Source organism: Melanostigma gelatinosum, assembly GCF_949748355.1.
Source record: "Melanostigma gelatinosum genome assembly, chromosome: 13".
NCBI classification, from domain to species: Eukaryota; Metazoa; Chordata; class Actinopteri; order Perciformes; family Zoarcidae; genus Melanostigma; species Melanostigma gelatinosum.
Genome location: NC_136646.1, coordinates 26020993 through 26071712, shown reverse-complemented (window position 1 = coordinate 26071712; position 50720 = coordinate 26020993). Strand labels below are relative to the sequence as shown.

At 46.0% G+C, this 50720-nt stretch overlaps 2 protein-coding genes across 3 annotated transcripts; both read right to left on the bottom strand.

The window, feature by feature from the left end:
* Nucleotides 1-1778: 1778 nt before the first annotated feature.
* kpnb1 (karyopherin (importin) beta 1) lies at nucleotides 1779-26172 on the bottom strand. 2 transcript variants are annotated; one of them, XM_079281351.1, is made up of 21 exons: nucleotides 25905-26172; nucleotides 24891-24949; nucleotides 19335-19517; nucleotides 18902-19255; nucleotides 16640-16699; nucleotides 16474-16563; nucleotides 14252-14368; nucleotides 14024-14125; nucleotides 13716-13940; nucleotides 10643-10834; nucleotides 9804-9934; nucleotides 8002-8149; nucleotides 6890-6961; nucleotides 6642-6786; nucleotides 6483-6565; nucleotides 4592-4699; nucleotides 4137-4280; nucleotides 3922-4027; nucleotides 3573-3687; nucleotides 3236-3397; nucleotides 1779-2998 (listed from the first exon to the last, which is right to left on the bottom strand). In XM_079281351.1, coding segments are annotated over exons 1-21 (2637 nt in total). In that variant the 5' UTR covers nucleotides 25945-26172; the 3' UTR covers nucleotides 1779-2997. The 2 variants fall into 2 exon arrangements, with proteins under 2 accessions (XP_079137477.1, XP_079137478.1); XM_079281352.1 differs by having other exon boundaries at nucleotides 14258-14368.
* Nucleotides 26173-27837: 1665 nt separating this feature from the next.
* fbxl19 (F-box and leucine rich repeat protein 19) lies at nucleotides 27838-40165 on the bottom strand (the record flags this gene model as incomplete). Its single annotated transcript, XM_079281031.1, is given in 11 exon segments — nucleotides 27838-30949; nucleotides 31015-31236; nucleotides 31597-31758; nucleotides 31906-32069; nucleotides 32797-33201; nucleotides 33203-33990; nucleotides 34114-34146; nucleotides 34297-34482; nucleotides 36203-36289; nucleotides 36508-36651; nucleotides 39992-40165. Coding segments are annotated over 11 exon segments (2634 nt in total). The 3' UTR covers nucleotides 27838-30680.
* Between the last annotated feature and the right edge of the window lie 10555 nt (nucleotides 40166-50720).

Below are 50720 nucleotides of genomic sequence, written 5' to 3'. Positions count from 1 at the left end.
CAGGTGTGTTTCTTCTCTAGACATGTAATCTCAGTCGATTTTCTTCTTCTCTAGACATGTAATCTCAGGTGCGTTTCTTCTTCTCTAGACATGTAATCTCAGGTGCGTTTCTTCTTCTCTAGACATGTAATCTCAGGTGCGTTTCTTCTCTAGACATGTAATCTCAGGTGCGTTTCTTCTCTAGACATGTAATCTCAGGTGCGTTTCTTCTTCTCTAGACATGTAATCTCAGGTGCGTTTCTTCTCTAGACATGTAATCTCAGGTGCGTTTCTTCTTCTCTAGACATGTAATCTCAGGTGCATTTCTTCTTCTCTAGACATGTAATCTCAGGTGCATTTCTTCTTCTCTAGAGATGTAATCTCAGGTGCATTTCTTCTTCTCTAGAGATGTAATCTCAGGTGCATTTCTTCTTCTCTAGAGATGTAATCTCAGGTGCGTTTCTTCTTCTCTAGAGATGTAATCTCAGATGCGTTTCTTCTCTAGACATGTAATCTCAGGTGCGTTTCTTCTCTAGACATGTAATCTCAGGTGCATTTCTTCTTCTCTAGAGATGTAATCTCAGGTGCGTTTCTTCTTCTCTAGAGATGTAATCTCAGGTGCGTTTCTTCTTCTCTAGACATGTAATCTCAGATGCGTTTCTTCTCTAGACATGTAATCTCAGGTGCGTTTCTTCTCTAGACATGTAATCTCAGGTGCGTTTCTTCTTCTCTAGACATGTAATCTCAGATGCGTTTCTTCTCTAGACATGTAATATCAGGTGCGTTTCTTCTTCTCTAGACATGTAATCTCAGGTGCGTTTCTTCTCTAGACATGTAATCTCAGTCGATTTTCTTCTTCTCTAGACATGTAATCTCAGGTGCGTTTCTTCTTCTCTAGACATGTAATCTCAGTCGATTTTCTTCTTCTCTAGACATGTAATCTCAGGTGCGTTTCTTCTTCTCTAGACATGTAATCTCAGATGCGTTTCTTCTCTAGACATGTAATCTCAGGTGCGTTTCTTCTCTAGACATGTAATCTCAGGTGTGTTTCTTCTTCTCTAGAGATGTAATCTCAGGTGCGTTTCTTCTTCTCTAGAGATGTAATCTCAGGTGCGTTTCTTCTCTAGACATGTAATCTCAGGTGCGTTTCTTCTCTAGACATGTAATCTCAGGTGCGTTTCTTCTCTAGACATGTAATCTCAGGTGCGTTTCTTCTCTAGACATGTAATCTCAGGTGCGTTTCTTCTTCTCTAGACATGTAATCTCAGGTGTGTTTCTTCTCTAGACATGTAATCTCAGGTGCGTTTCTTCTCTAGACATGTAATCTCAGGTGCGTTTCTTCTCTAGACATGTAATCTCAGGTGCGTTTCTTCTTCTCTAGACATGTAATCTCAGGTGCGTTTCTTCTCTAGAGATGTAATCTCAGGTGCATTTCTTCTTCTCTAGACATGTAATCTCAGGTGCATTTCTTCTTCTCTAGACATGTAATCTCAGGTGCCTTTCTTCTTCTCTAGACATGTAATCTCAGGTGCATTTCTTCTTCTCTAGAGATGTAATCTCAGGTGCGTTTCTTCTTCTCTAGAGATGTAATCTCAGGTGCGTTTCTTCTTCTCTAGAGATGTAATCTCAGGTGCGTTTCTTCTTCTCTAGAGATGTAATCTCAGGTGCATTTCTTCTTCTCTAGACATGTAATCTCAGGTGCGTTTCTTCTTCTCTAGAGATGTAATCTCAGGTGCGTTTCTTCTTCTCTAGACATGTAATCTCAGGTGCGTTTCTTCAAGATAATAATCAGCAGATCGTTCAGTACAATATAGACTTTATTAGTTCACTAGTTTAATAAGAAATAAAAAGCAGATTTGCTTTAAATGATTCACAACTCAGCAATAATCTTGTTTCCAGGGTCATCTCAACACAGGCAGCACCTCCTTACAGCTGTCGAACCCCTACAAAATAAAAGCCCTGAAGCTGTTAAACACTACTTTCAACTGGAGAATATGTTCACTTGTCACAGACTGAAAGTGAAGCAGAGACTTGAGCAGGTTTCTGTAGAACTTTGAGCGTTTCAAACCAGACAGAACCGGTTCTTTGTGGCGTCAAACCAACAAAAGACCCAAATCACCAGAACTGCTTGGGGAATGTTTCATATCATTTTATTGTTGTTTTTTTATTGTTTTACTTTGTCATCATAGCAATGGAAAAATATAACCTCATACAAACGTCTTCAATGCTCTGAATTTCTTTTTAAACAAGCAAAAATGGTGAGTGACCCTTTTCCCAGAAAGCTAAGTGCAGCGGTGAAATAAAAGTGAAACGCTTCTCCAGCAGCTCATTCCCTCTTTATTCTCCGCTTAACTTTCTCTCCCGTTTGGCACCTCGCTCCTCAGAGGATTACTTTTATTTTGTAGGATTTTTTTTTCTAGTGCTGTTTTTGGATTAGAGTGCCGAGCAGCGCGGACGGAGCCGCCGGTTCGAGTCAGTCGGATCTCCTCAGTCAGGTTTTAGTGCTCGGAGGAAGAAAAATAAGAGCAACACAAATCTAAAGTTCTCCACAGAAGTCCACAAAGTCCGCTCGGTTGTTTTTATCTTTGATTCCACAAGTCTTTTATTTTCGCGTTGTGTTTGTATCCACCCCCCTCTCCCCACCGCCCCCTCCTCAACGGGGTGGGGGGGGGTCAGCGGCGGAGCAGTGACGTCATCATGATGTCAGGAGAGCCCGACTACAGCGAGAGAGGTGGATTGTGGGAGGAGGGCTCGAAGCTTGAGTTTGTTTGGATTTTTGGGGGAGTGTGTGGGGGGGGGGAGTCAGAGTCCACAGGCCGTCCAGGAGGGGGGAGGGGGGGGGGGGACTGAAGGGGTGCGATGTCATCGTCTCTCGCTCACACGTCTCTCTCACTCACTCGTCTCACGTCACTCGACTTCTGCTTCGACCGGACCGAAGACAGAAGAGTTAAATCCAGCAGAAGTTTGTCCTCGTCCACCTCTGATGTCTCTCAAAGCTCCGTCTACCCGACCAGACGATCTGGAGAGGAAGAGAAGAAGAAGTGATTATTCATCAGGAAATAGTCACTGAAGTCTGAAGAGCTTTGATCAAGTTAAGCTTTTATTGTGAAACAGGAAGCTGTTCACCGTCCACTGAACTAAAGAACATCCGTTAGTGAAGACGTTCTACATTCAGAGAGCCGTCAACAGGAAACAGGGACAGTTCAGTTAGCCTGCATTAGTGTGTGTGTGTGTGTGTGTGTGTGTGTGTGTGTACCAGGCCAGGCTCTTCAGCTTGCGGAGCTCCTTGGTGGCCCAGGTAGCGAGGGTCTTTGTCTTGGTGGTTTTGGAGCGTCGACCCTCCGTCAGCAGGTCATTGATGAGCGGACGAACCTCCACCATCTTCATCACGTCTTTACCGAACGCCGTGCACAGATCTCTGAACACACACACACACACACACACACACACACGTCAAAGACCCGGCACTGAACCCAGGATTGTGTTCTGGTCTCAGATGTTGTGGTTCAGGTTTTCTATCACTAGTCAGAGTGGTGCATGATTTATCTTCATAGACCGAACATCAACATTCAAACACTCGCCCCCCCCCTCACCCGATGAGTCCAGCAGCGTTGGCCACGACTCCATCAGAGTGATCTTCATCCTCCGCTATGTGATGGATGAAGGAGAGGATGAACTCCACCCGAGGCTGAACCAGCATCACGTCAGCTACAGGGACAAAGAGAACACAGGTGAAAACATTTCATCATCTTCATTGTTATATTTTGTTGAGTCTTGCAAAACCAGGTAGCCGTGTATCGGGCCTCAGCCTGAAGCTCTCTGGGTGAAACAGACTCGTTAATCTACGACATCGTCAAATCCTCCTGACAGTCTTCAGTCAGGAGGAGGAACCGACGTCGAGCGGTCTCCACGAGGCCGGGCGGTCTCCACGAGGTCTCTTACGGTGCACGTTCTCCTGGTCCCCCTTCAGGCCCTGGACGATCCCGGTGTAGGCCTCCAGACAGCCCTCCCTCAGTTCGTTCAGGTAGTCCACCATGTCGTAGTCCGTCTGAACACAAACACACAGAGGTGTCCTCACGTGAACCCATGACATCACAGATACTCCGTTTCTTTACGCGGTGCATGATACCCCGTCACCATGGTTCCCAGGTGTTTACCTTGTCCACCTGAGCCTGGGAGGCCTGCTGCAGCGTGTCCAGGACGATGTCCAGATACTTCTTGAACTCTCCTCCGATGGCCAGAGCGATGTCTCCGAACGCAGACAAGATCTGAGGCTTCACAGACCGATGGACGTTCTCGTTCTGGAGACAGCAGACACGTTACAGAAGGACTGAGGCTGGAACCAATATCAAGACATCAGACGATTGAGACCACGAGGTCATGTTCTCAAACACCAACAGTAGCAATCGTTTAAATTGTTCTTCTCTGACTTCCTTCACTGTTATTGATCCACTACAGGAAGTGAAGTGTGGAGGTCTCAGATAAATGTGGTTGTTGCTTACATCACACATCAGCGTGGTGCATGATTATCATCAAGGACCTCAAACACAGCAGACCCAGAGAGCTAATCAATGAATGATAAGACGATGAAGGACGGACTCGTCTTCCTCACCCCGAGGTTCTCCAGCAGCAGCTGCATGATCTCGTCACAGAAAGGCAGGATGTTGGACATCAGAGCTCGGCACAGGTCGCACACCAGACCCACCGCCGCCAGACACACCTGTAACATCGTCATCATCATCGGGGTAGTCATGGAAACCAGGAGGTGTGTATGAGGAGGAGCCTGGGGCTCAAACCCCCGACCCGATCCATTAAACTACGTTTACAAAACTCTGACTCCAGAATGTGAAGTGTGGAGGTCTCAGATAAATGTGGTTGGTTTTGTCATCACAGTCAGCGTGGTGCATGATTATCATCAAGGACCTCAAACACATCGACACAGGAGGTGGATGACTGCCGGAGTCTTTACGTCGCGGTGGTTTACTGCCGGAGTCTTTACATCACGCTGGTTTACTGCCGGAGTCTTTGCGTCACGCTGGTTTACTGTCGGAGTCTTTGCGTCACGCTGGTTTACTGTCGGAGTCTTTACGTCACGCTGGTTTACTGTCGGAGTCTTTGCGTCACGCTGGTTTACTGTCGGAGTCTTTGCGTCACGCTGGTTTACTGCCGGAGTCTTTACGTCACGCTGGTTTACTGCCGGAGTCTTTACGTCACGCTGGTTTACTGCCGGAGTCTTTACGTCACGCTGGTTTACTGCCGGAGTCTTTACGTCACGCTGGTTTACTGCCGGAGTCTTTACGTCACGCTGGTTTACTGCCGGAGTCTTTACGTCACGCTGGTTTACTGTCGGAGTCTTTACGTCACGCTGGTTTACTGCCGGAGTCTTTACGTCACGCTGGTTTACTGCCGGAGTCTTTACGTCACGCTGGTTTACTGTCTGAGTCTTTACGTCACGCTGGTTTACTGCCGGAGTCTTTGCGTCACGCTGGTTTACTGCCGGAGTCTTTGCGTCACGCTGGTTTACTGTCGGAGTCTTTACGTCACGCTGGTTTACTGTCGGAGTCTTTACGTCACGCTGGTTTACTGTCGGAGTCTTTACGTCACGCTGGTTTACTGTCGGAGTCTTTACGTCACGCTGGTTTACTGTCGGAGTCTTTACGTCACGCTGGTTTACTGCCGGAGTCTTTACGTCACGCTGGTTTACTGCCGGAGTCTTTACGTCACGCTGGTTTACTGCCGGAGTCTTTACGTCACGCTGGTTTACTGTCGGAGTCTTTACGTCACGCTGGTTTACTGCCGGAGTCTTTACGTCACGCTGGTTTACTGCCGGAGTCTTTACGTCACGCTGGTTTACTGTCGGAGTCTTTACGTCACGCTGGTTTACTGTCGGAGTCTTTACGTCACACTGGTTTACTGTCGGAGTCTTTACGTCACGCTGGTTTACTGTCGGAGTCTTTACGTCACGCTGGTTTACTGTCGGAGTCTTTGCGTCACGCTGGTTTACTGTCGGAGTCTTTACGTCACGCTGGTTTACTGTCGGAGTCTTTGCGTCACGCTGGTTTACTGCCGGAGTCTTTGCGTCACGCTGGTTTACTGCCGGAGTCTTTACGTCACGCTGGTTTACTGTCGGAGTCTTTGCGTCACGCTGGTTTACTGTCGGAGTCTTTACGTCACGCTGGTTTACTGCCGGAGTCTTTACGTCACGCTGGTTTACTGCCGGAGTCTTTACGTCACGCTGGTTTACTGTCGGAGTCTTTACGTCACGCTGGTTTACTGCCGGAGTCTTTACATCACGCTGGTTTACTGTCGGAGTCTTAACGTCACGCTGGTTTACTGCCGGAGTCTTTACGTCACGCTGGTTTACTGTCGGAGTCTTTACGTCGCGCTGGTTTACTGCCGGAGTCTTTACGTCACGCTGGTTTACTGCTGGAGTCTTTGCGTCGCGCTGGTTTACTGTCGGAGTCTTTACATTATGACGTTATTTGTGGTGGAGGGAGACAGACCTGATACTCAGCGTAGTTCTTCAGTCCGATACCCAGGAAAGGCTTGAAGGCACCCATGTATTTCTGGAAGTCGCTGCCCAGAACTGAAACACGAACAGATTAACATCAACACAATCGGCCTCCAAAATACCTGTGATGTGTGTGTTTCAGAGTATGTACCTTCCACCAGCGTAGACACGGCCATCAGAGCGTCCTCCTGGACTCCTCCGGAGCCAGCGGTGCTCTGAAACATCCTCAGCAGAGACGCCATCACCACGTCTGAGATCTGCAGGGCGTCCTGATGCTGCACTTTACGCAGGACGTTCTGCAACACCACCACACAGGAAGTGTCACAATAAGAGCATCGACGGAATTTTGACGATTCCAAAGTAAGAGCGTGACTGACGGCTCAAGTGTGCCGTTCTCACCTGTAGAGTGGCACACAGCAGCGACTGCAGGTCGTTGAACTGGATTCTGTCTGAGGTGCTCTGGATGTGAGACTGGGGACACAGGAAGTGACATCATTACACAGGAGGAAGCAGCTGGGTAGTGAACACACCGTATTCATCTATTGATCAACTACAGGAAGTGAAGTGTGGAGGTCTCAGATAAATGTGGTTGGTGTTTTCATCACAAGTCAGCGTGGTGCATGATTATCATCAAGGACCTCAAACACATCCAGCTACAGCAGCGGGGTCGCCCACAAGGCATGTTCTCAAAACAGCGCTCGCCACCATGGAGCTCCGTCTCGTTCTATTTGAATCAAAAACGCATTAATGCAGATTTCAAAAGGACGAGGCCGTCGCACCGCACTAGGTTTTCAGGTTCCGAATGGCGGCAGTTTCCCGTTGGCACCGGACATGCGGCCCAAGCCGCCCCCGCCGTCAGGTCAGTCCTCGGGGCAACAAGTGGTGGTTGGCGGGGGTAGAGGCGAGGCAACGCAGTGCGACTGAAAAGGCCCACACTAGAGGTGTGATCCCCGGCTATAGACGAGACTTTTTACTGGTGTTGGTGAGAACAGACTGGGCTCCGCCATGCTTCACTGCTCAATGCGAAGGTGACCCAGACTTCCCAACATGTGGTGGTTAGTACTAATGGAATGGGATTAATTTATAAGGTGAGAGTTGATTTATTTTATTCTACATAATTGATAATTTGTATAAACATGGGACAGAGTTCATGATTTGTTCAAACATGTTACAAAGGAAGTGGTTAGTACAAACGAGACATGATGTGAAGATATGACAGTTAATGATTCATGATTACCTAAACAATTTTAGAAGTGATAATTTCTACAAAAATATAATCATTGTGAGGAATAATTAACAATGACACGTGATCAGACTGTCTCGTCACATATATTATTAAAAGATCATCCGTGCAACTTTGTTATTCAGGAAGTTTGTATGAAACAAGTAGCCCTTCTTACTACTCCGTTTATAAAGGTTGGTGAGCCCTGAGCTACAGCATGATGGATCCAGACATGAACAGATTTAATGACACAAAAGAACAGAAAGGTCTGACTTTCTGAGAGTCCCACCTCCATCTGAAGGACCTGCTGCAGCCTCTCCATGATGACCAGCGTGGTCTTCTGGACCGCGGGGTAACAGTCCTTAGCGCTGTTCTTCACGATCTCCATCAGAGCCTCGTAGGCAGCAGAGCGAAGGTTGTTCTGGTGACCGTCGGGTCTGCACAGGAAACATCATCAGTACTACAGTTCTATTCGTCAACATGACCACAGTGAAGAATGAGTTGCGTCACATTTATTATCTACAGTTATTCCAATGTGTCAGATATGTTTTCAACATTTAGCATCAGCAGATAATATTAAAAGACTGATCAGGATGGGGACAGTTTGATTCTTAAAATTAACGGCTCATTGTGACGTTGCATGAATCATTTCAAACCCCAGATCCGATCCATTAAACTACGTTTACAAAAACTCTGACTCCAGAATGTGAAGTGTGGAGGTCTCAGATAAATGTGGTTGGTTTTGTCATCACGCGTGGTGCATGATTATCATCAAGGACCTCAAACACATCGACACAGGAGGTGGATGACTGCCGGAGTCTTTACGTCGCGGTGGTTTTGCTGGCGGAGTCTTTACGCCGCGGTGGTTTTGCTGTCGGAGTCTTTACGTCGCGGTGGTTTTGCTGTCGGAGTCTTTACGTCGCGGTGGTTTTGCTGTCGGAGTCTTTACGTCGCGGTGGTTTTGCTGTCGGAGTCTTTACGTCGCGGTGGTTTTGCTGTCGGAGTCTTTACGTCGCGGTGGTTTTGCTGTCGGAGTCTTTACGTCGCGGTGGTTTTGCTGTCGGAGTCTTTACGTCGCGGTGGTTTTGCTGTCGGAGTCTTTACGCCGCGCTGGTTTTGGTGGCGGAGTCTTTACGCCGCGGTGGTTTTGCTGGCGGAGTCTTTACGTCGCGGTGGTTTTGCTGTCGGAGTCTTTACGCCGCGCTGGTTTTGGTGGCGGAGTCTTTACGCCGCGGTGGTTTTGCTGGCGGAGTCTTTACGTCGCGGTGGTTTTGCTGGCGGAGTCTTTACGCCGCGGTGGTTTTGCTGGCGGAGTCTTTACGCCGCGGTGGTTTTGCTGGCGGAGTCTTTACGTCGCGGTGGTTTTGCTGGCGGAGTCTTTACGTCGCGGTGGTTTTGCTGGCGGAGTCTTTAAGTCACGCTGGTTTTGCTGGCGGAGTCTTTACGTCGCGGTGGTTTTGCTGGCGGAGTCTTTACGCCGCAGTGGTTTTGCTGGCGGAGTCTTTACGTCGCGGTGGTTTTGCTGTCGGAGTCTTTACGTCGCGGTGGTTTTGCTGTCGGAGTCTTTACGTCGCGGTGGTTTTGCTGTCGGAGTCTTTACGTCGCGGTGGTTTTGCTGGCGGAGTCTTTACGTCGCGGTGGTTTTGCTGTCGGAGTCTTTACGCCGCGCTGGTTTTGGTGGCGGAGTCTTTACGCCGCGGTGGTTTTGCTGGCGGAGTCTTTACGTCGCGGTGGTTTTGCTGTCGGAGTCTTTACGCCGCGCTGGTTTTGGTGGCGGAGTCTTTACGCCGCGGTGGTTTTGCTGGCGGAGTCTTTACGTCGCGGTGGTTTTGCTGGCGGAGTCTTTACGCCGCGGTGGTTTTGCTGGCGGAGTCTTTACGCCGCGGTGGTTTTGCTGGCGGAGTCTTTACGTCGCGGTGGTTTTGCTGGCGGAGTCTTTACGCCGCAGTGGTTTTGCTGGCGGAGTCTTTACGTCGCGGTGGTTTTGCTGTCGGAGTCTTTAAGTCACGCTGGTTTTGCTGTCGGAGCAAGGAAGTCTCTGCAACTGGAAGCTGTGACAGACTTCCCATTGCCCCCCCCACCCCCACGCACCGGTCTGTGGTCTCCAGGAGCTTCTGGACGATTATCTCAAAGGAGGAGGACAGACAGTATGTGCTGGGCTCCTCCTGGTCCTCTGCAGCATCTGTAGCCTCATAAGCTGCTTCAGCCAGAGAGGAGAAGGCCTGAGGAAGAGGAGATGACGGAAGTTAACCTCTTCTTCTGCATCTTTTAACCTGCAGCCACTCAGCCCTCCAATCAGGACTACAGGAGCCCTGAGGGACCAAACTCTTGTTTCCACCATAGTGACTTCTACAGGACGTATTCATTTATCGATCCACTACTGGAAGTGATTGAAGTGTGGAGGTCTCAGATAAATGTGGTTGGTGTTTACATCACAAGTCAGCGTGGTGCATGATTATCATCAAGGACCTCAAACACACATCAGGTTCAGCTGAAACAACGACAGATTTAGTTAAAAGAAAAAGGTGGAGCCAGCTGATTAACTCATTTCTCAGCATGTTGCCCTTTAATTCTTACACTCAATTAAATAGCGTATCTTTGCTCCCCTCTCACATCACAGTTCAAATCAAACCAATGTTCAGAATGTACGGAGTTCAAAGTTTAGAATATAGTGTGACGTTTTATGCCTTTTGTTCTACACTTTTATCATACTTGACTATGCACATTTCTATATTTATTTGGGCGCTTTTAAATTAAGCCAGAAAAGTCCCACCAGGAAAACCTTCAAGACAAATAGTCCAACAGATTTAAAAAGGTTCCTTACTGGTCTATTTCTGTTCAGTTCTAGAGTAATTGATCTGTGAACATGACCCTGATAGACCCACACACACTCATGTAACATCGAGGTCCTTCCATAACTCCCAGCTCACCCAGCAGACGTTAGAGGCCACTCTGGGCTCTGCTCCCAGCCCCTCGATGAGACACTGCAGCAGAGGAGCCAGGTAGACCTCGTGGATGGCTGCTTCAGGAAGCAGCTCACAGATCCTTCCCACGGTCCAGGCTGTGGTGTCTCTGACCACCACGCTGGGGTCCTTCATCAGCTCGATCAGGGTGGGCATCGCCTGTAGAGGGTTAACTGGTGAGTGACTGACCGGATGACCAGGGTGAACTGGTGAGTGACTGACTGGATGACCAGGGTTAACTGGTTAGTGACTGACCGGATGACCAGGGTTAACTGGTGAGTGACTGGATGACCAGGGTTAACTGGTGAGTGACTGACCGGATGACCAGGGTGAACTGGTGAGTGACTGACTGGATGACTAGGGTTAACTGGTGAGTGACTGGATGACCAGGGTTAACTGGTGAGTGACTGACCGGATGACTAGGGTGAACTGGTGAGTGACTGACTGGATGACCAGGGTTAACTGGTGAGTGACTGACCGGATGACCAGGGTGAACTGGTGAGTGACTGACTGGATGACTAGGGTTAACTGGTGAGTGACTGGATGACCAGGGTTAACTGGTGAGTGACTGACCGGATGACCAGGGTGAACTGGTGAGTGACTGACTGGATGACTAGGGTTAACTGGTGAGTGACTGGATGACCAGGGTTAACTGGTGAGTGACTGACCGGATGACCAGGGTGAACTGGTGAGTGACTGACTGGATGACCAGGGTTAACTGGTGAGTGACTGACTGGATGACCAGGGTTAACTGGTGAGTGACTGGATGACCAGGGTTAACTGGTGAGTGACTGACTGGATGACTAGGGTTAACTGGTGAGTGACTGACTGGATGACTAGGGTTAACTGGTGAGTGACTGACTGGATGACTAGGGTTAACTGGTGAGTGACTGACCGGATGACCAGGGTGAACTGGTGAGTGACTGACTGGATGACCAGGGTTAACTGGTGAGTGACTGACCGGATGACCAGGGTGAACTGGTGAGTGACTGACCGGATGACCAGGGTTAACTGGTGAGTGACTGACTGGATGACCAGGGTTAACTGGTGAGTGACTGGATGACCAGGGTTAACTGGTGAGTGACTGACTGGATGACCAGGGTTAACTGGTGAGTGACTGACCGGATGACCAGGGTTAACTGGTGAGTGACTGACTGGATGACCAGGGTTAACTGGTGAGTGACTGACTGGATGACCAGGGTTAACTGGTGAGTGACTGACCGGATGACTAGGGTTAACTGGTTAGTGACTGACCGGATGACTAGGGTTAACTGGTGAGTGACTGACTGGATGACCAGGGTTAACTGGTGAGTGACTGACCGGATGACCAGGGTTAACTGGTGAGTGACTGACCGGATGACCAGGGTTAACTGGTGAGTGACTGACCGGATGACCAGGGTGAACTGGTGAGTGACTGGATGACCAGGGTTAACTGGTGAGTGACTGACTGGATGACTAGGGTTAACTGGTGAGTGACTGACTGGATGACCAGGGTTAACTGGTGAGTGACTGACTGGATGACCAGGGTTAACTGGTGAGTGACTGACTGGATGACCAGGGTTAACTGGTGAGTGACTGGATGACCAGGGTTAACTGGTGAGTGACTGACTGGATGACTAGGGTTAACTGGTGAGTGACTGACTGGATGACCAGGGTTAACTGGTGAGTGACTGACTGGATGACTAGGGTTAACTGGTGAGTGACCGGATGACCAGGGTTAACTGGTGAGTGACTGACTGGATGACTAGGGTTAACTGGTGAGTGACTGACTGGATGACTAGGGTTAACTGGTGAGTGACTGACCGGATGACTAGGGTTAACTGGTGAGTGACTGGATGACCAGGGTTAACTGGTGAGTGACTGACTGGATGACTAGGGTTAACTGGTGAGTGACTGGATGACTAGGGTTAACTGGTGAGTGACTGGATGACTAGGGTTAACTGGTGAGTGACTGACCGGATGACCAGGGTTAACTGGTGAGTGACTGACCGGATGACCAGGGTTAACTGGTGAGTGACTGACCAATGACCAGGGTGAACTGGTGAGTGACTGACCGGATGACCAGGGTTAACTGGTGAGTGACTGACTGGATGACCAGGGTTAACTGGTGAGTGACTGACCGGATGACCAGGGTTAACTGGTGAGTGACTGACTGGATGACCAGGGTTAACTGGTGAGTGACTGACCGGATGACCAGGGTTAACTGGTGAGTGACTGACTGGATGACCAGGGTTAACTGGTGAGTGACTGACCGGATGACCAGGGTTAACTGGTGAGTGACTGACCGGATGACCAGGGTGAACTGGTGAGTGACTGACCGGATGACCAGGGTTAACTGGTTAGTGACTGACCGGATGACCAGGGTTAACTGGTTAGTGACTGACCGGATGACCAGGGTTAACTGGTGAGTGACTGACCGGATGACCAGGGTTAACTGGTGAGTGACTGACTGGATGACCAGGGTTAACTGGTGAGTGACTGACTGGATGACCAGGGTTAACTGGTGAGTGACTGACTGGATGACTAGGGTTAACTGGTGAGTGACTGGATGACCAGGGTTAACTGGTGAGTGACTGACCGGATGACCAGGGTTAACTGGTGAGTGACTGACTGGATGACCAGGGTTAACTGGTGAGTGACTGACCGGATGACCAGGGTTAACTGGTGAGTGACTGACTGGATGACCAGGGTTAACTGGTGAGTGACTGACCGGATGACTAGGGTTAACTGGTGAGTGACTGACCGGATGACCAGGGTTAACTGGTGAGTGACTGACCGGATGACTAGGGTTAACTGGTGAGTGACTGACCGGATGACTAGGGTTAACTGGTGAGTGACTGACCGGATGACCAGGGTTAACTGGTGAGTGACTGACCGGATGACCAGGGTTAACTGGTGAGTGACTGACTGGATGACCAGGGTTAACTGGTGAGTGACTGACCGGATGACTAGGGTTAACTGGTGAGTGACTGACTGGATGACCAGGGTTAACTGGTGAGTGACTGACTGGATGACCAGGGTTAACTGGTGAGTGACTGACCTGGATGACGAGCGGTTTGAGCTGGTTGAGTTCAGGTCCCTCCAGGATGGATCCGAAGGCCATGACGGAGGCGTCTCTGTAGCGCCAGTCGGGGTGTTTGATGTGTTCTTTGATGAAAGGCAGAACGTGAGGAACCACATCATCCTCACAGCAGGTGGCCAGCAGCATCAGACACACACCTGCAGCCTTACAGGGGTTCCAGTCGTCATCGTCGTCGTTCTCATCCTGAAAGTATTCAGGTCAGAGGTCAAAGGACTGGGTGCTGGTTAGAGTGTGAATATTATTAAAGATGTTAAAGCAGAACACACCTGTTTGGTGAGGGTCTGGGTCAGGATGGGGACCAGGTACTGCAGGGCCCCTTTGGCGTAGAACTTACTGGTGTGCTCGGGGGGGCGTCCCTGCTCCGAGGCCTACCATTGGACGAGAACAGACAGGAAGAAGACGGTCAATAAATAAATAAAGTCTCCTAATCTATCTAAGGGGGGGCGGGGCTAACAAACTGGAACCAAAGTGTAAACGGAGTAAAGTCTGCTTACACAGACCTCTGAGGCCTCGATGGCCAGATCCATCTCCTCGTCACAGACGTTGGACCAGAACTCGATGCCCTGCAGGGCCACTTCATCGATGTCGCTCTTCATCGCCTCAATGGTTATCTGAGGAGAGGAAGCAACCAAACAGAGAGGAGGGCGAAACAACTAATTAAAATCATGATTTGAAGCATTGAACTTGTTAAAAACACTTTATTCACGTTAACAAAAATCGTTCACCCTCTGAACCCACAGGCTGGATTTTAAAGCTTGTTTCCTTCAAACAGTTATTCACTCATTAACATCTTTCCAACACCTCATTATAAACCTCTCCGCTCAAAGAGTTCACTAAGAACATTACAGCGTGAGCTCCTCACTGAAACTATGACGTCATGATTGATTCATCTGAGACCAACAGTCATGTGACTACAAGGAGGAGACTCTGACTGAACTACACGAAGAGAACACGAGGAGAGGAGAGACGAGAGGAGGAAGAGAGGAGACGAGAGGAGGAAGAGAGGAGACGAGAGGAGGAAGAGAGGAGACGAGAGGAGGAAGAGAGGAGACGAGAGGAGGAAGAGAGGAGGAAGAGAGGAGACGAGAGGAGGAAGAGAGGAGACGAGAGGAGGAAGAGAGGAGGAAGAGAGGAGACGAGAGGAGGAAGAGAGGAGACGAGAGGAGGAAGAGAGGAGGAAGAGAGGAGACGAGAGGAGGAAGAGAGGAGACGAGAGGAGACGAGAGGAGACGAGAGGAGACGAGAGGAGGAAGAGAGGAGACGAGAGGAGGAAGAGAGGAGACGAGAGGAGACGAGAGGAGGAAGAGAGGAGACGAGAGGAGGAAGAGAGGAGACGAGAGGAGACGAGAGGAGGAAGAGAGGAGGAAGAGAGGAGACGAGAGGAGGAAGAGAGGAGACGAGAGGAGACGAGAGGAGACGAGAGGAGACGAGAGGAGACGAGAAGAGACGAGAGGAGACGAGAGGAGACGAGAGGAGACGAGAGGAGGAAGAGAGGAGACGAGAGGAGGAAGAGAGGAGACGAGAGGAGGAAGAGAGGAGACGAGAGGAGGAAGAGAGGAGACGAGAGGAGGAAGAGAGGAGACGAGAGGAGGAAGAGAGGAGACGAGAGGAGGAAGAGAGGAGACGAGAGGAGGAAGAGAGGAGACGAGAGGAGACGAGAGGAGGAAGAGAGGAGGAAGAGAGGAGACGAGAAGAGAAGAGAGGAGGAAGAGAGGAGACGAGAGGAGACGAGAGGAAGAGAGGAGACGAGAGGAGGAAGAGAGGAGACGAGAGGAGGAAGAGAGGAGACGAGAGGAGGAAGAGAGGAGACGAGAGGAGGAAGAGAGGAGACGAGAGGAGGAAGAGAGGAGACGAGAGGAGGAAGAGAGGAGACGAGAGGAGGAAGAGAGGAGGAAGAGAGGAGACGAGAGGAGGAAGAGAGGAGACGAGAGGAGGAAGAGAGGAGACGAGACGAGGAAGAGAGGAGACGAGAGGAGGAAGAGAGGAGACGAGAGGAGAGGAGACGAGGAGGACGAGAGGAGGAAGAGACGAGAGGAGGAAGAGAGGAGACGAGAGGAGGAAGAGAGGAGAAAGAGAGGAGACGAGAGGAGGAAGAGAGGAGACGAGAGGAGGAAGAGAGGAGACGAGAGGGGGACGAGAGGGGGACGAGAGGGGGACGAGAGGGGGACGAGAGGGGGACGAGAGGGGGACGAGACGAGAGGAGGAAGAGAGGAGACGAGAGGAGGAAGAGAGGAGACGAGAGGAGGAAGAGAGGAGACGAGAGGAGGAAGAGAGGAGACGAGACGAGGAAGAGAGGAGACGAGAGGAGGAAGAGAGGAGACGAGAGGAGGAAGAGAGGAGACGAGGAGGACGAGAGGAGGAAGAGACAAGAGGAGGAAGAGAGGAGAAAGAGAGGAGACAGAGAGGAGGAAGAGAGGAGGACGAGAGGAGACGAGAGGGGGACGAGAGGGGGACGAGAGGGGGACGAGAGGGGGACGAGACGAGAGGAGACGAGAGGAGACGAGAGGAGACGAGAGGAGACGAGAGGAGACGAGAGGAGGACGAGAGGAGGACGAGATGAGGACGAGACGAGAGGAGACGAGAGGAGGACGAGAGGGGGACGAGAGGGGGACGAGACGAGAGGAGACGAGAGGAGGACGAGATGAGGACGACAGAGAGTAAAACCACCTGAAACTGCTGCAGATTCTTTTTACCATCAAAAGAAACGAGTTCTCACCGCAAACAGAGCTGGACCCATGTAGGTCTCCATGTACTGATAATACAGAGACATGATCTTCACCAGGTTCTGTAGGGCCGCCACACGCACCTGGAGGACAGACAGACGGGTGAGAGGACAGACAGGCCAGAGCACAGACAAGCAGGCCAGAGGACATGTTACTCACTCTGGTGTCGGGACACTGCGTCGCTTCACACACCACCTGCATGATGAAGTGTCTCTCCGTCTGAAAAACAAAGGATACAAAATCTGTTCCACACAAAAAAACAACCTACAAAATAAAACTACTTCCTCTTTAGTGATGCTGCGTTCACACCAAACGCGGCGCGAGTAGATTACATACAAAGTCTATGCACAGATGCGATGAAACTGGCGCGGCGTGCATTTGCGAAAAAAAGGGCGACATATCCGCATGGCGCGAGAGCCTATCAGCGTTGAGTTGCTCCCCCTGTCATCATGACTTCCTGCCGTTGTTGAATCAGGAAATAAATCCTGTAGCCGTCTGTGTTCACCCAGAGCTCTGATACCTCATATCAACAGAGACCGGACCAAACTGTGTGTATGCATGTGTGTGTGTAAACCATACGGTACAAACAATGAATAGACGCCGTATTTACGTCTACGTGACGTTATCGAGTGCTGGTGGAGCTGCTACGATGTTAGCATAGCACTACAACAACGAATCGATAATCGATTATTACAATAGTTTTCATTGTCGATTATCAAATTTCATTTTCGATTCGTTGTGTCGTGCGATTATTATGTCACTCGCTGAGTCGCGGAGATGTTTGAGAAAAAAAAGAAAAAAGGAAAAACAGAGCAGAGCGCAGGATGTTGTGAAGTGGAGCTTCTACTGACGACCAAACACGTCTGGTTTTGAACGGAACACTTTACTTCCTGAAAACTGCAGTTTAACAACTGTTACAGTGAACAGACCGACATGTACGTTAGGTTTTCACTTATCGTTATCATTGTTGTCGTGAATAAGCACGTATCGTGCTACTTCCTGTCTCTTCACAGTAAAATCACTTCCGTTTTCATGCTCTTCACAATAAAAGTAAACAATTTACAACAGAGGAAAGACCAGCGGACCCGTAACGTTGTTCTGAAACATGGCGGAGGAATCAGTACGACCTAAGTCGTCCAAGGTGTGGGAGCATTTCACACTTAATAAATTGAAAAAGTGTGTTCATTGCAAGATATGCAAAAGCGACATGATATGGCACGGGAGCACCACGTGATGATTCAGTCTGAGTGTAGAGAACAAGTTCTGACGTTCAAACAAATCCTGTTCAGTTTTCTGATTTGTATTTTTCTTTATTTTTTATAAATTATTTATTGTTCTGACAGCTCAGGTCCCTTTTAAACTAAAATATACATATTTGTTCACGTGTATGTTTTTTGTGTTGGTCCATTTGTTTTTTTTGTTTTTTAATTATTACTTTAACAGCTCAGGGATGTTCAAGGAGCAACCTGTTTGTGCACTTTCTGAAGATCAGTTCTGTTTTTAAACAAAGGGTTGGAAATTAATGCTTTTTGTTATCCGATGAATCGAAAAAATAATCACCCGATTAATAAAATAATCGTTAGTTGCAGCCCTACCTAGCACCGATCCATCAGAGCTCCATTGAGAAGACAAGTCGGCATCATTACGTAGTTATGTCGGAGTCCCTTTTTGTCGGTTTAGTGCCGTTAAATCACAGCCAATCAGTTTATTTCGTGTTCACACAGCTGGAGTAAACAGCAACCGGTGGCTCGCTACACAGTGAATCCACGCAGCTCCTCTGGACGATGGCATGAACCAGACATGACGGCGTTTGGTTTCCCGGGATATCTGTGACTTCCACAACACGTACTGAGCAGAAATGGAAGTTATTGTTTCCATGGTTACTGGAGGACAGTTGAACGGATTTCAGGCCGATAAGCCCCGCCCCCTCTCCGGCACCGGCATTACACTTCTATTTACAGGCTTCAATTAGAGTTTTGGAGGAAACATGCGAATCATTCAGCTAAACTATTAGTAAATACAGACGTCTCTGTGGAAGAACACCCTGGGTTCCGTCTCTCAGGGTGTGAGGCGTTACACCCTGGGTTCCGTCTCTCAGGGTGTGAGGCGTTACACCCTGGGTTCCGTCTCTCAGGGTGTGAGGCGTTACACCCTGGGTTCCGTCTCTCAGGGTGTGAGGCGTTACACCCTGGGTTCCGTCTCTCAGGGTGTGAGGCGTTACACCCTGGGTTCTGTCTCTCAGGGTGTGAGGAGTTACACCCTGGGTTCTGTCTCTCAGGGTGTGAGGCGTTACACCCTGGGTTCCGTCTCTCAGGGGGTGAGGCGTTACACCCTGGGTTCCGTCTCTCAGGGTGTGAGGCGTTACACCCTGGGTTCTGTCTCTCAGGGTCTGAGGTGTATCATGTTAGAGCTCGTGGTTACCTCCTTGTCAAAGTTGGCCTTGGTGAATTCCAGAGAGTTGAGCAGCGCATTGGTTGCCGCCAGCTTAACGTTGTTACTGGGCTCCTCCTTCCTCATGCCCTGGATGATGGCCGTCAGGATCTGGTTGGCGTTCTCCTGCAGCTGTTCCGGGTCGATGTCCTGGCAGATGTAGCCGATGGCCTCCAGCGTAGACTCCTTCATGTGTTCGGTGCTGGAGGGGTCGGTGACGTTGGCCACCAGCTGGGGGATCAGCTCGGGCCACTGGTTCACAGGGATCTCTGCGCAGGCGATGCCGGCGACGCACTGAGACGCCGAGCTGGGCCTGTACGTCTCCGTGCCCAGAGTCTGTAAAACCTGGACAAAGAGACGGACGTACGGTCAACAAGACGTAAAGATGAACTGAAGCTGTGAGTTTGGAGATCCGAGTCCTCACGTAGTTCTTGATCTCGCGGCGAGCGTTGGCGTCGATGGCTAGCCATCTCTGCTGGTACTGCGTCTTCACATCGGGGTCTTTGGAGGTCAGAGAGTTCTTCACCTGCAGACCGGCAGCCACTCGGGCAACCTGAGTGTTGCCAGGGTTGGCCAACACTTTGGACAACTCCACCAGGAACGTGGGCTGAAGGGAGAAGGACAACACAGTGAGAAGCAAAAAACGAATTTATTATTCAGTTAGTAGTCAGTATTTCAGCTCTAGTTGAACAGCTGGATATTCATTATTAATATGAACCTTTATTTAGACAAAATCCATTGAGACCAAAGTCTCATTTCATAAGTTTGTCATAAAAACAAAGATAGCAAGAGAGAGAACCATCGCCTGTACAAAGAAAGTGATTTGTTTTCATTGAACCCTGTTACTGTACAGCTTCATATTAACTTCCACTGTTACTGTAAAGCGGTTAGAATTGTGGCCTATCTTCTATTTGCAATTAACATGCATTCAATCCAGTTCAATTATTTAAATGAAAATGATGCATGTTCCATCACGTTACGTTTTTCCTTCTAAATCGTGACAATGACGAACGCTAACAGTCGACAAAGTTCCGCATGCAGCGGACGTTACCGTAACCCAGCAAGTCTGAACTGTAACGGAGGGAAAGACGCTGTACGCATCTGAACGCTGATTGGCCGAGACTCCGCACGTCAAAGATGTTCTATTGAGAAGATCACCTTTTCTCCTCGTCTCACTCCAATCTGAGAAACACTGGCTGGCCAGTGGGTTCACTATCAAAGAAATCAAGTAATCAGATTACTGGTACTCTAACACCCGACCGTGGTACTAATAATGTCTGTCACACACACACACACACACACACACACACACACACACACACACACACACACACACACACACACACACACACACACACACACACACACACACACACACACACACACACACACACACACACACACACACACACACACACACACACACACACACACACACACACACACACACACACACACACACACACACACACACACACACACACACACACACACACACACACACACACACACACACACACACAAAGAGTAGAGCAGCATCATAGTGATGAAGAGTAGAGCAGCGTCATAGTGATGAAGAGTAGCGCTGCGTCATAGTGATGAAGAGTAGCGCTGCGTCATAGTGATGAAGAGTAGCGCTGCGTCATAGTGATGAAGAGTAGCGCTGCATCATAGTGATGAAGAGTAGCGCTGCATCATAGTGATGAAGAGTAGCGCTGCATCATAGTGATGAAGAGTAGCGCTGCATCATAGTGATGAAGAGTAGAGCTGCATCATAGTGATGAAGAGTAGAGCAGCATCATAGTGATGAAGAGTAGAGCAGCATCATAGTGATGAAGAGTAGAGCAGCATCATAGTGATGGAGAGTAGAGCTGCATCATAGTGATGAAGAGTAGCGCTGCATCATAGTGATGAAGAGTAGAGCTGCATCATAGTGATGAAGAGTAGAGCAGCATCATAGTGATGAAGAGTAGAGCTGCATCATAGTGATGAAGAGTAGAGCAGCATCATAGTGATGAAGAGTAGAGCTGCATCATAGTGATGAAGAGTAGAGCTGCATCATAGTGATGAAGAGTAGAGCAGCGTCATAGTGATGAAGAGTAGAGCAGCGTCATAGTGATGAAGAGTAGAGCAGCGTCATAGTGATGGAGAGTAGAGCTGCATCATAGTGATGAAGAGTAGAGCTGCATCATAGTGATGAAGAGTAGAGCAGCGTCATAGTGATGAAGAGTAGAGCAGCGTCATAGTGATGAAGAGTAGAGCAGCGTCATAGTGATGAAGAGTAGAGCTGCGTCATAGTGATGAAGAGTAGAGCTGCGTCATAGTGATGAAGAGTAGAGCAGCGTCATAGTGATGAAGAGTAGAGCAGCGTCATAGTGATGAAGAGTAGAGCAGCGTCATAGTGATGAAGAGTAGAGCAGCGTCATAGTGATGAAGAGTAGAGCTGCATCATAGTGATGAAGAGTAGAGCTGCATCATAGTGATGAAGAGTAGCGCTGCATCATAGTGATGAAGAGTAGAGCTGCATCATAGTGATGAAGAGTAGAGCTGCATCATAGTGATGAAGAGCAGAGCTGCATCATAGTGATGAAGAGCAGAGCTGCATCATAGTGATGAAGAGCAGAGCTGCATCATAGTGATGAAGAGTAGAGCTGCATCATAGTGATGAAGAGTAGAGCAGCATCATAGTGATGAAGAGTAGAGCTGCATCATAGTGATGAAGAGTAGAGCAGCATCATAGTGATGAAGAGTAGAGCAGCATCATAGTGATGAAGAGTAGAGCAGCATCATAGTGATGAAGAGTAGAGCAGCATCATAGTGATGAAGAGTAGAGCAGCATCATAGTGATGAAGAGTAGAGCAGCATCATAGTGATGAAGAGTAGAGCAGCATCATAGTGATGAAGAGTAGAGCTGCATCATAGTGATGAAGAGTAGAGCAGCATCATAGTGATGAAGAGTAGAGCTGCATCATAGTGATGAAGAGTAGAGCTGCATCATAGTGATGAAGAGTAGAGCAGCATCATAGTGATGAAGAGTAGAGCAGCATCATAGTGATGAAGAGTAGAGCAGCATCATAGTGATGAAGAGTAGAGCAGCATCATAGTGATGAAGAGTAGAGCTGCATCACAGTGATGAAGAGTAGCGCTGCATCACAGTGATGAAGAGTAGAGCTGCATCATAGTGATGAAGAGTAGAGCAGCATCATAGTGATGAAGAGTAGAGCTGCATCACAGTGATGAAGAGTAGAGCTGCATCATAGTGATGAAGAGTAGCGCTGCATCACAGTGATGAAGAGTAGAGCTGCATCATAGTGATGAAGAGTAGAGCAGCATCATAGTGATGAAGAGTAGAGCAGCATCATAGTGATGAAGAGTAGAGCAGCATCATAGTGATGAAGAGTAGAGCAGCATCATAGTGATGAAGAGTAGAGCAGCATCATAGTGATGAAGAGTAGAGCAGCATCATAGTGATGAAGAGTAGAGCAGCATCATAGTGATGAAGAGTAGAGCAGCATCATAGTGATGAAGAGTAGAACAGCATCATAGTGATGAAGAGTAGAACAGCATCATAGTGATGAAGAGTAGAGCAGCATCATAGTGATGAAGAGTAGAGCTGCATCACAGTGATGAAGAGTAGAGCTGCATCACAGTGATGAAGAGTAGAGCAGCATCATAGTGATGAAGAGTAGAGCTGCATCACAGTGATGAAGAGTAGCGCTGCATCATAGTGATGAAGAGTAGAGCAGCATCATAGTGATGAAGAGTAGAGCAGCATCATAGTGATGAAGAGTAGCGCTGCATCATAGTGATGAAGAGTAGCGCTGCATCATAGTGATGAAGAGTAGAGCAGCATCATAGTGATGAAGAGTAGAGCTGCATCACAGTGATGAAGAGTAGAGCTGCATCACAGTGATGAAGAGTAGAGCAGCATCACAGTGATGAAGAGTAGAGCTGCATCACAGTGATGAAGAGTAGCGCTGCATCATAGTGATGAAGAGTAGAGCAGCATCATAGTGATGAAGAGTAGAGCTGCATCATAGTGATGAAGAGTAGAGCAGCATCATAGTGATGAAGAGTAGAGCAGCATCATAGTGATGAAGAGTAGCGCTGCATCATAGTGATGAAGAGTAGAGCTGCATCATAGTGATGAAGAGTAGCGCTGCATCATAGTGATGAAGAGTAGCGCTGCATCATAGTGATGAAGAGTAGCGCTGCATCATAGTGATGAAGAGTAGAGCAGCATCATAGTGATGAAGAGTAGAGCAGCATCACAGTGATGAAGAGTAGAGCTGCATCACAGTGATGAAGAGTAGAGCAGCATCACAGTGATGAAGAGTAGAGCTGCATCATAGTGATGAAGAGTAGAGCTGCATCATAGTGATGAAGAGTAGAGCAGCATCATAGTGATGAAGAGTAGAGCAGCATCATAGTGATGAAGAGTAGAGCAGCATCATAGTGATGAAGAGTAGAGCAGCATCATAGTGATGAAGAGTAGAGCAGCATCATAGTGATGAAGAGTAGAGCAGCATCATAGTGATGAAGAGTAGAGCTGCATCATAGTGATGAAGAGTAGAGCAGCATCATAGTGATGAAGAGTAGAGCAGCATCATAGTGATGAAGAGTAGAGCAGCATCATAGTGATGAAGAGTAGAGCAGCATCATAGTGATGAAGAGTAGAGCAGCATCATAGTGATGAAGAGTAGAGCTGCATCATAGTGATGAAGAGTAGAGCAGCATCATAGTGATGAAGAGTAGAGCTGCATCATAGTGATGAAGAGTAGAGCTGCATCATAGTGATGAAGAGTAGAGTTGCATCATAGTGATGAAGAGTAGAGCTGCATCATAGTGATGAAGAGTAGAGCTGCATCATAGTGATGAAGAGTAGAGCTGCATCATAGTGATGAAGAGTAGAGCTGCATCATAGTGATGAAGAGTAGAGCTGCATCATAGTGATGAAGAGTAGAGCTGCATCATAGTGATGAAGAGTAGAGTTGCATCATAGTGATGAAGAGTAGAGCTGCATCATAGTGATGAAGAGTAGAGCAGCATCATAGTGATGAAGAGTAGAGCTGCATCATAGTGATGAAGAGTAGAGCAGCATCATAGTGATGAAGAGTAGAGCTGCATCATAGTGATGAAGAGTAGAGCTGCATCATAGTGATGAAGAGTAGAGTTGCATCATAGTGATGAAGAGTAGAGCTGCATCATAGTGATGAAGAGTAGAGTTGCATCATAGTGATGAAGAGTAGAGCTGCATCATAGTGATGAAGAGTAGAGCTGCATCATAGTGATGAAGAGTAGAGCTGCATCATAGTGATGAAGAGTAGCGCTGCATCACATGCTCTGACTGTGATGAAGACTCAACACACACATGTAGATGAACGTGTGAAACATGTTGTTCTGTTCACAGCAGTGGAACGTTCCACACACTGAGCACAGATATAGAAGAGATAGAACTGCTGCTGTGTGAAGAGAACACTGCTGCTAACAACAACCTGATGTGTTTGAAGTGTTCACACACAATGTTATTCACCTGTTGTTCATAGAGCGGCACTTTCAAATAAAAGTGCACAATACACTACTTTATAATACATTTTTGAACTTTGCCATAACAATGAGATTAAAAATTGTAATCGTTGTCCAGCACTAATTTAGTTATATTTTAACTGATTTATCTCCTGAAAAGTGAATTTAGTGACGAGTTAACAGACGGTAAACGATGCAGCGCTTTGCATTGTGGGATACGGTAGGCGAGGTTGACTGGATTTGTTTTTACTAATCAGACAGAATCAGTCCACAGTGATGGTAGAACGTGTTTGATCTGCAGCCTTCACATCAGAAGGGTGCAGCTGCCTCCATGAAATGCTAACGCTAGCAGGCTGTGTGTGAATCTGTCTCCAGCTGTCCTGAGCTCCTCTCTGCTGCACATCCTGACTGTAGCAAGTCAGCTAGCTTCTCCCACCAGTAGCACCATACTAACCAGGTTCTCTATGGCCGCCTGCTCCAGAAACTTCTGCGCCGCCTCCAGTTCATTCCGATCTGAGGAGAAGACGAGTTAATCAATGTTAGCATGAAGAATAACAGTACGGAGGTTCTAGTGAGAGCCTTAAAACGGGCGGTGAGACGGGTTTACCGGCTCCACCCGAACACGACACACCGGTTGTTCCGGTTTAACGTTAACGAGTCACGTTATAAAGTTTGGATTCCACTTTAACAGTTCACACGGTCTCAGTCCGGAGAAACACGGAGCGGATCCAACGTGCGTGTTAGCGAGATACTCTTGGCTAGCATGCTAACGTTAGCCACCGTGAGGCGAGATACTCTCGGCTAGCATGCTAACGTCAGCCACCGTGAGACGAGACTGTCGGTTAGCATGCTAACGTCAGCCACCGTGAAGGGAGAAACTGTTGGTTAGCATGCTAACGTTAGCCGGGGCCACCGGGACACGTTCGGAGGAACATAAATAAAGTTTTACGGACAAACAAGCATCCGGTTTAAACAACGTTAACTCTGTCTAAACACGTGAGAGATTATTTAAACAATTGGGGGGAATTTCCTCTCCTCTCAGCGGCTCTAAAGTAACGTTAGCCGGGAACAGGCGTGCGAAGGAGCGGCCGATAGTTAGAATGATACAAGGTAACGGCTACCAAGCTAGCCGAGCCGCTCGAACAGGCATGGTCAGGGTCGGCTCTCTCCCCAGTTACGTGCAGCTGTCAGAGCTCTACGGACATTTATCCACAACCTCTCATATTACATGTAACGTACTGAGAGGTACAGGTGAGCTACACTGTCACACCTGCGATGAGTCGCGTGACTGTGCTAAGTCACCAGAGTAGTATCTGCGTGGTTTGAGGCCGTAACGTTAGCATTAGCATAGCGATCATTTCCCTCCTTCAACTTCAATCTTTCACCGGTTCTCCGGAGCGAACACCCCCGAGATACAGCCCGGGCATCGAGCGTGTTGCGTGAGAAGAGCCACGTGTCTGGTACTCACCTGGAGAGACTGTTTTCTCGAGGATCGTGATGAGCTCCATTCCACCGGCTCTCTCTCGGTCTCTAGCTGGAGAGTTTAGCTCACAGCGGATTATTATTATATTTCTTCCACGGAGCTCAGTCGGTACCGGGGGTCGGTCGGTGATATAAAAAAAAAGGCGGGAGCGTTTCCCCGGTTTTCACACGCGGATGTTTGCGGGAAAACAAACGTTACCAACCGCCGCCCGTTCGCATCCTGTGTCGTCGCGAGGGAAAGGGCCGCGCGCTTCTCTCCCGCGGAAGGATATCACGCACTGACTGCTTGTAGGGCGTCGTGCTGCCTTCAGGGGCGGTGGGCCATTTAAAACTGCGCAGTGAACTGGAGAAAATAGTTTTCCGGTTTATGTCAAGTATTCACTATTTTTATATTTGTGTGCATGTATATGTGTTTATGTTCACAGAGTTTATATATATATATATATATGTTGGTATATATGTATATTAGTTTTACTTATCATTGTATTGTTTTACTTTAATTTAGTTTTTTGTTTATTCATCTGTTAAACTACAGTAAAAGTAGTACTACTCCCACAGTGTAAAAATACTGTCACAGTAAAATGTAGTAAACGTATTCAAACTGTTGTACTATTAAATAGTATATCCTTTGAGTATTGTGACTACACATTTGTATTAAATAAAGAGTTTAAAATCCACCAGAGATGACGGAACTAAACGTGATTGTGGAGTTTACGAGGAACACCTGAACGCAGCAGTACACTCCTCTCAGTGGTCTCCCGCGCGACCCTGTTTGCTTCTTTTTTTTGCGCGCTCCGTCTCGCACGCGCACACGGGGGCGCGACAGAATCCAGATTTCCGTTTTTCAGTGAAAGGAAAGTTTTTAATTCAGAAAATTCTAAAAATATTTAACTTTGATTTCCTGATTCTTTCATTAATGGAACTATTTTGTTTTAAAACTTTAATACAAAATGTTGATGAGCAGTTATTCAGCAGAGGAGAAAGTACTTTAGTATACTTGTACTCTACTACGTTTCAGAGAAAAGTATTTAATATATTATTAGTATATATATATTGTTGGAGCTATTTATTTGATATTGTATTTTGCTATTTCATTTATAAGTATTATTGTTTAATTACTGTAGATGTTTGATATATTAAGATTATTTTTTCTCTTTGATAGTAATTTGTTTATTTATATTATTTTTTGGGTAATTACTGTGGGCACCTGTTGCTATATATATGAGTAGAAGGATAGGACCAGCATGCACCGGGGTGGGCGTATGGTTTTTACCAGCACAGCTCAGCACAGCACAGCACAGGAGAGACAGCACGACAGGAGTTTTCTTTGTACTTTTAGTTTGTTTTGTTTGCTTTATTCAATAAATACGAAAATCGGAATCTGCATGGACAATCCATTCTCTTCTGGCTGCGTAAGAATACCGACCACGGTGCATCAGTGGCGTTTGATTAGTTTGTTTAATTTTGATTTAGTCGACAAATGGCCAATACATATATATATATATATATATATACATATATATAAATATATATATATATATATACATATATATACGTATATATATATATATATATATGTATATATATATATATATATATATATATATACATATATATACATATGTATACATATATATATACATATATATATATATATATATACATATATATACATATGTATATATATATATATATATATATATAGTATTTAATATACTACATTTATTTTTGTATCAAGTAGTTTGTTTCTGTTATTGAGGTTAAATAAACTGTATTTGTGTTTTAAGACTGTTAAAGTAAATATTAAGACAAATGTTAGTATTAATTAAATTAGTATTTTATTGTATTTATTATAAATGTAAACAGAAATCAAGTTTATTATCAGATATAGAAATCAGCGTTACATGTGTTTTACCTGCTACAACAAAGAAATACAAATATACATTTATATATTATAATAAATAAATATATTTATTTATTATAATATAAATATATGATACTTTCACTCAGTATGCTGTGGCATTAGTACTTTTACTCTTTCGGGTGTAACAAACCATTTATGAGCTGATCATTATTCCTCTGATCGTAGTATAAGTACAAAGTATCAGTAGATGTGTGTACTTGTACCTGATGGACAGACAGGTGGAAGTAAAAAGGAACCCATTGCTTCTTTATTACTTGTCATTGTACAGTAGTTTCTCTCTCTTCGTAGCTGCCTCGAGTTTCTTTTTGTTCTTCCTCATTTTTCATCAACACAACAGAAGTTTATGACAAAGTATGAAAAAAAGAACCAAAAACAATAAAACTTCTCTTTTCACAACAAAAACTACATTTGGCAAAAAGGTGAGGATGACAATGGTCCAGTGCATCTTTAGAACATGGTGAAGAGCAGAGAGGAGGTCCAGACTGGTCGGGGCCTCTGATTGGATGAGAGCTGTCAGGGGGTGGATTTGTGGTCCAATCAGATTTGAACTCCTTGCTTGTTGCTAGGTGAAGTTTGATATGAATTGTTGATCCCAAAGTTACAATAAAAACAAACAAAATGAATCACAATGAAGACAAAATATATAAAGGCTGACCTCTGAACCTTCTGGTGTGTTTATGGCACAACACGGTCTTTATGGCAATTTTATATTAAAATAATACTTTGTATTTCATGTTTTACCTCCACTGCACCTTTAATAAAAATAATCATTGTGTCTAAATATTATTTTATAGTTTATGAACAACAAATGCTCACTTTGAATGATTTAAAACACAGAAAACCAGATTTTCATCCATAAAATGTTCAGTGAGCTAACATGCTAGCAAGACAGTATTAGCTAGTTAGCTACGCATACTGATGAGCTAATTACCTCATAGCTCTGTATTTAGTTAGCTCCTTCACATTTAAAACCACTGGAATAAGCAGTTTCTATATAAAGAGTTGGCGAAATAGTAGTACCAAACAAGCTAATGCCAGCATAACTTATCCCAGGTGATATCATGCTAACATTGGTTAACTAGGTTGTGTTAGCTTGTTTCACCAGCATATTAACAAGCTGATAAATTAGCTAATTAAAAGAAAGTAATTCGAACTACATCTTAACTAGCTAATATTAGCTAGCGAGCAACAATACCAGCTTTCTTGCTCATTTTCCAGACATTAATTAAATTATATATTTTTACTTTTTATTGCAGAGTTAAACAATAACATTAGCTAGCTAACACACAACTTGATACGAACATGCTACCAACCATGTAGCTAACATAGAACAAGTCAGTATTAGCTTGTTATCTAAACTAACCAAAACGTTAGCTCATTGAAATTAATGGTCAATAGTTTGGGATTAGCACTAGAGCTAAATCTTAGTTAGCTTGCTGGCTAATGTTAGCTAGCCAGTGACAACAGGAGTTATTTAGATTGTTTCGCATGTTTGTCGTTCATGTTTTTTTGGGGCCGAGTAAAGTGCAGCAGAGGTAACAACTATGACAGAACAGCCCGCTAATATGAAGCTAACATGCTAACCAACATGCTACCCAGTACAAATCTACTGAGCTCTCCATGATGTGTTTGGCTGTTTGATTTGAAAATACAACATTATGAAATATAATAGAGAATAATCACGCTCCGCATAGGCGTGGACACGCCCCCTCAGTGCCACCGCCCGATCGACAGCCAGTTCCCACATAAAGACACAAATATTTTCTTTTTTACATTTGAGGCCTCTGAGAAAAACTACAGAAGCCCATTTAGCCCAAAAAACAAAGATATTAAACGTTGACTTTAGAAAGTCTTAGATATTAAAGAAAGTGAGATTACGATATAAATCCAGACTGTGGGATCAATTTATCAGGATGACTTATTTGTTTTCTTTCATTCCTATTTGTTTTGTGGCACCAATGGGCTTCCATAGCCCACATCATCATGAGGAAGACGAACGGAGATCAATCAGAGATATGAGAAGAGAAGGAATGTGAGTTTTAAACTGGAGGCACAAAAATAAATTAAGAACAAACTCCTGAGAAAACACGATCAATAACTTCCCAACAGAACCTGATCACATGATGAAGATGAAGAGGACAACAGGGAGGGATCACGATCACACACACACTGTCTTTTAAAGTAAAAGTCTGACATTTTACAGGGAGAGGGGGGGTTATTGCTAGCTTAGCATAAAGACTGGAAGCAGGGGGAAACTGTTAGCCTAGCTTAGCACAGAGACCGGAATCAGAGGGTAACGGTTAGCCTAGCTTAGCATAAACACTGGTCGCAGAGGTAAACGGTTAGCCTAGCTTAGCACAGACCGGAATCAGATGGTAATGGTTAGCCTAGCTTAGCATAAACACTGGTAGCAGGGGGAAATTGTTAGCCTAGCTTAGCACAAATGTCAGACCGTCCTTACTGTAAAGTTCCTGTGTGTGACGACCAGGTGGATGACTGGCATGATGATTGGTCGTAAGGGGGAAGGATGGAAGGATAGAAGGGAAGGAGGGAAGGTGGGTGATGTTTGAAAGGTTAGGGTCATTTACAGTAAACTACACTTATATACACACACCCAAAATTGTACAGAGAACAAATATGTACATGCTCAGGGTTTCTATATTTTACAATTACCAACAACTGTCCCAGAATATCTTCCTCCTCCTCCTGTCAGGAGAAATGTTGCACAGGTGCCTCCTCCTCCTGCTCCTCACCTGTCTGTAGTGTAACGAGGTGAGAGGCGGGGCTTGTGGACCGTCTGGACCAATGACTGGAGTGTCACGTGTCATGAGGAGGACTTTAGCTGTTCAGCAGTGTTCTGTCTTCAGGAGGACAGGAGGAGGATGACGAGGACGACGAGGAAGAGGACGACGACGAAGCAGCAGCCGCGGTGGTGGCAGAGGAAGAGGAGGACGAGGAGGAGGAAGAGGAGGAGGCGATGTGAGGAGGGAAGGAGAGCAGCTGACCCGTCTCTGAGGACAGGAGGGAGCAGCAACGAAGATCCACCGTCTGGAGGGAGGAGCAGCGACGGAGCAACGACACACACTGATCCGTCACCTTACCACAGCCTGGAAGACAGACAGGAGGTGAGACAGGGAGGAGAGAGAGACAGGGAGGACAGACAGGCACATACCTGCCAGGCTGAGGTGGGTGAAACTGTCTCTGAGGGGGGAGATAGAGGAGGTGAGGGTGTGCACCGTCTGGTCGCTGATGTTCCCACAGTGGCTCAGGTCCAACCGGCTCAGGTGAGGAACGTAACGAGACAACAGGCGGGACGACGCGTCCGTCAGGTCCAAACCGGCCAATCGCAGCTCAGTCACGTTCTGGAAACGCCCCACTCTGGTCTCACCGTGAGCTGGACGACCAATCAAAGAAGGGAGTTTATGAACCCGACTGATGTGTGTGTGTGTGTGTCTCTCACCTGTCCTGGTGTCAGGTGTGTGTGTCTCTCACCTGTCCTGGTGTCAGGTGTGTGTGTGTGTGTGTCTCTCACCTGTCCTGGTGTCAGGTGTGTGTGTGTGTGTGTCTCTCACCTGTCCTGGTGTCAGGTGTGTGTGTGTGTGTCTCTCACCTGTCCTGGTGTCAGGTGTGTGTGTGTGTCTCTCACCTGTCCTGGTGTCAGGTGTGTGTGTGTGTCTCTCACCTGTCCTGGTGTCAGGTGTGTGTGTGTGTCTCTCACCTGTCCTGGTGTCAGGTGTGTGTGTGTGTCTCTCACCTGTCCTGGTGTCAGGTGGGGGTGCCAGCAGCTCCCTCAGGTGAGAGTCTTTGAGGTCCTCCACTCTGCTGAGGTCCAGCAGCTTCAGACAGGGACAGACGGCCTGACACAGAGCGGAGACCGCCAGCCACGGACACCCAGAGACATTCAGCTCCAGCAGACCTGAGCAGGACACAGGACAGGTGTGAGACGGGTGAGACTTTGCAGGATTTTGGGAGGTAACAGGTTTGTGTTGTGGAAACAAAATGTAAACAGGAAGTACAGAGAGGAGAGACATGGAGGAGGACAGACAGACAGACATGGAGTCACCTGGTAAGCGGTTGATGAGCCACATGAGCTGTTTCTTGGAGATGTTGGTGTAACCCAGGTTCAGGGAGACGGGCTGCCGGCGGATGATACCACTCAGCATGGGGGGGGTGATGGAGCGCTGCCGGCTCAGATCGATCTGAGTCCACAACCGTTTATCACAACACCTGAAGAAGAAACCAGACGAGACACTGACATGTGGTCTGTGGAAGATGTGAGGTCACCATGAGGTCTGTGGGAGGTCACCATGAGGTCTCAGTATGAGGTCTGTGTGAGGTCACTGAGGTCTGTGTGAGGTCACTGTGAGGTCACTGTGAGGTCACTGAGGTCTGTGTGAGGTCACTGAGGTCTGTGTGAGGTCACTGTGAGGTCACTGTGAGGTCACTGAGGTCTGTGTGAGGTCACTGTGAGGTCACTGAGGTCTGTGTGAGGTCACTGTGAGGTCTGTGTGAGGTCACTGTGAGGTCACTGTGAGGTCACTGTGAGGTCAGTGTGAGGTCACTGAGGTCAGTGTGAGGTCAGTGTGAGGTCACTGAGGTCAGTGTGAGGTCAGTGTGAGGTCACTGAGGTCTGTGTGAGGTCACTGAGGTCTGTGTGAGGTCAGTGTGAGGTCACTGAGGTCAGTGTGAGGTCACTGAGGTCTGTGTGAGGTCACTGAGGTCTGTGTGAGGTCACTGAGGTCTGTGTGAGGTCAGTGTGAGGTCACTGAGGTCTGTGTGAGGTCACTGAGGTCTGTGTGAGGTCACTGTGAGGTCACTGAGGTCTGTGTGAGGTCACTGAGGTCTGTGTGAGGTCACTGTGAGGTCACTGAGGTCAGTGTGAGGTCACTGAGGTCTGTGTGAGGTCAGTGTGAGGTCACTGAGAGGTCACTGAGGTCTGTGTGAGGTCACTCACCAGCGGCTCCAGGTGCGACACACCCTCATGCAGACACACAGCTCTCTCTGGCTCAGGTGAGTGAAGACTCTGAGCCAGACGTCACGTGTCATGATGTGGGAGGAGCCAGAGTCCAGCGGCAGGCAGCTGGGCTCGGGGCAGGTGGGGGGGGGTCGCACCAGGTGCCTCTCCATCTGAACGGGTCGGGGGGGCGAGGGGACGGCGGGGGGGCTGCGCTTCATCATCTGAGAGCGCGGGGCGAGGCGGGACGCCTGGGAGCAGGGGGATGCCGCCATTGATGACATCATCAGGCTGCCCCCCCCCCCTCCTCCCCCGTTAGAGGAGGAGGTGTTTCTGGACGTCTGGTTCTTACTGTTGCTGCGGATCTTGTTGCCACGGCTCCCGCCGCCTTTGGCTCCACCCCCCCCCCCCCCCCCCACTGTGTCTGTGATTGGTCAGAACTCCGCTGGCGTTCTCCTTCTCCCCCCCCTCCCTTCCCCCTCCCGCCCCTCCTCGTGTCCTCCCGTTTCGAGCCTCCGTCCCGTTGCTGCGCTGCTTCCCCGTGAAGCCGTCGTGCTGCGAGGACGGAGGCATCTGATTGGAGGAGAGGGGTGAGTTCTTCCTGGTCCTGTCAGAGGTGGGCGTGTCCTCCTCTCCATCCAGTAGGCCTCCTTTACGTCCTCGTGGAGGTAGCCCCGCCTCTCCTCCTGTAGCTCCTCCCCCTCTCAGTCGAGCCTTCTCCTCCCCCCCCTGCTCTCCCTCCCGTGGCTCCTCCTCCCCCCCCCTCCCCTCTGAGTCTTCGCTGGCGCTGAAGCCCAGCTCAGCCAGACGTCTCTCCCTCTCCCTCTCACATCGACTCCTCTCTCGCTCCGTCCGCCCCCCGCCACCGCTGCCGTAGACGACGGGAGGAGGCGGGGCAGGGGAGGAGGAGGAAGGGGAGGAGCCTCCTCCCGCCTCCCCCCCCCTGAGGGAGTCGTCTGAGTCTGAGTCTGACTCTGAGCTGGAGGAGGAGGAGGACGACGACTCTGGCCGTCGCTCCAGAAGACACATCCTCTTGAAGCGCTCCAGTTTCTCCCTGTGGTGGGAGCGCTGGTCTGCACTGGACGTCCCTCCTCCTCCAGGCTGAGAAGAAGATGAGGAGGAGGAGGAGCCCTGTAGTCCTCCTGCTCCAACTGAGGTGGGACCGTTGGACTCCACCGCCTCCTGTTTGGGTTTCTGATGAGAGAACGAAACAAGAAAATCATTAAGTCTTCTCTTCATTGTAATAATACTAATATACCAACAATATCATGAATAACAATGATGATCATAACAACAATAATAATAACTTCTTCATGCCTTTTTGAGGCGTTTTCCATGGGCGCCCTTCATCTGAGAGACAGGAAGAGGAGACAGAGCAGGAGATGAAACGTTATGACATCATTGTGCTTCATAAATCCTTTAAGAGACAGACTCAGTGAGTCATCTCGTTAAATAACGATGACGTCATCATGATCTGCTCTGTGATTGGTGAACACTCACCTTCTTCTTGGGTCCACTGTCCTGAGGAAGCTCCTTCTCCTTCTTCCTCTTGTGTCCCCCCTCCGTCCTCCCCCCCTCCTCCAGGGAGGGGGGGGCTTTCTTTTTCGGGGGAGGGTCATCAGTGAGCTTCCATCGACCCACCTCCCCGTTATCCAGCTTCCTCTTCCCGAGACCGTCCGCCTGGTCCTGGACACACACATGAGGCAGCGTTAAAGCAGACCGGTACAGACCATAACGGACCGGTACAGACCATAACGGACCGGTACAGACCATAACGGACCGGTACAGACCGGTACAGACCATAGCGGACCGGTACAGACCATAACGGACCGGTACAGACCATAACGGACCGGTACAGACCATAACGGACCGGTACAGACCATAGCGGACCGGTACAGACCGGTACAGACCATAGCGGACCGGTACAGACCATAACGGACCGGTACAGACCATAACGGACCGGTACAGACTGGTACAGACCATAACGGACCGGTACAGACCATAACGGACCGGTACAGACCATAACGGACCGGTACAGACCGGTACAGACCATAGCGGACCGGTACAGACCATAACGGACCGGTACAGACTGGTACAGACCATAACGGACCGGTACAGACCATAACGGACCGGTACAGACTGGTACAGACCATAACGGACCGGTACAGACCATAACGGACCGGTACAGACTGGTACAGACCATAACGGACCGGTACAGACTGGGACAGACCATAACGGACCGGTACAGACCATAACGGACCGGTACAGACCATAACGGACCGGTACAGACCATAACGGACCGGTACAGACTGGTACAGACCATAACGGACCGGTACAGACCATAACGGACCGGTACAGACCATAACGGACCGGTACAGACCGTTACAGACCATAATGGACCGTTACAGACCATAACGGACCGGTACAGACCGGTACAGACCATAACGGACCGGTACAGACCATAACGGACCGGTACAGACTGGTACAGACCATAACGGACCGGTACAGACCGGTACAGACCATAACGGACCGGTACAGACCGGTACAGACCATAACGGACCGGTACAGACCGGTACAGACCATAACGGACCGGTACAGACCGGTACAGACCATAACGGACCGGTACAGACCGGTACAGACCATAACGGACCGGTACAGACCGGTACAGACCATAACGGACCGGTACAGACCATAACGGACCGGTACAGACTGGTACAGACCATAACGGACCGGTACAGACCGGTACAGACCATAACGGACCGGTACAGACCATAGCGGACCAGTACGGACCGGTACAGACCATAGCGGACCAGTACAGACCCGTTCCCCAGCTTCTCTACAGCTATGGCAACTTTATTTGATATAAAAGCTGCAACACACTCGTCAGTCTGTAATCTGAACAGTGACTGTTGGCCCAAACCAGTAGACCACCAGACACAAAAGAAATGTGTTAACTCACAAACAAGTTGTTTGATAAAGTTGTAAATTTACAATCATTTAACTTTTTCTTGTTAAATTACAACTTTCTGTTGAAATATTGCATCTTATGATTTAATGCTCTTTAATTATTATTCATTTGAAGTAACCCTCCATCGTAACCCGAGCGCTACGATGTATCTGTACAAACAATGACGACGCTGCTTATTTTGACTGTTAATGGAGTAGCTACATTGGCTTAGCATAGCACTGACTGATCCAAACATTGTAACAGCTGTTTGCTTGTCGGCTTACAGACAAACCTGAAGAAACACGAGTTCAGACGGTTTACAAAGCAACGTCAGCTTCCTTCTGATGGAATAAAGTTTGTTGTTGGTTCATCCCGTCGTACAGTCATGAACGCAGACAGGACAGCCTATCAGAGGCATCCAAACTCTGTCTCACAGGAACTGGTCTGGACTCTTCTTACCTTACTGGTTTTGCCCTCCTTGTGGCACTTTGGACACTCCCAACAGTTTGGGATCTCATCGTTGATGATTCCTTCAGCTTTGCCCATCTGAGGAGACACAAACAGTCTTCAACAAAGTAGTAATAACAACAATAACAATAATATGCCTTAAAGATCTCTTCAGGATTATTGTCTCTCTAACTGTGAGGTTGGAGAACTTTAACGCATTATAACCGGGCTCTTATTTTGGCAGTCTTACGATGGCTCCTCATACAAACCTCTAAACTCAGAGACAATATTGATCAGGTGTCGATGACGTCACTCACCTTCAGACAGCTCGGGTGGATGATCTCGTTGCAGATGGTGCACTCCATCAGAGAGAGGCTGAACTTCTCCTCCTCAGAGTCCACCGTGTCCTCTTTACCCGCCTCACCACACGAAAAACACACCGCTGTGTGAGGCAGCACCGGCTGGAGAGGGAGAGACAGACAGGTGGGTCAGACAGGTACCTGTCTGTGTTTGTGTATATATATACATATACACATACACATAGATATATATATATATATATACATATACATATATATATATATATATATATATATATACATGTATATATATATATACATATACATATATATATATATATATATATATACACATAGATATATATATATATACATATACACATAGATATACGTATATATAGATATATATACATATATATATATATATATACATATATATATATATATGTATATATATATATGTATATATATACATATGTATATATATATATATATATGTATATACACACATATACATACACATATATACACACACATATATATACATATATATTTTAGTGCTGGGCACGTTAACGCAGTTTTATTTTGAAAGTGCGTTGCTCACTGGCAGCGGTGGAGGAACGGAGACTACTGGACATCACTGCGGTCCACTCACAGACTCTCACATGTTAGTGCAGCTCTACGCTGACATCCACCATAAACGCATTCAAACGCACAGATCGGGAGCGAAGGACTTTGAAAGTTAGCGGAAAGATTAACGTGAGACAACATCCGGTTTCTTCAGCCCAACATCCGGTTTTCAGAATAAGATGCCAACAAAGTATGAATTATATTCACATTAAGTATAAAACATGCTGCATCTCGTGAGTTAAAGGGAAAATACACATAAATTGTGCGTGAAGTGTCTTTATTCTTTGATTTGAGGGTTGCAGGAAATTAATAATACCTGACTGACAGTCAATTAAGATATTCTACTAAGTAAAACCTCTGAACTGAATTTGTACCTTCAAATGGCACATTATTTTAATTTTTAAGGTGCTATAAAAATGTTCCACACAATGACTCATTCATAAGTTCAGGACAAAAATGGGTAATATCACAATATTTGAGGTGCTACAAAAATATTTGTTCTCAATAATTCCACACAATGACTGATGTATATGTAATCAAGGCATCGTTGACTTAATAATTGTTCATAGTTGACATCCATCCATCCATCCATCAGTGGCGGGCCGTGCATTTTATACCTGGACCTTCACTGAAACCTCATTATGACCTCATGATGGCGCCACAGCTACGGTTATTTTTCGTTTCTAGGGCTGTAACATCAAGTATTCATATTAAACCGTTCGGTACGAGGCTTACGAACTCAACAACACATTTGAATAATACTAGTGCATTTGGAAAATGCAGAAGCTTAAATTGTGGGAAATATAATGTTTTCTGCGCTCACGTAGGAGACAAGGGGCTGTGACCTCTGAACCCCGAACAAAAAAATACAACAAAAAACAGCTGAGGCTCCACAAGTGTTCTGGGAGGCTACGCTAACTAGCTTAACGGGAAAACAACAGCAGCAACACTCATTTTGCTGCACACTGGAGGGCCATTCAGATATTAGATGTAAAACCAAACACAGTTGACTTAAAGACAAACTCCATCCTCCTTTCTTTGTCGACTAAGAGTTTAATCCGGTTAAATCCCAACTCACTCATCCGTTTCTCCTCCTTCAGCCATTGAGTGTTAACAAAACAAAGCTCGGTAAAAAAATGAGAATCTACACCCAGCAACACGCAATGAATATCATTTCTTCCATATCTTTCAATTTGAACTCTTACTACTCCGACTAAGCTCTGATGGCTACTTTAAGTGTCGTTTCACGATGGTCACATGCTCGCCCACTGACCAATCACAGCACACCTGCACCTCACTGAAGAGCTGCACCTGGAAACTGAGCTGCGTGTTAATGCTGACGTCATTGTAGGCCAGCTAGCAGCTCTGACACGTCAAAGAATACGCCCAACATGTCAAACTATAGATCTGATTGGTTGAACACTATGACAATCAACAACATCGTCCCCATTCACTTAAAGTGCTCTGTTCTACCTAGAGACACAGAGGTGAGATCTGATTGGATGAAAGCTCTACTTAAAACAAGCTGCACTGGAAGCAGAGCAACTGAGGAAGACAGCAGCTCTGCAATGAGAACATAAGATAATGGGGAAAATATACATATATTATAATATATTAATAAATAAACATGTTATATAAGTGTTATTTACTGATTGTTTTCGTGTTGGAATAAATGTTAAATATTTAACTGCCATGTAATAATGCGTGTTTGATCCTTTATTTTTTTTGCATTAAATCATACTGGGATGTTTGCTGAAATTGATAGGACGGCCCTAGAACATGTTCCACCAGCCGCCACTGATTATTAACATTATTAATCATATTACCGATACCATTCATGCACAGTACTGATTCTGTCTCTTCCCCGGAGTCCTTGTCTCTCCTCACAGGTTTCCATGGAGCATGGTTTCATCTGGACCCTGGTCCTTCCTCCTACCATGGCCCTGCTGACTCCAACTGCTAATATCACTTTATTATTACTCACATTACTGTTTCATACTGCCGATACCATTAATGCACATTATTGACCTGCTTCTTCACCAGAGTCTGTGCTTTCTCGCCTCACAGGTTCCTGTGTATCCGGGTTTACCTGGACCAGGTGTTGCCTCCTGTCGTGGTTGTGTCATACATTGAATGTGCTGTAATTACATTGAATGTGTTGTAATTCACTATCCTGTTCTACACATGACATCATTGCACTTCTGTCCATCCTGGGAGAGGGATCCCTCCTCTATTGCTCTCCCACAGGTTTCTTCCTCTTTCCTCCCCGTTAAAGGGGTTTTTGGGGAGTTTTTCCTGTTCTGATGTGAGGGTCCCGGGACAAGAGGATGTCAAACGTGTACATGTTGTAAAGCCCTCTGAGGCTAATTTGTAATTTGTGATTTTGGGCTGTACAAAAACAAATTGAATTGAATAATCCATGTAGCATCCCGGCTGAATAATAGTCTGTAGTCTTGAACTGATGGTCCATAAGTCTTTCATGAGTCACACCTTGAACACACCGTAAGAACTTGTGCCTATATCGGCCAGGTGCTCAAATAATAAAACCGTATCCATCTTCCTTGTTAAATCACTTTTTCCGTTCCTTTTAGCGACTTTTCTCACGGCTTCTTACATACTTTCGGTTTATACCTTCAAAATAAAAGAGCAACAGGAAATGCACCGACTGCAGTGACAAAACGTCCAAAATAAAAGATGTAAAAAAGGAACAATCTATTTAAATACACTACACATTCTCAGAGGTCCTTTACAATACATGTAGTGTATTTAAGAACAATTATTAAATTATAAAACAGACATAACTTTGTGATTGTGTTTAGGCCTTGAAGGCCCACCACTGATGTATACATGTGTGTGTGTGTGTCTCTCTCACCGCCGTGCACTGTCTCAGGAGACAGGACTGCTTCATGCGTCCTGGTCCTCCGAACTTCTTCATGTCCTTACAGAAGTGACACTCTCCACACTCCGTCCTCATGCAGGCCTGACAGCGTCGGCACCGAGTCCTCCTGCGCCTCGCCCCCCCACCCAGCGCCTTACTGCCCGACATCCCCGAACAAGTCAGCTGGAGATAAAACACACACATACACAAGTGTTAATGTGAAGCTGGGTCTCATCCTCCATTTCTACTTCTGAAACACATCATGAAGTCTGCTCTTTAATAGCGAGAGTATCAAAAGTAAAGATGGAGCCTGAATGAGATCTGGCTCCTCTCACCATGATACTATTGTTACAGTAGTATCAGCAGTACCATGGTATTATATCAGTATCATGGTATTATATCAGCAGTACCATGGTATTATATCAGCAGTACCATGGTATTATATCAGCAGTACCATGGTATTATATCAGTATCATGGTATTATATCAGCAGTACCATGGTATTATATCAGCAGTACCATGGTATTATATCAGTACCATGGTATTATATCAGCAGTACCATGGTATTATATCAGTATCATGGTATTATATCAGCAGTACCATGGTATTATATCAGTATCATGGTATTATATCAGCATCATGGTATTATATCAGTATCATGGTATTATATCAGCATCATGGTATTATATCAGTATCATGGTATTATATCAGTATCATGGTATTATATCAGCAGTACCATGGTATTATATCAGCAGTACCATGGTATTATATCAGCAGTACCATGGTATTATATCAGCAGTACCATGGTATTATATCAGCAGTACCATGGTATTATATCAGCAATATCATGGTATTATATCAGCAGTACCATGGTATTATATCAGCAGTACCATGGTATTATATCAGCAATATCATGGTATTATATCAGCAGTACCATGGTATTATATCAGCAGTACCATGGTATTATATCAGCAGTACCATGGTATTATATCAGCAGTACCATGGTATTATATCAGCAATATCATGGTATTATATCAGCAGTACCATGGTATTATATCAGCAGTACCATGGTATTATATCAGCAGTACCATGGTATTATATCAGCAATATCATGGTATTATATCAGCAGTACCATGGTATTATATCAGCAGTACCATGGTATTATATCAGCAGTACCATGGTATTATATCAGCAGTACCATGGTATTATATCAGCAATATCATGGTATTATATCAGCAGTACCATGGTATTGTATCAGTATCATGGTGTATCAGTAGTATCATGGTATTGTATCAGTAGTATCATGGTATTGTATCAGTAGCACCATGGTATTGTATCAGTAGCATCATGGTATTGTATCAGTAGCACCATGGTATTGTATCAGTAGTATCATGGTGTTGTATCAGTAGTATCATGGTATTGTATCAGTAGTATCATGGTATTGTATCAGTAGTATCATGGTATTGTATCAGTAGTATCATGGTATTGTATCAGTAGTATCATGGTATTGTATCAGTAGTATCATGGTATTGTATCAGCAGTATCATGGTATTGTATCAGCAGTATCATGGTATTGTATCAGTAGCATCATGGTATTGTATCAGCAGTATCATGGTATTGTATCAGTATCATGGTATTGTATCAGTAGCATCATGGTATTGTATCAGTAGTATCATGGTATTGTATCAGTATCATGGTATTGTATCAGTATCATGGTATTGTATCAGTAGTATCATGGTATTGTATCAGTAGTATCATGGTATTGTATCAGTAGTATCATGGTATTGTATCAGCAGTATCATGGTATTGTATCAGCAGTATCATGGTATTGTATCAGTAGCATCATGGTATTGTATCAGTAGTATCATGGTATTGTATCAGTATCATGGTATTGTATCAGTAGCATCATGGTATTGTATCAGTAGTATCATGGTATTGTATCAGTATCATGGTATTGTATCAGTATCATGGTATTGTATCAGTAGTATCATGGTATTGTATCAGTAGTATCATGGTATTGTATCAGTAGTATCATGGTATTGTATCAGTAGTATCATGGTATTGTATCAGTAGCATCATGGTATTGTATCAGTAGTATCATGGTATTGTATCAGTATCATGGTATTGTATCAGTAGTATCATGGTATTGTATCAGTAGTATCATGGTATTGTATCAGTAGTATCATGGTATTGTATCAGTATCATGGTATTGTATCAGTAGTATCATGGTATTGTATCAGTAGTATCATGGTATTGTATCAGTAGTATCATGGTATTGTATCAGTAGTATCATGGTATTGTATCAGTAGTATCATGGTATTGTATCAGTAGTATCATGGTATTGTATCAGTAGTATCATGGTATTGTATCAGTAGCATCATGGTATTGTATCAGTAGTATCATGGTATTGTATCAGTAGTATCATGGTATTGTATCAGTAGTATCATGGTATTGTATCAGTAGTATCATGGTATTGTATCAGTAGTATCATGGTATTGTATCAGTAGTATCATGGTATTGTATCAGTAGTATCATGGTATTGTATCAGTAGTATCATGGTATTGTATCAGTAGTATCATGGTATTGTATCAGTAGTATCATGGTATTGTATCAGTAGTATCATGGTATTGTATCAGTAGTATCATGGTATTGTATCAGTAGTATCATGGTATTGTATCAGTAGCATCATGGTATTGTATCAGTAGTATCATGGTATTGTATCAGTATCATGGTATTGTATCAGTAGTATCATGGTATTGTATCAGTAGTATCATGGTATTGTATCAGTAGTATCATGGTATTGTATCAGCAGTATCATGGTATTGTATCAGTATCATGGTATTGTATCAGTAGTATCATGGTATTGTATCAGTAGTATCATGGTATTGTATCAGTAGTATCATGGTATTGTATCAGTAGTATCATGGTATTGTATCAGTAGTATCATGGTATTGTATCAGCAGTATCATGGTATTGTATCAGTATCATGGTATTGTATCAGTAGTATCATGGTATTGTATCAGTAGTATCATGGTATTGTATCAGTAGTATCATGGTATTGTATCAGTAGTATCATGGTATTGTATCAGTAGTATCATGGTATTGTATCAGCAGTATCATGGTATTGTATCAGTATCATGGTATTGTATCAGTAGTATCATGGTATTGTATCAGTAGTATCATGGTATTGTATCAGTAGTATCATGGTATTGTATCAGTAGTATCATGGTATTGTATCAGTAGTATCATGGTATTGTATCAGTAGTATCATGGTATTGTATCAGTAGCATCATGGTATTGTATCAGTAGTATCATGGTATTGTATCAGTAGTATCATGGTATTGTATCAGTAGCATCATGGTATTGTATCAGTAGTATCATGGTATTGTATCAGTAGTATCATGATATTGTATCAGTAGTATCATGGTATTGTATCAGTAGTATCATGGTATTGTATCAGTAGTATCATGGTATTGTATCAGTAGTATCATGGTATTGTATCAGTAGCATCATGGTATTGTATCAGTAGTATCATGGTATTGTATCAGTAGTATCATGGTATTGTATCAGTAGCATCATGGTATTGTATCAGTAGCATCATGGTATTGTATCAGCAATATCATGGTATTATATCAGCAGTACCATGGTATTGTATCAGTATCATGGTGTATCAGTAGTACCATGGTATTGTATCAGTAGTACCATGGTATTGTATCAGTAGCATCATGGTATTGTATCAGTAGTACCATGGTATTGTATCAGTAGTATCATGGTATTGTATCAGTAGTATCATGGTATTGTATCAGTAGCATCATGGTATTGTATCAGTAGTATCATGGTATTGTATCAGTAGCATCATGGTATTGTATCAGTAGCATCATGGTATTGTATCAGTAGCATCATGGTATTGTATCAGTAGCATCATGGTATTGTATCAGTAGTATCATGGTATTGTATCAGTAGTATCATGGTATTGTATCAGTAGTATCATGGTATTGTATCAGTAGTATCATGGTGTTGTATCAGTAGTATCATGGTATTGTATCAGTAGTATCATGGTATTGTATCAGTAGTACCATGGTATTGTATCAGTAGTATCATGGTATTGTATCAGTAGTATCATGGTATTGTATCAGTAGCATCATGGTATTGTATCAGTAGCATCATGGTATTGTATCAGTAGTATCATGGTATTGTATCAGTAGTATCATGGTATTGTATCAGTAGTACCATGGTATTGTATCAGTAGTATCATGGTATTGTATCAGTAGTATCATGGTATTGTATCAGTAGCATCATGGTATTGTATCAGTAGTATCATGGTATTGTATCAGTAGTACCATGGTATTGTATCAGTAGTATCATGGTATTGTATCAGTAGTATCATGGTATTGTATCAGTAGTATCATGGTATTGTATCAGTAGCATCATGGTATTGTATCAGTAGTATCATGGTATTGTATCAGTAGTACCATGGTATTGTATCAGTAGTATCATGGTATTGTATCAGTAGTATCATGGTATTGTATCAGTAGTATCATGGTATTGTATCAGTAGTATCATGGTATTGTATCAGTATCATGGTATTGTATCAGTAGTATCATGGTATTGTATCAGTAGTATCATGGTGTTGTATCAGTAGTATCATGGTATTGTATCAGTAGCATCATGGTATTGTATCAGTAGCACCATGGTATTGTATCAGTAGTATCATGGTATTGAAGAAGAAGAAGAAGAAGAAGAAGAAGAAGAAGAAGAAGAAACTTGCTTGGGCCAAGAAACACAAGGAATGGACACCAGTGAAATCTGTACTTTGGTCTGATGAGAGTTTTGCTTCCATCCTCCATAAGACGCAGAGAAGGTGAGCGGCTGGTGTCTACATGTGAGGTTCCCACCGTGCAGCATGGAGGAGGAGGTGTGATGGTGTGGGGGGGGCTTTGCTGGTGACACTGTTGGTGATTTATTCTAAATTCAAGGCATACTTAACCAGCATGGCTACCACAGCATTCTGCCGCGACGTGCCATCCCATCTGGTTTGGGCTTAGTGGGACCAGCATTACTATTCCAACAGGACAATGAGCCCAAACACACCTCCAGGCTATGAGGGCTGTTTGACCAAGCAGGAGAGTGATGGAGTGCTGCGTCAGAGGACCTGGCCTCCACCATCACCCGACCTAAACCCAATGAGATGCTCTGGGATGAGCTGGACCGCATAGTGAAGGAAAAGTGCTCAGCACCTCTGGGAACAAAACGTCATGAAGCGGACTGAAAAATCCTGCTGTTGGTTTACAAAGCACTGAATGGTTTAGGGCCAAAATACATCTCCGATCTGCTGCTACCTTATGAACCATCCCGACCCCTCAGGTCGTCTGGGACCGGTCTACTTTCTGTTCCCAGAGTCAGAACTAAACATGGAGAAGCAGCGTTCAGTTTTTCTGCTCCACATATCTGGAACAAAGTCCAGAAAGCTGCAGGTCTGCTGAGACCCTCAGCTCCTTTAAATCAAGATTGAAGACTTTTCTGTTTGCTGCTGCCTTTAATTGAATCACATTCAATTCATACATTAATCAATTTCCTGCATTTCTGCATTTTACTACTGCATTTTATTTCTTACACTGTTTTTTAATTGTTTTTGAAATCTCCTTTTCTTTTGCCTTATGTTTTGATGCTTTTAATGGTTTTATGTGAAGCACTTTGAATTACCTTGTTGTTGAAATGTGCGATACAAATAAACTTGCCTTGCCTTGAAAGAAAGAAGAGTGTGCAAAGCTGCCATCGGAGCTAAAGGGGTTCAACATATTGTGGTTTGTTTAACGCTCCATATGTTCCTTCATAATTTGGATGTTTTCAATATTAATCTACAAGAAACAAATTAAAATAAAGGAAAACCATTGAATGAGAAAGTGTGTCCACACTTTTGACTGGTACTGTATCTATATATAAAATATTATATAATGGAAGATTATATAATAATCCAGTGGATGACTCTGCAGCGGTCGGTGTGTAAGGGACGGACGGGAGGAGGAGTACAGGGCAGCAGTGGAGGACTTTGTGGAGTGGGCCGGTAGAAATCACCTGCGTCTGAACGTGACCAAGACCAGAGAGATGGTGGTCGACTTCAGGAGGAAGACGACGGCTCCACAACCGCTGAGAGTTCTGGGAGAGGACGTGGACATGGTGGAGGAGTACAAGTACCTGGTGTCTCCATCGACAGCAGACTGAACTGGAAGAACATCAACGCTGTGTACAGGAAGGGGAGGAGTCAACTCTTCTTCTTGAGGAAACTTGGATCCTTCAACGTGTGCAGCAGGATGCTGGAGATGTTCTACAGTCTGTTGTGGTCAGTGCACTGGACTCCTGTAGTCTGCTGGGGGAGCAGCATTGGAGCCGGAGACACCAACAGACTGAACAAACTGGTTAAGAAGGCCGGCTCCATCATTGGTTGTAAACAAGACTATCTGGAAGAGGTGGTGGAGAGGACACTGAAGAAACTATCATCCATACTGGATAACCAGGACCACCCTCTGCACCACCTCCTGCAGGGACAGACTGATGCAGCTCCGCTGTCACAAGGACAGATTCAGGAGAACATTCCTGTCCTCTGCCATCAGACTTCATAATAAAACACCTCGGGCCAGCAGCCTGCCTTCCCAACCGATGCTCATGGCAGTCACTGAGCGCCGGCCCTGGCATTTCCCGTCCTGCCGAAACTGCATGGTGAACGGCACCTTGTAGCCCGTGGCCCAAACCTTGCGTGGTAATAGCACAGGCCGGTAGCTCCCTGCCGTTGGCTCGCTGCTGCTGGTGCGCCGATGATCGTTGTCTCCCCCGGCCCCGCCGTGGCTTGGGCCGGCCTCACCGCGGCCGTGCAGGTTTGTTGGCCCGCCCGAAAGAACTTATCGGCCTCCTCGGCCAACTCCCGTCAATTGGTAATCCTGGTGTTGGCTAAAGCGGCCCGCACCTGCAGCGGGAGCTGCTGCAGAAAAAGTTCCGGAAACAGGAACTCCGGCTCGTGTTTACCCAGCAGCACTAACATTTTGTCCATTAGCTCCGACGGCTCGCTGTCGCCGAGGCCATTCAGAGCAAGCAACCGGCGAGCCCGCTCAGAGTCCGAAAGCCCGAAAATGTTCAACAGCCGGTCTTTCAGGGTATTGTACTTATCCCTCTCTGGAGGATTTTCCAGAATGCTCACCACTCTGCCTGCTGTCGAACTGCTGAGAGCCGCCACGACATAATAATATTTCGTCGCGTCCGCTGAAATGTCTGAGGGCGAACTGTGCCTCAGTTTGGGTGAACCACACCGCCGCTTGAGTCTCCCAAAACTCCAGTAGTTTCAGCAAAACTGCGTGTATCAACATCTTAACTTCTGGAAACGTCCAGGAGCGTCAGGGTCACCAATGTAGGTGCGTGGAAACAAACAAGGAGGAGAGTATTCCCTTTGGCTGCACCATGTGGCCGTTTATTTCCATCCATACAAAACAAAACACATTCACTTCCTGCCACCCTTTAACCCCCCGTCACCAGGGTTACGCCCCTTTCCTTAAAGGAGCCCCGTCAATTCGGTCGTGCCCTACAATATTGTATATATTGTGCATTTTCCATGCCCAATATTTAATTTTATTGTGTAACCCTGTTTGGTGCTGCCACAGACAAATGTCCCGTTGGGGATGAATAAAGTACATTTCTCTTCTATTCTAACATGTTTATTTATTGAGACGCCCATATGGACCTTGTGTCGGAGAAAAAGTAATTTGATGAACTCTGTCACTTCTCTATAGCTTGAACCGATGTTTCTGTGTCAGCATTACTGTAACACATGTTCTTAGATGTCCATAGACCAGATATGCTGGCTAACTAAACATTGATGTGCACGCTGTCTCCAGCTGGACGGGACAAAGTGCGTCCCGTGTATTAAAAGCTCCCCTCAACACCCAGAAGGAGGTCAGACTTCCTTGATCCTCCCCGGGTGAAGGAACTCTGTCCCCATCCAGCCCAACAGTATCCTGTGACTCAGTTTGTACTCTTTGGCTCATGTTTGATGACTTGTACACTGTATCTTATCCTGTAATAAATACTTAAAGACAGAGAGCTTCAGATACTTTTGATTTCTCACAAGGAAATACATTCATTTCCACCACAAACTTGGCGACGAGGATGGGATGGAGGTGTGACCTGGACTGTCGGACGGACAGAAGGCCGTACGATAAGATGATTCCTCCCTGAGGGTGAGACGCTGCCGTCCAGCGGCGCCCGGGTTGCCGATCCAATCCAGTTGAAGAACGAACGGAAACCACGCGGTGAGAGATCTAAAGTATTTGAAGGCAGTCATAGCTAAAGCATTGATAGGCCTACCTCACAACTGTTGAGAGCTGTTGACAGACGTGTCATGGTTATTTCTGTGGTAAGTTTTCCCGATTTGTATGCATCCGGTGAATCCTGGTAATTCATTGACGCACCTCCAGTTTATCAGACAGATAACGAGAGAACGGGCAGCGGTCAGCGTAACGGGGAGACTGGTGCAAACCATGACACTCGTGTCCTGCCACCCATGTCAATTTATGTGAGAACGTTATCCTGGCAGTTTAAATAAAATGCAAAAATGGGTTGATTTGGAGTTTCCTTCCAATGGAGGTTCAAGTGAGAATCAATTAACACATGAAGGTGCAACTGAGGAAGATGAAGAGCGGTACAGCTCAGCATGCAGCCCTGTTCGAAAGGAAGCAGGAAAATAATGTGATATTTAAGGCAGACTGGGAGGCATTTCAAATGTGGAGATATGAGTCAGAGAGAGAGATTGAAAGCATTTAATTCACTAAAGTCCGAAGAGCCTACAAAGCAGGGGTCACCAACCTTTTTGCTGAGAGCTACTTTAAGGGTACAGAGTAGTACGAAGGGCTACTTGTTTGATACAAACTTCCTGAATAACAAAATTGCACAGATAATAATAATAACTTTAATTTATATAGCGCCTTTCAGGGGACCCAAGGACGCTTTACAAGAGTAACAGTTTAGACAAAAACAGTTTAGACAAACAGTCAGAAAAACAGAACAAGTAAACTAGGGGCCGGAAGCCTTGGCGAACAGATGGGACTTGAGGGCCCTTTTGAAGGCGTCCAGAGTGGAGATGTTGCGGATCACCGCAGGGAGAGAGTTCCAGAGGGTGGGGGCTGCCACACTGAAAGCTCTGTCCCCGAAGGTTCGCAGTTTGGTGCGGGCGGTGGCAAGCAGGCCAGAGTCTGAAGACCGCAGGCTCCGGGGAGGGGCATGTGGGCGGAGGAGGTCCGATAGGTACTGGGGGGCATGGGCACGGAGGGACTTGTAGGTGAGGAGGAGGATCTTGTATGAGATGCGGGACTTGACCGGGAGCCAGTGGAGGTTGATGAGGGTGGGGGTGATGTGCTGCCAGGGCTTTGTGTGCGTAAGAACCCTGGCGGCAGAGTTTTGTACATACTGGAGCCTGTCCAGGGTTTTGTTGGGTACCCCGAACAGGACACCATTTCAGTAGTCCAAGCGGGAGGTGACAAATGCATGGACCAGGGTTTCAGCAACAGACTCCGAGAGTGACGGTCGGAGTCTGGCAATGTTCCGGAGATGGAAAAAGGCAGTTTTGGTGACGGACTTGATGTGGGACTTGAAGGAAAGGGTGGAGTCCAGGATGACACCCAGGTTGCGGACTTCAGGAGATGGAGCAGCCGTCAACCTCGAGGATGAAGTCACCAACCTTCCGGAGCAGCGCCTTGGGTGCCACAACCATGAGCTCTGTCTTCTTGGTGTTGAGTTTGAGAAGATTTGATGACATCCAGGTTTTTATTTCATGCAGGCAGTTGACAAGGGACTGAGGGGGGAACTGGGAGGATGGAGTAGTACTGAGATAGATTTGAGTGTCATCAGCATAGCAGTGGAAGTTCAGTCCATGATGGCGGATGATCTTGCCGAGGGGGAGCATGTAGATGGTGAAGAGGAGGGGGCCAAGCACAGAGCCTTGGGGCACGCCATGATTGACTGGGGCTAGGGGGGAAATAGAGCCGTTGATGGAAACAAACTGTTCCCTGTTATGGAGGTAGGATGAAAACCAGGAGAGGGCGGTGCCAGTGACCCCTAGAAGGTCAGATAGGCGGTTGAGGAGGATGGTATGGGAGACAGTGTCAAATGCTGCAGAGAGGTCCAGGAGGATGAGGATGCTGAGGCGGCCAGAGTCAGCAGCAATGAGGAGATCGTTGATCTTAATGAGGGCGGTCTCCGTGCTGTGTTGGAGTCTCTGATCACCTTTTAATAATAATAATAATAATAATAAAATAATAATAATAATATTATATGTGAAGAGACTGATCACGTTTATGTTAATTATTCCTCACAATTAACAATTATTTCCACAACAATGATGGTAGGAAACGGATATATTTAAACATGCAACATTTATTTGTTAATCTCTTTCAACATTTGAAAGTCAGAGGACTAACATTTTTGAACAAATGGTGAACTCTGTCCCATGTTTATACAAATGATAAATAAAATAAAAAATCAACTTTCACTTTTTTAAATGAATCCTATCACATTAGTACTAATCACCAAATCTGTAGCATTTTTAACAAATAAAAATCTTTGAACACACGTTTTGAACATATTTTTCACATTTTTGTACAATATTTGAGTTTGATGTTTTCAATGAAAACATTGTGTTATCTCTTTCTCTGTCTGTAAATGTTAGTGGGAAGCCTGGCACT

Bases quoted from the DNA above. Each gene is read 5' to 3' on its own strand.
- kpnb1 (XM_079281351.1), bottom strand. From the start codon at position 25,944: ATGGAGCTCATCACGATCCTCGAGAAAACAGTCTCTCCAG. The intron at 19,256-19,334 runs GTGAGGACTCGG...CTCTTTGTCCAG, and splicing joins GCCGCGAGATCAAGAACTAC to GTTTTACAGACTCTGGGCAC. The intron at 3,688-3,921 runs GTAAGAGACCTC...TTGTCCCTGTAG, and splicing joins GGACCAGGAGAACGTGCACC to CTGACGTGATGCTGGTTCAG.